Source organism: Ipomoea nil, unplaced genomic scaffold, assembly GCF_001879475.1.
Source record: "Ipomoea nil cultivar Tokyo-kokei standard unplaced genomic scaffold, Asagao_1.1 scaffold0455, whole genome shotgun sequence".
NCBI classification, from domain to species: Eukaryota; Viridiplantae; Streptophyta; class Magnoliopsida; order Solanales; family Convolvulaceae; genus Ipomoea; species Ipomoea nil.
In genome coordinates, this window is record NW_017616883.1 from 518,812 (window position 1) to 590,900 (window position 72,089).

A 72,089-nucleotide genomic window follows, 5' to 3' on the forward strand; every position below is an offset into this window, starting at 1 on the left:
AACCCATGTCTCAACAAAACCTATTTTCCTTGCTATAATCTTCTTCATTGGCTCCTTTGATATATGATTCTATTCTTGTGTCTTGATAAGGCTTTGCCTAAGATTGATATGATGATTATGGGATAATCTTGATGTTTATGAGATAATCTTGATGTTTATGTGTTGATATTGATGCTTATGTGATAATCTTGATGTTCTTGATTCCAAGATAAATTATATAAATGATCTTGTGTTTATTTATGATTAGAGCCCTAGGATTAAAACGTGGATTTCGTATTGTGATATTCTTGGTATGTTTGGGTGGGATTTTGCATGTTCGGGTATTGAGTATTGGCATGTTTAGGAGTCGTGTTAATATATATTTAATGTGATTCTTGGTTTTAATCCTTTACTTGATTATGTGGTGTCGTTGTTTGAATTTAAATGTGTCTAGACATGGTTTCGGGTTCCACGAGGGATCAGGGGTAGGTGGGGGCAGGGGTACCTGCCACCTACTTGCTGCCCCATGAGACCGCCTGGCAACGGGCAGGCGACTGCCCGCCGGGCACCCGCTACCTCGTGGACTGCCGCCGGTGGGTGGCCCTCCACCTGCTGGAATTCTGGTGTGGTACATGGTGGTTTTCACCGTTTGATGTTTCCCCGTGTCCCATTGGACCCCGTTTATCGTGCTGAGTCTAGTTTGATGTTTCAGGTATCGTTCGTATGATAAAAGAGTCTTGTGTATTGCATGCTAGTCGAATTGGTATCCCATTGGCCTAGGAGAAAGGTGCATGAACCCTTAGGCGTATCTCTAGTAATGTGGTTGACCACGCATAAGTTATATATGTATGAGTTCCCCCTCCTTATGTGTTAATGTGGGTTGCATGTGCTTGGCTATGTGTTATTTGTGCATGATACCCCAATTGGTTGTGATCAATTGGCTATACAGGCAGTTGGATGGGTTAAGAACCATCGGCTGTTAACCCGGCAGGTTGCGATCGGTCGGTTATATATATATTGGGTTGCGGTCCATAATCTGGTTGCGATCATATATACATACTATTCGGGCTGCGATCCACTGTTTGGTTGTGATCAAACGTTATAAATGAGCTACGGTTCATTGATTGGTTGCGATCAATCTCCTTGTGCTGCGGTACAAGTAGGGTGCTTTGGGGCCATGCTAGAGCTATATGCGCTGGCACTTCGTGTATGGGCGCGTGAAGGGTCCTGCGGCACCACCAAATGTGTATACGTGATTGAAATAGTGATTGAATACTGATATTATTGATGTGAAATAGTCTTGTGACCTTTGGGTGTATGCTAGTATCTTTATATGCGTGATTATATCTGATGAATGTGCCTAACCTTACTTATTGAGTCTACTCTCGGTTTTAAATTAGAGTCTCATAAGTATATATGTATTCCGGCTTCAAAATGGTTTTCATTATATATATATATATATATATATATATATATATATATATATATATATATATATATATATATATATATCTATATCTATATTGTATTATAACGCGTTGGAGTGGGTTACCAGCATTATTGACTGAACAAATATATTTGGCTTTCAAGCACAGATGAGTAGCTCCGGAGGCGCTAGTTGGACCCGAGGCTTAGCTAGTTTAGTTCCTTATCGGCCTGCGTGCCATTATGATGTTTAGATAGTTTAGCCTGTGCATCTGAGTTCTCCAGCTCAGATGTGGCATAGCACCCCAACAATTATGTTTAGTTATGCTCTGTTTTGGGATTTAATGATAGTATTACCTTTATTTTATAAGCATTCAAAGTTTAAAATTTTAGGGGTGTTATATGAAGTCTCTTGGGATTGACGATCTTCATAAGCGGTTGATTGCTCAGCTTTATCGGGTGCGTTGATAATTGTCATAGCTTTTCTTTGGTTGCTAAGTTTTCTTTTATTCTGCTCTTCTTTCTAACTCACTGGGTATTTTTCCTATAACTAGGCTGCTTCGGTTGGCATGGAGACCTTCGAGCAATATCGAGTGTGCTCTTTGGAGGCAGGGGATCTCCGTGCCCGAGTAGATGAGTTGTTTGCCCAGTTGACTGATCTTTCCTCCCGCTACCAGGGTCAGGTGTGCGAGGTGGAGCTTGGCTTGGTGGCCAGAGCTGGGGCTCTACAGGCGCAGCGGGCTACCGAGGAGGGTCTTTAGAGGCCTGAGGAGTTGCTTCGTTCTACCGTAGAGGATTATCGCGGTCCGGAGCTTTTTAGGCAGGATGCTTTGGAGGTGATTCGTCAAACTCCTGAGGATTTGGCGATAATCAGCATGGAGTGGTTGTCTACTCCCGCAGGTGATCAGTATGCTAGCGTCAGGACGTCGGAGGACTACTATGAGGGGATGCGACATATGCAGGAGGATATCTATAGTGTTATGAGGTCCACCGATCCCCATTTTAAGCCGGTAGACTTGGGTCTTCCACCTCCTTACCATCCCTAGGTTGATCGTCATTTGAACGAAGAGCCTTCCGTGTCGATGGGTGTTGCCCCTGTTGTGCCTCCTCCCAGATTCGAGTCATTGCCGAGTGCGGGTGGAGGAGGAGAAATCCCTTCGGATCCCGATTTCCTTACTTCATCTGCCGACCTTCAGGAACTCGTTGATCTTGCGAACATTGGAGTTTCCTTTGGGGAGTTGGATGGTGTAGACCAAGGCGAAGCTGAGCAGGGAGATACCTCAGGTTGTGCTCCCGCTCTTTAGGGTACATGTGGCCTGCTTCTGGTGGTTGTGGCGACTTCGACATTCTTGCTTTGTTACTTTTGCTCATACGCTGGGTAGTTGATGATTTGGTCCTTCTATTTTGTGTTTTTGTCTGTACACCGGATAGTCAGTGCCTCAGTCGCTCTATTTTGTTTCCTTTGTCTGTACACCAGATAGTTGGTGCCTTGGTCGCTCTATTTTGTTTATTTTGCATGTACACCAGATAGTTGGTGACTTGGTTGCTCTATTTTGTTTATTTTGCTATGTGCGTGTTCTGTTCTGTATATGCTGATTTTAGCTTTTTCTAATCAACTTTTTAGCCACCCTGCTCAACTTTCGAGAGCATCTCCTGTTCTCTGTGAGTATGTTATTCAACCAAAGTCTTATTGAGAACGTCTCCCGTTCTCTGACAGTATGCCCATCCACCAAAGACTTTTGAGAACGTCTCCCGTTCTCTGTCAGTGTGCCCATCCATCAATGGCTATTGAGAACGTCTCCCGTTCTCTGTCAGTATGCCCGTCCACCAAATACTTTTGAGAACGTCTCCCGTTCTCTGTCAGTGTACCCATCCACCAAAGACTTTTGAGAACGTCTCCCGTTCTCTGTCAGTATACCCATCAACCAAAGACTTTTGATAACGCCTCCCGTTCTCTATTAGTATGCCATTCCACCAATGGCTTATTGAGAACGTCTCCCGTTCTCTGTCAGTGTGCCCATCCACCAAAGACTTTTGAGAACTTCTCCCATTCTCTATCATTGTACCCATCCACCAAAGACTTTTGAGAACGTTTCCCATTTTATGTCAGTATGCCATTCCACCAATGGCTTATTGAGAACGTCTCTCGTTCTCTGTCAGTGTGCCCATCCCCTAAAGACTTTTGAGAATGTCTCCCGTTCTCTGTCAGTGTACCCATCCACCAAAGACTTTTGAGAACGTCTCCCGTTCTCTGTCAGTGTACCCATCCACCAAAGACTTTTGAGAACGTCTCCCGTTCTTTGTCAGTATACCCATCCACCAAAGACTTTTGAGAACGTCTCCCGTTCTTTGTCAGTATACCTATCCACCAAAGACTTTTGAGAACGTCTCCCGTTCTCTGTCAGTATGTCATTCCACCAATGGCTTATTGAGAACGTCTCCCATTCTCTGACAATATGTACTCTATTATTTGACTACTTTCTGTTGACACTATTTAATACTCTAATGACTTCTAGACTTGGCCTATGTCCTATAACGACCCGATTACTCTCCTAAAGTCTCTAGATACTACACTAAACCCTTCACCCTTGATTCCCCATTATTAGATTCTCCACCACCTGATATTGTAGGGCTCTTTATCCTGGTAGCCACATTCATTTTGTTTCATTGTAATCTGATTATTCCTTCACGCGTGATCTTGTTGTATACTTGTCCACCGAGCGTTGGGTTGGCCGCTGATTTGTGGCAGGATGAATTGGCTATTGATTTGTCAAAATGACCAGTTGGGGTGACTAGCCGGAGTGATCGACCGTAAGAACTCTAGGGAGGTTCAGGTTGGTTTGAATAGGGTGTGAGTTTGTTAGCCCCTTGTGGGGCTAACTATGACCTAGCGTCTTTGAGATGTCGTAATGTGTTCTGTTTTCGCGAATCATGAGGTGTGTAATCCGAAATAAAGATATTTTATTACGAAACTAGTAAAGGTAAGTAGTACATAAAGATACTTGTTATGAAACTGTCATGTGGGCTACTGGTAATACCTCTTGAGGCAATTTGAATTCCAAATACGCTCGATCAGCTTGCCTTCCATAGTTTCCAACTTGTAGGTGCCTGGTCTGATGATTGCCGAGACTCTATAAGGGCCCTCCCAGTTCTTGGCTATTTTCCCGCCTTGATTTGGTAGGGCGGCTTGTCTATCTCTGAGTACTAGGTCCCCTCTGTCAAAGTACCTAGGCTTTACGCGCGCATCATGGTATCTTTTCACAGCTCGTTGATATTCTGTCATTCGGTGTTGAGTTGCGTCTCTCCGCTCTTCGAGGAAATTCTTTTCTAGTTGCAGTAGCTGCTCATTGGCATGATCCTCATATTGTTGCACCCTATTCGTGGGGCATAGGACCTCGATAGGGACTTTGGCTTCGAACCCATACGTGAGGCTGAATGGGGTTTCCCCGGTTGCCCGTTGCGGTGTGGTTCGATGAGCCCACAGGATGTGGTCGAGTTGGTCGACCCATGCACCGCCTTCTTCTTCTATTCGCTTCTTTAGTCCATCCATGATTGTTCTGTTCGCGTTTTCTACTTGCCCGTTTGCCTGGGGGTAAGCCACCGATACCTTGGTGTGCTTGATAGAATAATTTTCACAGAATTCTGTGAAGTCCTTGCAATCAAACTGTCGGCCATTATCACATAATGCCGTTTTTTCTTCGTCCTGTTCTTCCATAAATATTTGGTGGTAGCCCCGAAAGGCGTCCATGAAGCGAAGTAGTGCGCAACCGGCAGTTTGGTCTACCAGTTAGTCTATTCGTGGTAAGGGGAAGGGGTCCTTAGGACACGCCTTGTTGAGGTCAGTATAATCAAAACATTCTCCACGCTGGGGGCTTGGGTACTAGCACGACGTTTCCCACCCAAGCGGGATAGGTGACTTCCCTGAGGTGACCGATCTCTAGCAGGGTGGAAACTTCTTTTTTTACGAATTCTCTTCGGTCTGCCGCTAGGTGCCTCTTCCGTTGCATGACTGGTCGGGTGGTCGGATTACCAGATAAGCGGTGGGTGATGACCGACCGGTCAATTCCGGGCATGTTTTCTGGTCCCCAAGCGAATAGGATTTTGTACTCTTTCAGTGTCTGTAAGATGCTCAGTCAGACCTCTTCTGTTAACCCTTTTCCTATCTTGATCGTTCTATCTGGTCTGGAGTCCTCCAAAGCTACTTCTTCTAAATCGGCTACGGGTTCCGACTTTTCCCTAGTCTCCTCCTTTGGTTTTCTCAGTGATAGTTTGGACCTGCAGGTCGCGTCTCCCGATTTACCGGCAAGAGAGGAGGTAGCATGACCGGGCCACATGGCGATCGCATTTAGCGATCCCCACTCCTTCGGGTGTTCGGAATTTTAAGCACAGATACTCGAGCGACACCACAGCCCCTAGGTCCTCTAAACCCGGACGTCCTAGAATTACGTTGTGCGCGGAATTGATGTTAACAACCACGAACTCCATGTCTAGGGATCAGACCCTTGGGTATTCTCCTATTTCCACGGGCAAGGTGAGGCACCCCTCAGCCTCTACGCTATCTCCGGTGAACCCAGCAAGTGGCGTCCGCACCAGGTGTAGCTGTTCTCTAGACAGTCCCAGTTTGTTAAATTTCACGAGGTACATGACATCATGGTTGCAGTAGGCGCTAGGCGCTAGTCGGGCGCCCGGACAGTCGGGCAGAATCTAGGCGGCGCTAGGCGGGCGCCAAAAAAACAATGGTAGACTTGCAGTTTGACAATTTTAATGAGGATATTTTCAACAATTAATTAAATAACACGTCCAAATAAATGAATTAATGATAATTCATAAATCATAACATCAAAACAACGGTTTAAAAAAAAAACATTAAAACAAATTTAAAAATTAAAAATACTCAAATATGAAATACTCAAATACTTCAATCATCCAAAGATTCAAAGTATCAAACTAGTCAACGAGTGTATATATGTCATATTATATATATGTATGCGCGCGTGCACACACACACACACACACACACACATATAATAAAAAAAATAGGCCGAGTCGATCGGGTTAACTGGACCGAAATGGACAACTTTACTCAACTAACTTAGACGCTAGGCGGCCAAATCGGCCGAGTTAGGCGCTAGGCTGACGCCTAGGCGGCCGGTAACCTAGGCGGGTGCCTAGGGGGGAAATCGCCACGGTCTAGAGGCGCCTAGCACCTAGGCGGGCGCCTAGACCGATTTTTACAACCCTGCATGACATTGACACTGCTGCCAGTGTCTACAAATATTCTCTGGGCGGTGGTCCCGTTGATGTCCACGGTGATGACGAGGGCATCGCGGTGTGGTGTTGGGCCGTTCAGGAGGTCTTCATCAGAGAAGGTGATGATGTCCTTCCGGCCTTTCTTGATGGGGGGTCTATGTTGCACTACGCCTACATATAATTGTCTAGCCCAACGTTTCCTTTCGCGAGAGCTGTCTCCTACCGCAGGCTCGCCACAAATCATGTGGATCACACGCTTGTGTTTTCAGTTTTGATCGTCTTGCTCATCTGGATTCCTCTCTTCTTGGTTGGGTGTTTTCTGTTAGGGCCTATCCTTAAGTTCGACGGGAGGGTCCCGGGTTGGTGCCCATGGAAGTTTTCGCCATTGGTTGGGGCGAGCAGTTGATTGTCTTTTCTGGATAAGCTCCTCGATTTCTCTTTGTAGGGTAGTACATTCTTCGGTAGAATGTCCCGTGGACCTGTGATATCGGTAGTATCTGGTTCTTCCCGCGGTCGGCCATTCCTACGCCTATGTGGGTGGTGGCGGTACGTTCTCTGTAGGTCGGGGTGGTTGGACTTTGTGCACGTGCCTTGCCCCGAGGGCAGGGACTACTCTGTGTCGAGGGGAAGGTGGCCCCCGAATGACGTTAGATCTCTCTTCCCGTTTAGACGGTCAGTCCGACAGACACGTTCTCGTCTCGTCACGGGGTCATTTTGCTTCTCGCCTTATTTTTTGTCGCAAAGTCTCTTCTCTTTCCGCGTATTTGTTGGCCCTCTGGATGGCCTGTGCATACGTGTCGGGGGTCTCCCTTCGCAGACTAGTGAAAAGATCCCCTGGCCGGAGGGCTTCCATGAATAAAGTGAGGGCTGTTCGGTCGTCCAGATCTTCCACAACCTGTACTTCCTCCTTGTTGTATGGCAGTCAGAGTCATGAAGTGCTTCTTTGTTTTCATGCTTCCTACAAAGTAGGTTAGGAATTGTTCGGCTAGGGTTTCGAAGCGGTCGATGGACCCTTATGGTAGAGATAGGAACCAACGCTGCGCTGCCCCGCCCAGGGTTGAGAAAAAGGCGCGACAGTACATGGGGTCCTCCGCCCCTATTACCATCATCTTTGCCTGGAAGCCGACCAAGTGATCGCTGGGGTCCCCCGTTCCATCGTAAGTAGGCATTGTTGGACACTTGAAGTCTCTTGGCGCGCAATATTCTTGAATTTTCGTAGAGAATGGACTAGCAGACAGCAGAGATCGAGCGGTTAGTCGTTCTCCCCTACCCTCGACCTTCCTTTGGAGTTCTCTCACCTCCTTGGCGAGTTCTGCCATCTCTCAATATCGGTTCCCCCGACTAAGTTCTGGAGTCTCTCCGCTACCCTCCACCACGTCTTGCAGAATTCTTCTTCAGTCGGGATATCCTTCCCTTGCTCCTCCCATGTGAGAACCGGTTTCCTGGATGACCTCCACCCGTCGTTGGGGGTTGAGCCTGACTCTTTGTTGTGGGCTTTCTATCGGGGGTTTCCGAGTTCAGGCTGTGGAACGGTTGTCTGTTGATTTAGGGGCCCTATGCGGTCAAGGACGGAGACTGCACAACGGGGTCCCTGTGGTAGAGCCGATCTCTGTGTTTTTTCAGGCGGTAAGTTCGTGTTGGGCAGTCGGTCGCTGGTGATCTGGGTGGTGTTGTTTATCCAGGAGGGTTCTAGGGATCATGCCCTTGCGTCCTGGCCATGATGTAGGGCCCCTAAGTATCGTGCGGCGGCCTCTACTGTCTCGGGGGTAAGTTCCACTGGCTGGGTCCGTGGGACACCAATGGCCGGTGGGCGTGTGTTCGAACGGACCTCCTCCTCTTCTCGGGGACCTCCCCATTCAGCCTCCCTCTCCAGGGGAATATGCTGATCGTTCGGTACCTGCGAGGGTGGGTGGCTGAGGGTTTCTCTCAAATCTCTGACTGGTCTAGCGACTGGTTGGTCAGTTCGAGTATTTCGTCGTGTAGTTACCATGCTTTCAGGATTTGAGGAATGAACGATAACTTTTCGTATCGATCCCCACGGACGGCGCCAATGTTAGTTTTATGACTTTTGGGCAGTCAACGGCAGGCCAACACTACCGTCAGAGTAACGAGAATATAGGAAAATATAGGAGAAAACATATGGCGAAAATATAGGAATGTTGTATTGATGAGTAATGCTCGTGAATTGTTGAGAGTTCTCCCTTCTCCTCTGTGTGCGAGGTCTATTTATACATATTTTGGGCCCAAAGCCCTACAAGGAATAAGAATTCTAGACTGTCTCACATTGGGAGTCTTAGTTACATAATAAGACCTAATTCTATTATACTAGAAATAATGAGTCTAATTCTAATAATAAGCGCCAATCCTTAACGAACTCTTGAGTTGTTCCATACTGGGTATCCTTCTTGGGCTTCCTTGATCCAATGCTTTCATGGGCCGGTCCATGTGGCCCAGGCTTAGTATATCGGATCGTTATGCTGTGCATCCGTATGCACCATGCATGGTGCATCCGGATGCAAAAACGACATCGTTTTGAGGTCTAACTTTAAAAAAAATAATAAAATTCATAATTGCATAACTACACATCCATAATTTCATCACATCCATAATTTCATAACTATACATCCAGAATTACATAACTACACATCCATAATTTCATAACTATAAATCTAGAATTGCATAACTACACATCCATAACTTCATAACTATACATCCAGAATTGCATAACTACACATCCATAACTTCATAACTATAAATCCTGAATTGCATAACTACACATCCATAACTTCATAACTACACATCCAGAATTGCATAACTATACATCCACAATTGTATAACTATACATCCAGAATTTCATAACTAAAAATCCAACGAACTAAAAAGTGAATAACATAATATTGTTGCTGGGAATCGAAACTGATTTTTTTTAAGTAGGACGCGCGTTTTGATGCAAAATGACGTCGTTTTTGCATCTGTATGCACCATGCATGGTGCATACAGATGCACATCATAATTTGCCTAGTATATTATCCATCGCCTACCATCCTGAAACATGATGAGGTGAATTTGGGTGATGGTAAGTCTCTTTCCATTTCACGTACCGGTAATATTGTTCTTCCTATACTATAAACCATAATCTTGCCTTGACAAATGTGTTGTGTTTCCATAACTAAATAGAAACTTAGGGTCCGTTTGGAAAGCAGGAAAATGACTTCAGGAAAATGAGTCATTTTCCGGAAAACATTTTCCTTTCTCGTATTTGGCTGCACAACAGAAAACTGTCTTTGTGTGTTTAGTTCATTTTCAGGAAAATGAGGTAGAATTGTATAATTAAACATTTTATATAATTAATTATTTTGTTTAAAATATAATAATATTTATAATAACATTTATTTTTTTGAAATCAAATAATAATAATTATTAAAAAGTTAAAAAAAAAATTTAAAAAAAAAAACAAAAAACAAAAAAACAAAAATAAAAACAAAAACAAAAAAAAAAAAAAAAACAAAAAACAAAAAACAAAAAAAGACGGGCAAACCAGAGAGTATTGCTCTCTGGTTTCCCTCGCCGGAACCAAGAGAGCACTGCTCTCTGGTTTCCCTCGCCGAAAACCAGAGAGAAGTTCTCTCTGGTTTCCACAACCGGAAACCAAGGTTCCTCTCGCTAGGTTTTTTTTTTTTTTTAAAGGTTTCCGGCAAAACCAGTGGTCTGGTTTCCGCCAAAACCAGTGGTCTGGTTTCCGCCAGAAACCACATATCTGATTTCCACCGGAAACGTTGTTGTATGTTTGGCGAAAAATGACTTCCGTCAAATTTTGCGGGAAGTCATTTTCCACCAAAATAGCTTGATTTTTCCCAGTCAACGAAAAATGTTTTCCGTTATTTTTCAATCCCATCCAAATATGAGAAACCCGAAAGAAATTATTTTTCAAGTTTCCAAATACATTCTTAGTTTTCATTGCAAAATTATGCAAAACTTATGAAGTCTTTGTTGAATTTTTCTCTTTTCATTTTTTTTTTTTTTGTAAAGGAATTGTGCACGAGGGAACCACTATTGTGAGGGGAGAACAACTGAACAAGCATGATGTTTATTATATTCAGTTCTATCACCGCTTCACTTTCAAGTAAATGTCAACTACATATGCTCGGTTTTAATTTGATATCATACCTTAGGTCATCCCTCAAATAAAACATTCAGTCTTATTTCTGAAACCAATAATAAAAGTCACAAGCTACCACTATTTGTACTTACTAGTATGATACCCGTGCGATGCACGGGATCACAATTTAGCATTAATGAAAATATGTATGTTGTATTGTGAGATAACCATTTTTTTTTTCAACTTAACATTACTTTGGATTTAAGAAATGGGGTATAAACATACTTAAGAGTAACGATCATTATTGTTTTAACAGGTCATAAAGAATTTGAAATTACAAATTGTTAATACCTCTTTGTAAACAACGTTGGAGGTTGAATTACAACTATTGTCTAACTCACTACAAATCAAAATTTTGAGCTCTTTAGGATTGCTCATTCTAGATGCGGCTACATATAATTGCACATGTACAAAAGCTTGTTTTTTGAGTAGGAATCCAACATGGAATAATTTCTGTTCTTAACTTTTGTTTATAGTCATGGCATATGATAACATTTATAAAAATTGTCTCTTCTTGAACTTGAATAGTTGAATGTCAATCTTGGGTCTGAAAGAGTCATATACATTCGAGGAATTAATACCTTAGTACCTGTATGATCTCGATTTGATATTTTTGTTTCTATAACGTCAGTTAAATATATGACGAACCTTTAAAACATAGACAACATATATATTAAGCATAAAAAACAACCGTTAAAAAATCAACTCAAATAACATAAGAAGTATATACACAAACTATATAATTAATTATTAAATATATTGGATGCAATATGTACGTACGTATGTAGCATTATTCGGAAAATTATGTTTTACATCCGTATGCACCATATATGGTGCATACGGATGCAAAAACGACGTCGTTTTGTATCAAAACGTGCATCCTACTTTAAAAAAAAAAAATCAGTTTCTATTCCCAGCAACAACATTATGTTATTAATTTTTTTAGTTCATTCATTTTAGATTTTTAGTTATGAAATTCTGGATGTATAGTTATGCAATTCTGGATGTGTAGTTATGAAGTTATTGATGTGTAGTTATGCAGTTCTGGATTTATAGTTATGAAGTTATGGATATGTAGTTATGCAATTTTGGATGTATAGTTATGAAGTTATGAATATGTAGTTATGCAATTCTGAATTTATAGTTATGAAATTATGAGTATGTAGTTATGCAATTCTGATTTTCTTTTTTTAAATTAGACGTCAAAACGACGTCGTTTTTGCATCCGGATGCACCATGCAGGGTGCATACGGATGCACAGGATAACGGTTCGCATTATTCATAATGGTTATAAAATTCCAGATTTCCAGCCCATTATTTGCATCCAATATATACAATAGTTATGCTGTGCAACCGAATGTACCATGCGCATGGTGCATACGATGCAAAACGACGTCGTTTTGACTAAAAACGCGCGTCTCACTTTAAAAAAAAAAATTCAGGTTCGATTCTCGGCAACAGCATTATTGTGGATATATAGTTATGAATTTCTGGATATATAGTTATAAATTTGTGGATATTTAGTTCATTCATTGTAGATATTTACTCTCTGGATATATAGTTATAAATTTGTGGATATTTAGTTCATTCATTGTAGATATTTACTTCATTCATTCATTCACGTGGATATATAGTTATGAATTTGTGGATATGCTATTACCAGGAATCGAACCTGATTTCTTTTTTAAGTGGGACGCGCGTTTTTTAACCAAAACGGCACCGTTTTGCAACCGAATGCACCTTGCATAATTTGCGCAATACATATGTAATAACCCGACTTATATATTATATAATAGCCCACTTCAGCCCATTATCACGGCCTAATACGTAGCACTATACCCAACCCACCAACAGTATATACGCAAATTATATCGTGCACCGCGGTGCATCGATCATGCACCGCGCATCAAAACGACGTCGTTTTTTTAATGAAAAGAAACAGAATCTTCACAAAAAATAACTCCGTTCTTCAGTTTCATTTTGTATACACTGCACTTTCAGTTCAACACAACTACAGTTTCATTTTGATATAACTACAGTTTAATTCAATATTTATACACTCAAATATGTGAAAATGTTATTTAATTTTATTTTATATACACTATAGTTTCATTAAAACACAATTACATGATCATTTCAATATAATTACAGCTTCATTGTACAATATACACTCAAATATGTTAAATGTTATTCAGTTTCATTTCACCACAACTACAGTATCATTTTGATATAACGCAGTTTCATTTGATAATATAAAAATAATACGTGAGACAGTGTCGGTTTAGAGACACTGTAGTTTCACTCCGTTATAACTGTAGAAACGGCGCCGTTTTGACGCGCGGTGCATAATCGATTATGCACCGCGGTGCACGATATAACGACTGCAGTATATACACACCCTACACTCAGCCACTACACTTAGATAAACTTTCCTTCTCTCATCTTAGCTCTAGGTTTTCTTCACTCTCGATCTAGATAAGTTTTTTCACTCCACTCACCATCATCTGATATACACACCCAAAACTCTAGCCCTCCCAGCATCTTCATCTCCAATTCTCTGTCTTTCCGTTGTACAGTGAATGATTCTTAGCGTCTCTGCGGAAGTGTTACTCCGTCTCTGTCTCCAGTTCTCGGCCACCCAGTGAGTATTCTCTATCATCTCACTTTCTGAGTTCCAGAGACTCATAGTCTCAACTCTCAATTGTTGCTATCTACACATGAAACCTTAGATCTCCAGCCTACAACGTAGATCTGGGGAGATCTCCTTCAAGGTTTCGGGTTTCTCGACTTCTCCGGTCACTGCATCTGGTTATTTAAATGTAACATATACTTTACTACTTTATTAGGTTTTTATTTTTATTTTTTCTCAGAAAATTAAAATTTTAACTTTTTTTGGGAATTTGAACCTTTCAATATTTTGCCTAAGATATTTTAATATTTTTTTCAAAATTTTAGTTGGTCCTATGTTTTTTTTTATGTTTTTTATTTTATTTTCAGGAAAAAAACAGTATTACAATGTTTTCCATTTTCTTCTAGGGATTTATTAGTTGCTGCTTTATTTATAAATTTTTATTAGTCATTGTATTTTATGTTCTGTTAATTTATAAGTTTTTATTAGTTTTGATTTTTCGTATTTTCTCCCAAAAAATTAAAATAAAGTCAAAAAATTGTTTACAAAAAATTTGTTTATGTTTGCATCAATTTTAATTTGTCGAAAAGGTTTTATAAAGGTCCCAGGAGTATATATTTGTTTTGTGATTAGAAGATTTCATGTTGAAAGTACAATTGTATTTACAAAGGTAATTTTAAGCCCCAAAGCTTCTTTTATAATCACCATGTTATATCATTTTTCTTTACGGTTCCATTAATCTTAATTTTTTAAAATTATGATGAAGTGAGGCTAGCTGGTTTAGATAATATGCCTATTTGCGTCTAAAATTTTTTGTTTGATTGTAAGTGGAGGCAATTTATATCCTACACCACGGCGCGCGTTGCACTGTGCGTCCAGATGCAAAACGACGTCGTTTTAATTTATTTATTTTTTTTTTGAAATTTCTCGCCCCAGTGAATGACAGTAATTTTTTCTTTAAAAAAAATCTGTTGTTCAAAAATGTACATAATGTTATACTAGAATACACATAATTGTATACATGAATGTACATAATTATATTTCAAATATACATACTCTTTTTAAAAGATAATACACATAATCTAACATAATACATAATAAACATAAACTTTTAACATAATACACATCAACTCTTAACATAATACACACAAATTTTCTGATTCGGATGTACATAATTGTATAAAAAGAATGTACATAATTGTATAAAAAATGTAAATAACTGTATGAACAAATACACATAACTTTGTGAACAAATACACATAATTGTGTGAATAAATACACATAATCACAGCAATTTCCTACCGTGCCTCCCAAAACGACGTCGTTTTGGGAGGCCCGCGGCGCACAGTGCTACGCGCGCGGTGTAGGGTATAACGATTGGTAAGTGGATGTATCACTTGGGCATACATTCCTTGGATGGCAACATGTCCCAACAAATAATTGGAAACTCTGTTTTGCAGCCTAAGACTTTCATTGAGCAAGTGTTACTTTGGTCAACTTTTAGTTGCTTAATTGTGCTTTGAATCTGTTTAATCAAAGATGTATATATTACAGAGAATTTCAACCTCAAGGTGAATTTTTCTTTTAAGTTTTACTCACTGGCTATTGCATTTCTATGATACTATATCTCAAATTTTGATTTGCTTCCCGTAGGATTGTTGTCTACAAATGCCCGTTAAAGGATGATCAATTTCAAGAATACTAATATGCATATCTTGGGAATGAAAGGTTTTGGCCCTAGTAAATATATTTTTCATTCACCTTTTATGTTGATATGTTGATTCTATTATATATACTATTTTTATGAACTTTTAAACTTTTAAAAACTCACTTGGATTTGAATTTTTCTACTGATCATACTTTGGTTTTGATGATTTCAGGTCTTAATGACATTGAGAAACATGTTACTCTTGGTATGTTGTCTAAACTCAAAAAAAAGGGTTTCTAATAGTTGCCATTGAGAAACATACAGGTTGCTTGGTATGCTGTTGAAACCCCTAAAAAGGGGTTTCTAACAGTTTGCAATGCATGTATTCATAGTAAGCTTTGTCTCTACCAGTCCCTCCTTTACCCAAAACAAATGAGAAACACAAATAAACATTTATACAAATCTCACCCCATAATATTAAAAATGAAGTACATATAGTAAAGCTTATACAATTAATTCAATTCTTCATGAGATAGAGCAGGGTTTAAAATGATACGGAATAGAAAGAAAAGTATCACCTTTATTTCTTGAACAACTTCATGGGAATGAGCAGCTACAATGTAAATGTGGGGTTTCACCATGTATGAAATATGAACTATTTATAGGTAGTTTCCCACCAAAAGTTAGATTCAAAATTATGTAATCATTATTTTTAGATTGTTTTCTTCTGCTATAAAAACCAATGTATCTGTTGTACTTCTCAAATGGAGAACAGCTGTAATATAATGGAGTAATTAAATATTTTTTGTCAGAGTACAAAGCAATATATTTTAAAGATTATTTTTAGATTGGTTGCTTCTGCTATACGTTAAGTCAGAAACCAATCTATCTGTTGTACCTCTCAATTGGAAAACAGCTGTAATACAATGGAGTAATCAAATAAAACGATAAATTTAAAAGAAAAAAAAAAAACAGAATTGTTAATTTGGGCGGAAATTTTTCACCAATTCTATTTGAATTGGCTTTATTATAGTTAGGATGAGTGTTCTGTTGATGGTTGTGGCTAGTGGCTACTATGTTGTTTCTGTTTGCCCCTTTACTTTGATACAATTATATATATCCACTAAAATATAAATATGATTTTTTTTTATATAGCTCATAGTTTTTATCGTTAGGCACAGTGGCTATACGATAAAGTAGAAAAAGAAGACAATAAATACAGAGAGAATCATCGATCTTTTATTAGTCATCATTCAGTATAATATATACAAGATATACAGAGTTCTAGTATAACTAGAGCACTACAAAGGATGAAGATGTATTATCATAGTATAATACCTATAATAATGTCCACATATTTATTTATAACACTCCCCCTTGGACATTACTATATCATACTCGTGTCTCTTTAAAAACCTTACTAAAAAATTCAGTGGGAAAAACCTAGTTGAGGAAAATAACACATGATATGTATGCATTCATGTGTTGCACTAACTACCTCGTTAAAAAAATCTTTAATTAAGAAAACAACATCAAAACTCAATCAAAGGAAATTAAAAAGAGTATAACTATCGGTTTTCAGAACCCAATCTCCAGGATTGATTCAAGTCCAATCTTCAGGATTGATTTAAGTAAATGTCACTCCCCCGGAAGATAACAATCTTCAAATCCTACACATAAAGACACCTTTCCAAAAATAAGTGTAGCAAGAGACTTTGTGAACAAATCTGCTGAATTGTCACTAGAGTAAATATTTTGTACAATAATCTTGCGACTCTTCTGGAGCTCATGTGAGTTGAATTTGACACTACGTATACTTTGTCAAATATTCATAAGCGTGCCCATTTATCATTTGTGCAACACAACCTTTATTGTCCCCATTTAGAACATTGGGGGTGATTCATTGCATAACCAGTTTGAGACTTGGCATCATGAGGATCAAATAGAATTGCCAGTATCCAAGTAGCCCAACCAGTTTTGCAGATTTGTGTATTTATCTCGTTTCTTTAACAAGTTTCTTCTTCTCATTTTTTTTTTGACAAGGTTTTCATGGAGTGTGAATGATAAAAATGGTCATGGCATATGTAAAACTCATCCTGAGCGATGAAGATGACAATGAAAAAGTGGCTGAATTATAATATGCAGTTCAGCTCGATTGGTAGGTTATCCTTTGAAAAATCAGTCAAATTTCTCACTAAGCTAAGATCAGATGTGTATATTCAGACGAAAATATTGTCAATGGATAGAAGTATGAAGACGAATATATACTCAGGTGGTGTGCAAGACTTTTCTATTAGAGTTAGTCTTGTTTACGTTTGGTCAGATCATTAATGACCTTAAAGAAGCTTTGAGGACCCAACTTCTAATGTGTGAAACAATCTGCGAATAAATTAATGCTATGGGAAGTTGTTTCTGTGTCAGACAGTAAAGAATGACTTACCATTCCATCGAACTTTGTTATAAACGCTTCTATTTATGATTAATGAATTAGCTTTAAAAAAAAAAAACATTAACTAGTATAAAATTACACCCCTATTAAAAACAATTTTTTTAAAAAAAAAATTTCTATTGTATCATACAAACGACAATATTATATTCCCTATTAGAAAGTTAACTAACAATTCGGCAAGGATTGGGCAATCATGTTTGTAGTCTCTATGTGGTGGCAAGTGGCTCATGCAGTTTAAGAATGGGACATTGAGGGCCTTTGTGAAGATGATTGTCCCTACCTAAACAGAATATACGGACCTTTGCTCTTGATGTGAATGGAAGTATTAAGCGTAGCTCGAGTAGTCCAAGTTGTCTTTGAGATAGAAAGATAGGTAATTGAGAGATCCCAATAAGAACTTTGTTTAAGTTACCCCTCTCCCATTGATAAAAAATAAAACAAAATAATAAAAACCCCTTTTATGTTACAAAATAGCTATATGAATTAATTTGATTGATTGTACATACTCATACTCCAACCAAGAGATCAACTTCGCACAGGATTATAGAATTTTGTAATCCAAGATTTAGGAATTCTTAGAAAGTAGATATTGTTTACGAAAACAGCATCGCAAAAACATTGATCAAATCTCATGTTAGGATTTAGAGGACCTTAATTTTTAAAAGAAGTAAGGTTAATGAATGACCTTTAAGGAAACAGAAAATTTTACCGACATTTACTGAAATACTCAATTAAGAACAATATAATTAATTAAGCGAGACTGAACAATCATCATATCGTTCAATTTCTCTAATTTTCTAGCATACAATGAATCATAAACAACATCTACAAAATAATTTACGAAGAGTCACAGTTTGGGATTGGTGGATTCGAGCAGTGTTCTAATTTGATCTTCAACTTTCTTTCGTATGGAATCATCTGGGAGACGGGAAACCACCTCGGCTGCAAAGGAAAAAACCAGAGCTTTTCTTGCAGCTTTTATGTCGATACCCCGTGCCTGTAAGTAAAACAGCTGGTCTTCTTCCAAGTCGCTGATTGCAGCTCCATGGGAGCACTTAACATCATCAGCAATAATTTGCAGGTTAGGCTTCACGTTCACAGTTGCTCGGGGCTCCAAGAGGAGGCTCCGTGTAAGTTGCCCTGCGTCCGTTTGCTGTGCGTTTCTGCATAATCAAATTAGTGTTTCTTTAATGTAAGAATCTTAGTAGTACCCAAAAGTCACTATTCACGCAAGGAAAGGAATACCAAATACAAAACTTAACACTACACAATCAATTCCCATCACATGACTATGAAGTGGAAAAAGTTCAAACATGATGACATTAGAAGTTCTTTAGCTAATCAAAAGTTGTGTATGTGGTACTCTTAAAATTTATCCTTGGCAAAGTACAACTTGATGGTTTTCCTTTATTTTTGGCTTCTTCTTTTTTTAACCACAGGAATACTACTCTAGTACAGTGTAAAAACTATTCCAATTCTTAAAATTTATTCTAAATAGAATTAGTTCACTAAAACCTAAAATAAAATACAACTATAAAAATTAATAAATCAAAATTTCATAGGAGTCACCCTTTTAAACCCACCAGACGGGACTTCTTACTTCGTACTGTTCGTAGTACTCACCTCTAACCCACAACAGACTGAGTATTCATTATAGGTACCGGAATGCAAATTATTATTTTATATTTAGAAATAATAATAATAATAATAATAATAATAATAATAATAAATGTTGTGGTAAAAATAAAATATGTAAAATATCAATGTTAATATAACTTAACATTAAACAATATTAACATAAATATCAATGTAATTTAAAAAGGTTTAAAGTTGAGTATTGTAGTATGATGATCAGGGCTTTGTTTTTCATGAGTTGTCCAAGGCTAATTCCTAACAGTAACTTCTATTTAAAAATAATTAAAAAGGTGTATGCGTTCAAGGTGACGATGATACAGTAACGGGTATATCTGAAAAGGAATGACAGCACTTGGGTACATGGTGATGACTGGACTAAAAGTACCATATTTGGTAATAAAGATTTGAAAGTAACATACGAGGGTAAAAAACTGAGGGAAGCATAATACCTGTTCACCTGAACATTCCCATCAAAAACAGCCTGCCCTGATGAATGAGCCACAATGCACTTGTGTAGTTGCTGAGAATAACCCCGTGGATGGTCCAACACTAATTTACTGTGTAGATCTTGTGTTTGATCAGTAACAGACAAATGAAAAGTAGATAATTCAGTGACGGTGTCGGGGCCTACTTGCTGTATATGAATATTATGCCTGCTCAATTTTCCACCAGTGCTGACCTCTATGAGCTTGTAGATACTACTAGATTCCTGCAAATAAAACTTCAGTTAATTTGTGTGAAAGTCAAACAATACACAAATAGAGGAAAGAGTGTTGAATGTAAGGAGTATCATTTAATCTTGACATAGCTGAAATTTCATAGATCAAATTGTAAGTGGCAAATAAAACAAAACACATAATTATTACTGAAAAATGAACAAAAAGAAAAGTTGAAGCAAGGGTCTATTTACTTTCATATTTCCTTAACATTTCACAAAATTTTATAAAGTTGAAGCAAGGGTTGTTGACTTCTTGTTTCTTTCCTTGTGTATGAGTTTTGTGAAGAAAAGACATCTGAAGTGCCGTACAGACCCACTGCCTTTGCTCCCTCAAATACAATACCAGTAAAAAAATACCAAGCAAAACATGAATCCACCCCAGTAGATAACTCCCCTACAAGGAGAATCTGTTTCATAATTCAACTTAAAGCTATTTTGCACCAAAAGAAAGATAGTATTTTCAACTTAATAGGTTTCCACATAACTCCCCTCCATGAAACAATAAAAAACCATGGCAATTATACAAACCGTTTAACTTCAGAACTTCCAGTAATTAAGAGAATAACGAAGATATTGTCATCCAACTGCAGCCCAAAAAAGCGTAACATTTTTACAATAGTCTAACAGAAACAAGCACAAAACATGATCATCATGAACTGGCTCTACAAAGCTTACCTGTTGAACCCAAGTCCACTTAATATGTGCAGCATTCAAGGATTGGTTTTGAATGTAAGAATGAGTAACTTTTCCCCCTTCACCAATCACCACTTCCACAACTGAATTAGTCCAATAACACTTCTCACCATCTCCACCTACATATTCCTCAACAATACCTACCTCCCCTCCCTTCTCCACCATCACCAACACTCTTGGGTTTGAAATTGGCAAAGTTTTTGATTCTCTATCACTCCCTTCCACTGCAAAGTGCTTCAAATGCAATGTGGTCTCAACTCTACACCCTTCAGGCACATAGATAAGAACCACATCAGGAGTGCCCACACCATTCAGTGCCCAAAACAAATCCCCTTGAAAACTAGACATATGTACAGAAACTCTTTTCAATATGTCCTGAGATTTGAGGTCTGACAGGCCACCCACAAACACCCCACTGGGCAACAGCTGAGATGATTGACTTGAATGGTTCACAATGTAACCATCAACAATTGACAAAATGGGAAAATCGGTATCACCAGAAACAGCCAAAGAGCTCAACAATTGAAGGTTTGGGGATTGAATGGGTAGGATTTGAGAGCTCTTCAGGAAAGACGTGTCAGTGAACCTAAAGGGCTCATCTTTCCTAGATGGCCAAGGGGTTGAGAGAAGTGTCTCTGAGGAGGTGTCTTTGAGCTTCTGCAAAAGGGGTGGGGTAGGTGAGGAGGTATAAGTCAGTGAGTCTTCTAGGGTTTCAGCTATTCGTAGAACATGAGGGTCTGAGATGGCTGCAATAGGGGTGAAATTGGGTTTACCCAAAATCCCAATTTTGGCTCTTCTGGGTTGGGTTATTAATCTGGGTACTGTGAGCTTACAGAGAGGAGGGGAAAGAGATACAAAGGTTGAAGCTAATGTGTTTCTGTGCAGGGTTGGAGTCAAAGTGGAAAGCTCCATGGATTGGTTGCCTCTGAGGGAGGAGCTAACAAAGTGGGGATGACTTGTGAATTGTAATCTACTAATCTCCAGTGATCTAGCTGCAAGAAAAACTATTTGTTTTGAGTAAGAAATCAAGAAAAAAGGGTTTTCTGCAAAATGAACTAGGAATTCAGATGAACCAAGTGAATAGAGATCAATGCATAAAAACGTACATATGTGAACATCCAAAAGGATATGCCTATCTGAGGGAACTTACGCTAGGGGGTTTTTAAAAATATTTTCCGCATAGGGTCAGATTCAGGTCTGACCCACTAAGAACTTTGGGCACCTAAGCTTTTAGCAATTCCAGCTGCTAGTGGCTTTTCAAGTTAGGAATGGCAATGGGGGAGTGCAGGGCGGGGCAGGGCACATCCCTGTCCCCGACCCCGAAAACACCCATCCCCGTCATTGATTCAAAAAATATGAAATATGAAGCATCAAAACTAAAAATTGCTCACAGGAATTATATTAAACGTATGGAGGGTATTCGAAATAGCATACTCCCTTTCTCAAATCTGAAGCATAATTTGATTAATTTCATCAAAGCCTATCTTAAGCAAATAAGAAAATTAATGGCCATCCACTCTCCTTTCTGCATTTTCAATCTTACATATCATTTTTAGCATTACCAAACAAGAAGTAACTCCATAAACTCCTCAGAAAATTTAAATAGTGACAATCCTCTAATAGCAAAAATCTCAACATGAAAAAGGAGATATGTTTAAGAAAGAAAGCAGTGACAAGAACAACTATGGAAAAGCAGACTGTGTCTTCCGAGATTTTCTGGTTATTAATTGTAACCGAGGCTCCATTTTGAAGGGTTCTTCCCTTCAAATAAGATTAACTCAATGTGGTAAAGGGAGACAAACCTAAGATGGCTCTGATAATCTGCTATAGTCTATATAGGTGTGGTGAAAGGTTCTGTTCAGGTGACGATGGTATCTGCCATTGTGGAGAAAAGTAGAAACTAAAGAAGTCTTGTGTCTACTATTTTGAAGTTAGGCTAAGAAACTAAAGAAACTAAATGCTAAGAAACAGAGACAACATCAACAGTCAACAACAATAAAACAAAGAACAAACATCACTTGAATCCATCACTGGCAGTACACTGTGAGTAAAGAGAATGGAGTACTGGACTGCTAGAAAATTTGAAAGAAGATAAGAAATCAACAATTCAACATACAATATCAACAATTAAACAAAATTAATTAAATTACAGGGCAAGAAAATAAATATATTTACCTGGCTCTGCTGACTGACGCAGTGGGTCGTCGGCTCTGCGCAGACGAGTGGCGACGTCGAGGAGACTTCTTAAACGCAAATTAAGCTCTACTAACAACCAATGTATTTATATTGAACGCAAATTAAGCTCCCAATGCGATCAATATATTAAACTAACTTCTTCCACATAAAATTGAAGGCTGTAAGTTACCTGTCGGACTCTGTGGATCGAAGTGTGGAGTGACCGGTGACGGTCGCCGGTGGGCGCCACAGCGACAGGCCAGCAGTCAGGCTCTCAGGCGTCCGGTAATAGGTTTTTCGATTTTGCCTTTTGCAATTGGGGATTTCTGCAATTTAAAAAAAAAAAAAAAAAACAAAAACAAAAGGTTTAGCCACAAAAATGAAGTCGTTTCTTGATGGATCATTAATTCATTATTTTATAAATCATGATCCACATAGTTGTGTTAACTACAAAAAATATATTATTTATGTATATGAAGTATATATTATTTGAGTATTAAAAATATATTATTTTGTATACTATTAAATATATATTGTGCATATAAACATTTTTAGTCTATGAAAAATAAATAACTTAGCATTATTTATAAAATGATACTTTTACAATACTAGAGGGCGAAATGAATAACTATATTTTAAACATAAACCATTATACTTATGAATGGTTATCATTATTTTGAGCATAATTTATTCATTATTATAATTTCAACTATTTTTTGATATTTTTAACACTAGATATTGTCCCGTGCGATGCACGGGGTAAATACAATTTTAATAAAAATAAAGTGTTTTTGTACAATAAAAAAGGGAAATATTATTGAAAGAAATACTAAATTACAAATTATTAAAAACATCGTTGTAAACTACATTAGTAGTATAAATACAATTATTTTGTGGTTCACCACAAAATAATATTTTGAAACTATCTGGGTTACTTATTCCTGATGCAGCAACAATGCAACATATAACTAGCTATGACTGACGCAACTAATCTGACTGTGTATTTCTCGCATAACGCTTGTAGAATATTATTGAATTGTATTGTAGCTCAATCTTTTTCGTTTAGTTGATTTTGAGGCATCCCGGCTACTACAATTGAAATTCTCTACAAGAAAACATAATAATGCTTAAGTGTTGTTCTTTTTTTTTTTTTTTTTTTTTTTTTTTTTTTTTTTTTGCATTGACATCCCATTTTAAATATACCAAAACTATATAAAAAATGATAATTTGTCCATATTTTATGGCTCTATCATATTATTTAATACATTTTAATTTGTAATATTGTAATACCTGTATAATGACCCATGTTGGTTTTAGGACTTTTGGAAAGTTCACGGAGGTCCAACACAACCGATAGATTAGAGGATTCACCGGAAAATGGTGATGCAAAAGGTGATAAACAACGATAGAAGATAATAAAAAAAACTGTAGGGAGATAAACTCTTTCGTGTTTTCTCCTCCTCCCCCCCCCCCCCCCCCCCCCCCTCTGTGCGTCCCTGTAGGTTTAGTGAGGCTTTTTTTTTTTTTTTTTTTTTTTATAATAGGCATAGGCCTTATAAGTCTCCTAAATGTGCTAATAAAGTTCAATAAATACAAGCTTAATGCTTTGATGACCGTTACAAGCTTCTTGGGCTACTTGCTGCTCCCGAACGGTCAGGTGATTCATTATAAATGAGGCAGTTTGAGGCTACCAACGGTCACTGGGGAGCTACTGACTCCAGGTAATGCCAACTCGGCTGTCTCGGAGCCGAGTCCTCGGTTCGGGCCCACTTCTTTCTCGATTTAATGGATCTCCACTTTTGGGCCCGACTCCTCAAGGCCCAACCTGCACATCTAATTTTCCTTCTTGGGCCTTTTGACCCATTGGGGTCCACACCCCATCATCTAGTCCCTCACTTTCTAGTACTTAGCCCCCCAATGCGTAGTGCTGGAAAGTAACTTGTCTTTCTTCAACTATGATTTCCATTAATGGCCACCCGAGTCCATGCGATCCAATCTCTGAGAATTTCTCACCCGGTTCGCGCATTACCCTCTTTTCTCTCCTTTCTTTATGGAAACGGCTATATCACTATGATCTTCTCTATTGATTATATGAAGGATTTTAATTTCTTATTTACTTTTCCGCCTCCCTTTGAACCTATAAAAGGGGGTTCTGCACTTCATGTTTCGTCGTACTCCCTTCTATATTCTTTCGACATGGGTCGCACGGGGTCAAGCGGTAAGAAGGCTGAACGTGATTCGCCTAAGGTTTCCTCCAATCCTTCCGCTTCTCGGGCGAGGCGCGAGAGGAGAAAGAAAGTGAAGGCTCGAGCCCTTGGTCGCCCCCGCCACAAATCGGAGGGCCCTTCTTCATCAGGCTATGTTGCCGAGAAAGGTGAGGTAACCTTACGAAGGACTCTGTCCCCTTTGTTGGTTCTGAAATACCCCCTGAGAACGGAACAACTGTAGAGGTGAATATCCTAGAGGGCGACATGTTTTTTGAGATGATCTTCACCATTCCTCTCGGGGGTTCTGAGGAGGTTCCTACTTCGGACCCTATGTTAGACTTAGACTACCATCGCTTTCTGGATACTCTCTCAAGAAGGGAAGACTTTTCTACGAGGACCCTCCCCACGATGCCAGGATTTTGGGAAGATCTCTGCCCCTTTCATGATGACTCGGGCTCTTCTCCCAATGACATGGCTTATCTGGATGAGCCTTTCGGTTCTCCCGAAGAGTGATGGTGTTTGGATGCTTGCTAGTTGCTCTGTGTATGGACTTCGTAGAGGATGTACTCGGGCTTCTTTAAATAAACTATCCTCTCATCCTTGTTCCTTCTTGTTATCGACCTTCATATGATGCCTCTTAATAAAATGTAGATTTTTTACTTTTGATGATTCCCATCTTATGTTTGATTTGACTGTCGATTTCTTTTCGAAAGGCCATTGCTCATCCTCGGGCCGAGTTGCGCGTGCCGACTTCCTGTTTGTGCGAGATTTTGTTTTACCCCGAAAATATTGGAGATTTTGTTTTCTGATTTGACCAAATCTTTTCCTTTCCGAGCGTGAATCCCTTAATTTGATTTGATGGAATCTCCACTGACCATGGCGCAGATTTCCTGAGATGATTTGATAAAACCTGTGCTATTTACAATGTAGATTTTCTGACTCGATTTAACATGTCATTCCTTTCACGTGCTCCTTTTTATGTTCTGACTCCTATAAATTAAACTCACTCCCATTTTCATTCTCACGCTCCCCTTCTCGCATAATGAACTGTTCTAATAGTGCTCAAACCTCTGGCCAACGCCGATCCAAGTGCCTAGTAGAGAAGGCTAGGCAAGAAATTCTTCGCCAGCGCAAGATCGCCCATGGAGGTCACAAAGTGGGGGATACTCCAGATGACCCCCTAGTGATCTCGCCAGACAGGCTATACATGTTTTTGGTACCTCCCTCAGGAGAGCTGTATCAACCTTGCAAAAAGGAGCCTCATTCTAACCAGAAGGAAGAGTGGATCATTCATCATCTTTGGCCCCTGATGTAACACCCCGTGTCACGGCCTCTGAATCTGGACTAATTATGGAATTAATTCTGTTAATGTATAACTAAAAAGAATTTAATTGGACAGGAATTCCCATTAATTAATCAGTGTGGTCCACAATGGATCATGGACCCTTATCCTTAATCAAGTCTTTAATCTGTTAGGAATAGGGAAAGTGGGCCTTTACTATTCAGGATATAGTTAGGACTCCTGAATCTATATATATGGGATTAGAAAGAATTTAGAAACCTACCACGATTAATTCTACCACGCGAGACATTCCCCTAGGAAACCTAGCAAAGGAATTCCCCATCGCCGAACCTAGGAATATCAATTGGAAGAGGATCTTAGAGAAGAACCTTAGTAGCCAGGTAACCCATGTCTTACAAAACCTATTTTCCTTGCTATATCTTGATTATTGGCTCCTTTGATAATTATATGTGTGATTCTGTGATTGGGTCTTGATAGAGCCTTGCTTAGGGGTTATGTTGTGTTTATTTGATAATCTTGATGATCCTGATGTTGTGATTGATTATATGTGTGACCTTGTATTTAATTATGTCTAGAGCTTGTCCCTAGGGTTTATATCGTGAATCTCATGTTATGAAATTCTTGGTGTTATTGGGTGGGTTTATGCATGCTCGGGTGTTGAGTCTAGCCTAGGACTTGTCTCTAGGGTTTTGCATATAGATTTCTTGAGGTTCTTGAGGTTCCGGACGCTCCTGAACCGTTATGTGATTGATGTCGAGTCTTGGCATGTTTAGGAATCGTGTTAGAATATAATTGGAATAATTCTTGGTTTAATCTTCGTTAGTTGAATCCGTGATGTTGTTACGTGTCAGAATGTGTTTGGACATGGTTTTGGGTTCCACGAACGAACTCCGAAGCGGGATTTTTACCTTCGTACCAGTGGGGGGTAGGTAGGGGGGGACAAATCCCCACCACCAACCTGCTGCCCGGCTACCTGTATTCCAGCGGGCAGCCGGCGAGCAGTGGCCTGCCCGCCGGCCACCCACCGGCGGGTGGTGTAACACCCCAGATTTTTGAAACTATTAAAACTTATATAATGAAGGTAAATTCTTATTAAATCCCAAACAGAGCAGTACTAAACATAAGAATACATGGTGTTATGCCACATCTGAGCTAGAGAACTCAGATGCACAGGCTAGACTATCTAATTATCCTTAAACAGCATCATTACATCATTATGGCACGCAGGCCGAATATGAAACTATCTATCTAAGCCTTGGGTCCTCAAGCGCGCTCCGGAGCTAATCATATGTGCCTGAAAACCAAATATAGCTGTTCAGCGAATAATGCTGGTAACCCACTCTAACGCGTTGGAATACCGTATAAGTATATATATATATATATATATATATATATATATATATATATATATATATATATATATATATATATAGATATAAGGAAAATCATTTTGAAGCAGGAAGATATATATATATATATATATATATATATATATATATATAGATATATATCTTCCTGCTTCAAAATGATTTTCCTTATATCTATATATATATATATATATATATATATATATATATATATATATATATATATATAGATATAAGGAAAATCATTTTGAAGCAGGAAGATATATCCTAGGAAACTCTAGTTTCAAAACCGGAATAGACTCGAAAGATAGGGATAAACACATTCAACAGTTATAACCAAGCATATAAAGATACTAGCATATATCCTATGGTCACAGGTTCACTTCATCTCATTCATATCATCATTCAATTTGTATCTCATCACACAAGCATACTTTGGTGGCGCCACAGGACCAATCGCATGCCCATACATGAGGGTCAGCGCATATAGCTCTGACACGGCCCCGCAGCACCCTACCTCGTATCGCAACACAAAGGGGTCGATCGCAACCGACCGATGAACCGCAGCTCATCATAATGTTTGATAGCAACCAAACAGTGGACCGCAGCCCAAGAGTGATCATCTGACCGCAGCCAGGAATATGAACGGCAGCTCATGTAAAACGTTTGATCGCAACCAAACGGTGGACCGCAACCCAAGAGTGTAATTCTGACCGCAACCAGCTTCTGAACCGCAGCTCAGGAATAACCAATTTGATCGCAACCAAATTGGGGTATCACGCACACATAACACATAGCAAGCTCATGCAACCCACATTAACACATTGGGGAAAGGGAGCAAAATGTGTAATGAAACATATGCGTGGTCATCCACATACTAGGATTAATCCTAAGGGGTTCATACTTCTTCCACCTAGGCCAATCGGATACCAATTCGACTAGCATGCGATATATAAGACTCATTTAACCTACGAACGGTATTCGAAACATCAACTAGACTTAGGCACGATAAACGGAGTCCATTGGGACACCACGAGGGTCGGGGAAACATCAAACGGGGAAGCCGAAGTCCCAAGTTGGGCAAGTTCCAGCGGGTAGCCGGTGGGTGGAGGATCACCCGCCGGCGACAAGCCTCCGGGCAGCGGGTGCCCAGCAGGTAGTCGCCTGCCCGCTGCCGGTGGCGTCGTATTTCGGGCAGCGGGTAGGTGGCGGGTCCCCCCTACCCCCACCTACCCCCACTGACTCTTTATCAAAATAAACGTCCCGGGATCCTTCGTGGAACCCGAAACCATGCTTAGACACTTTTAAACGCAATTGGTGACACCATGTAGATAATTAATTGATCAAAAGCAAGAATCATATCACACACACATCCTATCATGATTTCTAAGTATAATCAACCCCTGAGCATGCGAATTCCCACCCAAATATATCAAGAATATCACAATACGAATTTCACGATTCATCCTAGGGCTCTAATCATATTTAAATCATCAAGATCATAGTTCATCTTTTAACATCAAGAACATCAAGATTTATCAAGAACATCACATAATCATCAAGAACCTCTTATCATCATCAAGATCCCACATAAAATCATCTCACCAATTATCAAGATCATATCATCAATACCATAAACGATTCATCGAGACACAAGCGTAGAGAAGAAGCCAAGGAAGGAGATTATAGCAAAGAAAATAGGTTTTGTTAAGACATCGGTTACCTCTTAGCCTTAATTAATTTCCTTGGCTATGAAGGGTCTTTCTTTAAGATTTCTCCTTTCTTGATTTCTCCTAAGGGAATTCTTGGAACTTCTTGTGTGGTGAGAGATTATTTGTGGTGTGAGTTCTAGGTGCCTCCTATGCCCCCTATTTATATACCTAAGAGCCCCAATTGGGGTCTAAATACTATGGGCTTGCTAATTCTATTCCTTATAGGACTAAGGAGTTGGTTTTAGGGGTGAGGGTCCATGGATTATGGTGGACCCTTTCTTAGTTGATTAATGGGCTTTAATTCTCTTTTAGGGAAAGTGATTAAATAATTAGTTAGGGTTAGGGTTCGTAACACGGGGTGTTACACTCTCCCCCCCTTACAAGGGCTTCGTCCTCAAAGCCGGTGCGTGGATCCATTCTTTCACCCCTGAGACGTCACGTGCTTTGGCCCCCTGGTTAGGAAATGTGGCCCCCACGTGTCGTTTGTTGTTGGGGTAGAGTGGAACTCGGTGCAGTGGTGTTTGGAAGGGTTTTGGGTCTACCTTGGTTTCCTGCTCCTGAGCTGGATGCCCCACGTGTGCCCAACATGGCCTCGATTGTTGCCACCCTTTGATCTAATGCTCGTGTTGCATGGATTAGGGATGAGAACCCTTCGTCCATGATTTGGTTTTGCCGGGTGAGTTGCGCGAGGATGCGCTCATTGATGGATTCCTCATTTCAGTTCCCTGGATTTCCCCTTTCTCGTGCGGGCGCAGGTGGGTTAGGTTCGCTATCCTCTTCTTGCTCATTTTCCTCTGGTCCCCCACATTCTTGCATTGTCCGCCTTAGCTTTTTGTTGGAGATATCCAGTTGATCAACCAATTCCCTTCGTTCCTCTTCGGGCTTAAGACAAACCTCCTCGAGGGTGATGTATTGCCCCCCTCCGGTGTAGTAGATGTCGTTGCGGCGGAGGTTCTGGGCATTGAAAACCATACCACTTATGGGTTTGATCTCCGTGCGGCTCAAGTCCACTCCCTTTTTCTCCATGATCCAACTTAGGATCATCCCATATGGTAAACTATGCCGGTTGCTAGTCTTGCAAAATTCCATGTGTTTCAACATAAGGGCCGGTAGGTTGAACTTGATTTTGTGTTTTAGGAAGTAGGCAAAAGTACATTCCAGGCTCCTCAAGTCCTTGCATTTGTTGTTTGTGGGAAACAAGCTATCAGTTACAACCATGACTAGTATCTTTTGTTCCGCGGTTAGCCACTTCATGTTAGGACGGGTGGCCGAGGTGAAGCCTTCTTCCTTTCCTAATAGGTACCCGAGGTAATCTGTATACCCCGTGCCTTGGGTACCGATCCACCCCTTCCGGTCGTAGTCTGACACACCCGTGGTGGTCAGTCTTAGCAGTTTGGCCAAGCGGCCCTCGGAGAGCACTATCTCCTTGCCCTGGACTTTAGCGGTGATTTCCAACTTGTCACCCCACTTAACGGCTACCAAGTGGTGGTAGAACTCTTTCCCCAATTCGGGGTATGTGTCCCCTTTGATGGTGAGATACGTATCCAAGAGACCTTGAAATTTGAGCATATCGACCAACTCCGGAGAGAATTGGTCGGGTTCAAGGGCTTTACCTCCGATCACCGTGTAATCGGCGTCGTTCCAATCCGGGGTTCGGATACCAACGGGCTTTTTCGGCATTGTGAGGTCTCCCTAGGTGATGACGTTTCCCCTTTTGGTGACGACTCTTTTCCGGCGAGACTCCAGCGGCACGGGTTTCTCGGCCGCAACGAGGGGCAGCGTTGTGGCGTGGCTCTGGCGGTGGCTCGTCGAGGTAGCGGTGGTCCTAGGCGGAGCTGGCGACGGCAGTGGTGTGTGTTGGCAGTGGGAGGTGTCCGGGTGAGCGACGGGTGGTGGGGGCGTCGCGGGCTGCTTCCGGGGCGGTGACGGTGGCGTGCGGTGGGGCGACGCCGGGGTGGCTGTTGGCGGCTCGGTTGGTGGCGGTGGTTTGGCGGGGTGTTTGTGGTGGTGTTGGGTGGCATCGGGTGTGTTGGTCGGCGGAGAGGTGAGAGGTAGAGAGAGAGAGAGATTGTTGGGGGAAGAAGAAGAAGGGTTTTTTTGATTTGGGGATTTTTGTGGGTTTTAGGGTTTTTGTAGGGGTTTAAGAAGGGAGTGTTCCCTTAAGGTTTTAAGAAACACTTATGGTCTAGTGGTTAAAGGTTTGGTTTTATAAGTGGAAGGTCTAGAGTTTAATCCCCGTTGGTAACATTATCTTCCCTTGTTATGTACCCCTTTTTGGGGCCCTTGTCTGTTTCCTTCCTTTGGCTTTTAGTGGTAAAAGTCTTGACCGATCTTCCTTGTTGGACTTTAGGTGTTTGACTTTGGTGACTCGTGGGTTCTTGGGGCAGACCCGTCCTTTTTCTTATGTTAATATTATTTCGATTTCTCCCTTTTATTTATAATAATTCCGAAGTAACTAAACTAAACAAGTAATTTTACTGTGCGGGTGAATACAGGGGGTCTGCTAATTATCCTAAATAGAACTCGTCTCCTAAATCTTCGTCCGTTTGGGTTGCGGGGTCCTCGTCTTCCGGAGCCATGTTTCCTTCGTCGAGGTTGCCTTCGCTCTCGAGTTCGGCCTGAGTGCGGCTTATGACGAACACCTTTCCGAGAGCACCGTAATTTCCTTGATGGTTCGTGCCCCGTGTTGGCCCATGGTTGTGGGGCGCGATTTCTGGGGTTGAGTGCACTGGAAGGCCTTGTGCCCTTCTCCCCCGCAGTTGAAGCATCGCCAGGGGTTGCCAATGCAATCTTTGCCTCTATGGTCCTTGTTGCATTTTGGGCAAGGGAGGCTCCTTGTATTAGCTTCGTGGTTTCCCAGGGGTGGCCTTTGGCCAGCTTGGTTGCTTGGCCTCGTGTTAGTGTCGTTTCTTGCCCTTTTCATAGGTGGTGCCCCATCCCCCGTGTTCCTTTTACGGATTTGTTCCTGGACCCCATGTTGTAGTAGTTGGATTCGATAGAGATTGGCGGCACTGGAGTAAGCCTCGTTGAGGGTTCGGGGTCCGCTTACGACTAGTGCCTTCCAGGCTTTGAAGTTGAGACCGGATATAAATCTTTCTATCTTGGTTGCTTCTGTGGGGACTAGTTCTGGTGCAAAGCGCGCCAGCTCGAGGAACCGCTTATGGTATTCCACGACGGTAGTCATTCCCTGTTTTAGATGGAGGAACTCTTCGTGCATAGATGCTCTTATGTGTGCTGGGTAGAACCGTTCTCGTAGTCGTGTTTTTAGGTGTTCCCAGTTGAACCCTAGTTCCTGCCTGTAAGTGGGCCCCTCGTGGATCCACCAAAGGTCTGCCTCATGTCCGAAGTAGAACGAGGCTATTTTTACACGACGTTCTTCTGGGCATTCTACCAATCCTGGAATCTTATCGAAGGTCCGAATCCATTATTCAAGGATTGCGGAATCCTCTTCTCCCGAGAAAGTGGGTGGTCGATGATTTGAAACTTGTCGGGCGGTTTCTGAGTTCGTGTTTGATGGAGGTGGTGGGGGTCTATTGTTGCGGAGAGCTACGTCGCTCAGTGTCTGGGCGACTTGTGTTAGTTGTTGTAGAGTTTGAGCCAGGGGATCGTGTGTGGTGGGTTTCGGAGTTCTTGATTGTCTTCTGTTTGGTGCCATGCTGCTGGTTTACTGGGCCAATGTTTATAGTAATGTTGAGTTAGAGTTTTGTACCCTTACCTTGATGCGATAAGCGAATGGGAGAGTTCTTTTAATTTAAACAAGAGTGAGGGGGTTATGTGATGGTGGGTATACTCACAATCTCACCACGCGTCCTAAGTTTCCTGAGTCCTATGTACTTAAATACCTAGAGTTCAAGCTTAGTGTCTTAAAGTCTGGTCTTAAAGGTCTTATCCTAGGGTCAAACTTAGGTTCTAATACCAACTGTAACACCCCAGATTTTCGAAACTTTTAAAACTTATATAATGAAGGTAAATTCTTATTAAATCCCAAACAGAGCAGTACTAAACATAAGAATACGGGGTGTTATGCCACATCTGAGCTAGAGAACTCAGATGCACAGGCTAAACCATCTAATTATCCTTAAACAACATCATTACATAATTATGGCACGCAGGCTGAATATGAAACAATCTATCTAAGCCTCGGGTCCTCTAGCGCGCTCCGGAGCTAATCATCTGTGCCTGAAAGCCAAATATATCTGTTCAGCGAATAATGCTGGTAACCCACTCTAACGCGTTGAAATACCGTATAAGTATATATATATATATATATATATATATATATATATATATATATATATATATATATATATATATATATATATATATATATATATATATATATATATATATATATATATATATATATATATATATATAAAAGGAAAATCATTTTGAAGCAGGAAGATATATCCTAGGAAACTCTAGTTTCAAAACCGGAATAGACTCGAAAGATAGGGATAAACACATTCAACAGTTATAACCAAGCATATAAAGATACTAGCATATATCCTACGGTCACAGGTTCACTTCATCTCATTCATATCATCATTCAATTCGTATCTCATCACACAAGCATACTTTGGTGGCGCCACAGGACCAATCGCATGCCCATACATGAGGGTCAGCGCATATAGCTCTGACACGGCCCCGCAGCACCCTACCACGTATCGCAATACGAAGGGGTCAATTGCAACCGACCGATGAACCGCAGCTCATCATAATGTGTGATCGCAACCAAACAGTGGACCGCAGCCTAAGAGTGATCATCTAACCGCAGCCGGGAATATGAACCGCAGCTCATGTAAAACGTTTGATAGCATTCCAAGAGTGTAATTCTGACCGCAGCCAACTTTTGAACCGCAGCTCAGGAATAACCAATTTGATCGCAACCAAATTGGGGTATCATGCACTCATAACACATAGCAAGCTCATGCAACCCACATTAACACATTGGGGAAAGGGAGAAAAACGTATAATGAAACCTATGCGTGGTCATCCACATACTAGGATTAATCCTAAGGGGTTCATACTTCTTCCACCTAGGCCAACCGGATACCAATTCGACTAGCATGCGATATATAAGACTCATTTAACCTACGAACGGTACCCGAAACATCAACTAGACTTAGGCACGATAAACGGAGTCCATTGGGACACCACGAGGGTCGGGGAAACATCAAACGGGGAAGCCGAAGTCCCAAGTTGGGCAAGTTCCAGCGGGTAGCCGGTGGGTGGAGGATCACCCGCCGGCGACAAGCCTCCGGGCAGCGGGTGCTCGGTGGGCAGTCGTCTGCCCGCTGCCGGTGGCGTCGTATTTCGGGCAGCGGGTAGGTGGCGGGTCCCCCCTACCCCCACCTACCCCCCGCTGACTCTTTATCAAAATAAACGTCCCGGGATCCTTCGTGGAACCCGAAACCATGCTTAGACACTTTTAAACGCAATTGGTGACACCATGTAGACAATTAATGGATCAAAAGTAAGAATCATATCACACACACATCCTATTATGATTTCTAAGTATAATCAACCCCCGAGCATGCGAATTCCCACCCAAATATATCAAGAATATCACAATACGAATTTCACGATTCATCCTAGGGCTCTAATCATATTTAAATTATCAAGATCATAGTTCATCTTTTAACATCAAGAACATCAAGATTTATCAAGAACATCACATAATCATCAAGAACCTCTTATCATCATCAAGATCATCACGATCCCACATAAAATCATCTCACCAATTATCAAGATCATATTATCAATACCATAAACGATTCATCGAGACACAAGCATAGAGAAGAAGCCAAGGAAGGAGATTATAGCTAAGAAAATAGGTTTTGTTAAGACATGGGTTACCTCTTAGCCTTAATTAATTTCCTTGGCTATGAAGGGTCTTTCTTTAAGATTTCTCCTTTCTTGATATCTCCTAAGGGAATTCTTGGAACTTCTTGTGTGGTGAGAGATTATTTGTGGTGTGAGTTCTAGGTGCCTCCTATGTAGAGCCGTCAAAAATGGGTTTTACCCACCAGGTCGACCCGTCCCGTACCGCCGTAGGTAGGGGACGGGTTCTTCAAATTTTGATCCGCCTGGAGGCGGGCTTTTTAGCCCGTCCCGCTTGGGTCACGGGTCCAGGCAGGGCGGGGCGGGCGGGTCACGGGTTTAGCCCGCGACCTGCTAATACATATATATTTTGTATATATATTTAGTATTTAATACATGTTATTTTGGTTTGTGTAATTGTGTTAGTGTGTTATAACTTATAAGATTATAGATTTAAAGGAATACAATACTAGGTAGTGTTACTGTACGTCTATACAATGATTCTTTTTTTTTTTTTTTTTTAAGGATATTGTACAGTGATTTAAAAAAAAAAAATTAACACAGTGAAAAAATTGATTGGCGGGCTAGCCCGCCCCGCCAGCGGGCTTTGGCATGGCGGGGCGGGCCGGCCACATTCTAAGCCCGCTAAGAGGCGGGCTTTTTAACCCGTCCCGCTACGAGGACGGGCTTTGGTGTGTTTTGGCCCGTCCCGCCCCGCGAGACCGTTTCGACGGCTCTATTCCTATGCCCCCTATTTATATACCTAAGAGTCTCAATTGGGGTCTAAATACTATGGGCTTGCTAATTCTATTCCTTATAGGACTAAGGAGTTGGTTTTAGGGGTGAGGGTCCATGGATTATGGTGGACCCTTTCTTAGTTGATTAATGGGTTTTAATTCTCTTTTAGTGAAAGTGATTAAATAATTAGTTAGGGTTAGGGGTCGTAACACGGGGTGTTACAGGTGGTCCACCACCCACCGCCCACCCACTGGAAAGTGGGTGTGTGGTGGGATGTTTTCCCCCGTTTGACATCTTCCTGTGTCCCGTTGTGCCCCGTTGTACCCCGTTTGATGTTTATGAGTCTCGTATGATGTTTTGTGTACCGTTCTAGGAATTTATGTGTAGTTCGTATCATTGTCATTATGTCTTGATTATTATTGTTGATTTAATGTTGATTGATTGGATGATGATGAGTGTTGTGATCATTGCGCAATGATTGATCTGACTGATGAGAATGAGATTGTGATTGGTGGAAATGAATTATTGGCGGAAAGCACAACGAGTGCTCGGTTATCGTGCTAAAGGCACGGACCACCCCTTAGACTTATTGGTTAAAGGCTTGGGTCAGGGTATAAGTGTCGCGGTATCATGTTAGAGCTATATGCGCTGACCCCTTGGTAATGGTGCTAGAGGCACGGACCATGCGAATGACACTTTGGTGCTACCATGTTGGTGGTTACGGAGTGGGGCATGTAGTTGCTCCGGAGGAATAAGGGAGGCGATATAAGGGTGGCCTGGAGGTACAGGTTGGAACTGATATAAGGATGGAGAGGAGGAAAGGTTGGAAGATGGTTTGTGTGCTTTGATGATTACTTGCTAATTGATGATCATTAAATCCCGTTGCTTGCCTTTAATTGTTAATTATGTGCTCACCTGTTTATTATACCTTGTAAAAGTAGGACGCATGTTAGTGGTATTCGTAATGTTGATCCGTTGCCATATTCTGAGTCCTGATCTTGATTTGAAAGCTAGTGTTGCCTAAGACTATATATGTATTCCATTTTCAAAATGGTTTCCTATATTTATATTTATTGTACTTAACGCGTGGGAGTGGGTTACGCAGCATTATTCGCTGACGGTTGCTATGTTATGTTTTTCAGGTAATGACCATTTGCTGAGGAGCGCGCTAGATGGACTCGTAGACTTAGTCTAGTTAGTCCTAGCTGTGGTAGTTGGTCTGCGTGCCATGGTTTGTAATTGTTTATCGACTTATGGATTTCACCTGCCTGGATAGTCTTAGCCTGTGCATCTAGGTTCTCAAACCTAGGTGTGGCATAACACCTCGACGATTATGTTTAGTTTATGCTCTGTTTGGATAGTTATTATTAGTCTGCCTTTACTTTATAAGTCTTTAAATGCTTTAAAAATTAGGGGTGTTACACCTGGCCTGGCATCCAACGTCGTCGCTCTCCTCCGAGGGGATGGTGATGTGGCTCCGTCCACATTGGTTTCAGAACTTCCCCTTCGGAGTTATCGAGGTGAGACGCCCTTAACCTTCGTCCCGGAGCAACTGGATTCGCCCTTTGCTGCGCTTCCCGACTCGTCTATGCCAAGCTTGCTGGAAGGCACGACATGTGACACCCCCTTTTTTCTAAACTCTAGAGCCCATACATTAATCAAACAAGATAGAATGTAATCACAAGATTATCATAATCTAATGTAGATTTCAAACTTAAAACTGAGGGGCATGTTACCGCCATAATTACCCACTCTTGGATAACTACACAGGCTAAACAAAAGCTACTAAATACTCGATACATACTCATAAAAATATCTGAAAAGGGGAAACAACCCCGATGTCTACACACCAACAAAATAACTGAAGTCATGCTACATCTAAAGTCAACATGGTCTAACATCAAAAGGGAAAATACTAAACTAGCCTCAAACATAGGATATAGAGCTACACACTACTATAATGCGCGCTCTCAAGATGAACTGGGACCACCTGAAAGGGGTTATAAAAGCACATAGGAAAATAAACCCGTTAGCATATAATGCTTAGTATAAAGCCACTCAACCCTGTAACATACTATAGATATAGGTTGGAAAACGTTTTGCATTCATACACATTATCAAGTATGAACATAAGCAATCAAGACACTCAGTCAAAAGATTTCAATAAATATACTTATATACTTCTATATGCTCAACAACCTATATTCTCATGTCAACAGGCATTAACTCATAACACATACTTGTGCACATACATGTACTGAAAATAGATACAAATCTTCTATAAGGCTATTATACACTTCTTGCAATCATATTGATACTTTAAAGATAGATATTGACATGAACTAATGCTAACAGATAAGATCATGCTTTCATGCTAATACACAAGCAATGAATGATACTCCACTTCTCAAATACTCAAGATAAGACATATGCTATGCCATGATATGCTTCTATAACTGAAGATATGATTATATATATATATATATATATATATATATATATATATATATATATATATATGTACATATATATATATATGTACATATATATATATATATATATATATGTATGTACATATATATATATGTATGTACATATATATATATGTATGTACATATATATATATATATGTACATATATATATATATATATGTATGTATATATATATATATATGTATGTATATATATATATGTATGTATATATATATATATATGTATATATATATATGTATGTATATATATATATATACATACATATATATATACATACATATATATATATATATATATATATATATATATATATATGTATATATATATATATACATACATACATACATACATACATACATACATACATACATACATACATACATACATACATATATATATATATATATATATATATACTTATACTCTCAATCTTTATATAAAAAGAATACTTTTCTGTGGAGGATCTTTGTTGACTCACTTTTCTCTTCTTTCTTACTTTCTTTCTTGCTTTCTTTCTGAACTCGTGGGGAGGTAGGAACTTCACGAATCGTGAATGGACCTATCCGGGCTCGGCAATCTAGCCAGCCTAATACTCATCTCGCCCACAGAACCGGTACTCTTATAACTCTGTAGAATCAGGTATCGTACCTTCAGTGTGCACACCCCCTAACTAGGATTCCAAGCCTAGCGGGTATTATCGAACCTAGAAACTTGGGAATATCAACCAAGTTACTTCTAAAAATAAACTGTCGGTCTTCTGACTGTTTCTTTCTCTTCTCATAACTTCTTTCTTTCTCTTTTCTTCCGATGGGATATAGTCCTAACGGGAACCTCCAAAACATAGATTTTTCTCACTTTATATAATAGATATATATCACATGCAACTTCTTTTCTCATGCTAGTAATCTAGACATCATGCAAGCATCTCAATGCACATAAATATCTCATATAACTTCTCTTTCTCATTTTGGAAATCTAATTATCATGCAAGCTTCTCAATGCATATATATATAGATTTTACGAAATAGATATAAGGATTTGAAAATAGCTTAGGGCTTCACTTTAAGCCTTCTATTGCAATAATCTTTAAAATTGGCAAAATAGACTTTTCAATGCAAAGTTTGGTAAACAGTGACTTATGCAAGAAATCTCAATAATCTCATCAATTCTACTATTCATGAGCTAAGCAATGCAATTAGCACATTTAATCAAATAATTCTTGTAAGCAAATGCCAATCTGATGCGTCATAACTTTGAACTCAAAAGCTAAACAAATACTCAGGGGCCAATTTCATACTTGTCTGTTAATCATGCTTTTACTGAAAAATCATACAAATACAACTCATACTAGCGTGTCGTAACGAGCTCGAGTGTCCGAGCCTAGGGGGCCCACGAAACCCGGTTCGAAACAACACATAGTTGAGCCTCAAAGGGCCCGGCCTCTCCTCAAAAGTTTATGATTTTATATATAAATATACTTTTAAACGTAAATAACCCTTCAAACCCAAATAATATTTTATATACTCCAAGATAATATCCCAAAGGTTGAAGTTGCTTAATTGGAAAAAACCCTAATTATTAACTATATATGGGATTAGGGGTTTAAAACTTACCTTAAACAATTTTATCAAAGCATAACAACCTCAAACTAAAACCAAAAGGACTGATATTAGCTGAGGGAATCAATCCCAAGCCTAACACAATACACATTAGTACTCAGACCAATGAGCTACCACAGATCATTATAATGAATTAGTGGGCTACCACAGATCATTGTGATGGAATTAGCCTAGTTCCCATTATGATGAAATGGTACTCAGACCAGCCCGGAATTAGCCTAGTTCCCATTATGATGAAATGGTACTCAGACCAGTGGGCTACCACAGATCATTGTGATGAAATTAGCCTAGATCCGTCACTAAGGTCCGTGGGTACAGATCATTGTGATGAAATTAGCCTAGTTCCGTCACTAAGGTCTGTGGGTGCATCACGGAACTACTCTTAGTTCCGTGACTTGCTCTTTGCTGCATTCTGCTCTCTCGACGTCAACACAATGATACCCAAAATTCCACAGAAAATCAAATAGCTTTACAACATCAAATATCATACATTTCATCGTTCTAAATAGGGGTGAGAAAAATATCGGTTAACCACTAACCGATAACCGAACCGACCGAAAAAATCGGTTATCGGTCGGTTTCGGTTATTAATTTTTTTAAAAAATCGGTTTTTCGGTTATTTTACGGTTTTTGTGATTCGGTTATCGGTTGGTGACCAATAACCGAATATATATATATATATATATATATATATATATATATATATATATATATATATATATATTATGAGGCGGGTTCAGGTGCGGCAGTGTCTTACGGTGCGGTTATTTCTTACGGTGCGGTAACACCAATAGTTCACCAAATATGCACCATCAACGTTAGGAAATACACCACACAAAACAGAGTAAACAGAGCCCTGCATCACCAAACACACACCATTAGGTGTGAGTAAAAACACCATACACTATTCGGAAATACACCATTGGGGGTGGTGAGTTATATGATGTATTTTTTTGAGTCTGTGGTGTATTTTGTGATGTTTTATTACATTTCATTGGGGTGTGTTTTTATTACACTGTTGGTGCATATTGTTAACACTGTTGGTGTATTCTGGAATTTGACCGCACCGCCGCACCGTAAGACCCCGCCGCATATGAGCGCTCTTCTATATATTATAGTATATATCTAAATTATACATTTATACATAGTATACTGCCAAAGGCCCAAGGCCATTCATTAAGATTTAGCCCAATACAAAACATAACAAAATGACTACTCACTCAAAATCTCAAATTCTCATTACTGTACTCCACCACTTTGATCTCCACGTCGACGATCTAACCCTAAATCCCTAATCGCCTAATCTTCTCCGCTTCAGCAGTTCAGCGCTTCTCTACTTCTCCAATCTCCGTTCTCCTCGACTCCACGAGACCACGAAGGTACGAATTACACAGTCCACACTCGTCTTCTCCAATCCTCACCCCTATCCACGAGACCACGACTCCACTCCACCCCTACGCGTCTACGCCTCACGCCGACACGCTATCCGGCTTCCACCCTCGGCGTCACTTCGGTCAGGCTGTTGCTCCCTCACTGCCTCACGCCCTCCGGCCTATACTTGATTGCTTCTCCCGTTCTCCGTCCTCCGAGTTCTCTGACAGTCCGGCGCAAACAGTGTGCTGTGTATATGTGAATTATTGATATTTGGCATTTTGAATTGGTATTAATTGTTGAATTAGTATTTTGATTTTTGGAGATTATTGATATGGTATAACAGAATATGTATTAATTGTTGAATTGTTTGTATTATTGAATATGTTCTGTAATTTCGGTTTTTCGGTAATCGACCGAAACTAATCGAAACCGAGGATCGGTTTTTTCGGTCGGTAATAGAATTACATTCGGTCGGTTTCGGTCGGTTACGGACTTTAAAAATCTTTGTCGGTTTTTCGGTAGGTTATGTAACTGACCGACCGTTTGCTCACCCCTAGTTCTATATATATAGACACACAGACACACACACATGAACAACTAAATCACATAACTTAGGGCAAAATACTAGATTTGGGAATCCATGGGTTATACTTGTTCTAGCCAAATCGATTCCTAAGCTCATCCCCTAAGCTTTATCTTCTTCCACCATCTCCATTTCTCAAGCAAGCCACCACATAAAGCCAAACAAACACATCTAGCTTAGATAACCTCATCTTAAAAACAAGCTAACAAAATGAAATGGGAAGAGAGAAGGAGAGAAGATATCTTACCAAGTCTTGAGCCTAGGGCTTGGGGAGAAGAGGAAGAAGTCTGAGAGAGGGCTATGCATGAGAGAGAGATAGAGAGCTATGCATGAGAGAGAGAGAGAGAGAGAGAGAGAGAGAGAGAGAGAGAGAGAGAGAGAGACTTGAGATGTTAGCTGTTGAAATGACGGTGAAAATGAATAGAATATCTACACTAAGGATGCTTAAATAGTAGGGCACAAAACCCTAGGGAAAACTGATGGGAATTTTTGGCCAAGTGAGGGCCAACTTGGTCATTTCGCGATTAAAATCTCGGTTATAATTTTGGGTCCAAAGTTGGGTCGAGTTAGGATAAAAATAGGTTTCTAAATTTTTAGGAATAAAATAGATTCATTTGAAAGAATATTCCTAAGCCAAAACACTTGAAGGAGTAAAAATAATTATTTTGGAATTTTATAAAATAGAATTTAGGAAAATAAATTTTGGGTTGTCACACGACCCCTCTTGGCCTTCCGTGGTATGCCGAAGATAAGGCTTGAGCCTCTTCACCACTTCCGCCTTCATCCTTCTTGTCTGGACGACTAGGAGGATGTGTGTTTGGTTTCCCTTATACGGTACTTTGTGAAGTTTCCTGTTGTTTACTTTAGTCCACTTCTCGCACCGTGCGGTTACACACCTTTATTTCAATAAAAAATAACCATTCTGTGGATGGAAGGCTTTTATTTTTCTTTTTCCACCCCTTTTCTTTTTGGACTTTTGGCTTTTGAGGCACCTGCCCCTCAAGATTTTGTCCCATGGTGTCATCTTTATTCGCTAGGTGAACGGGTCGACTCCCTTCGAGACTCGATCTCCTGGTGTCACCTTTGTTCGCTAGGTGAACAGGCCGACCCCCTTCAAGGCTCGGTCTTCTGGTGCCGCCCTTATTCGCTAGGTGAATGGGCCGACTCCCTTCAAGACTCGGTATTCCTACTAAGTCCAAATCCAGATGCGGAAGTCTTAGGGCTTTTATCGTCTGACGCCTTGAGTGATGGGCTGACCATGCTTTGAGATCCGGCCTTTTTTGGCCCGTTAGGCTACGACGTGGGTACTAGCCCTAAGACTATAAACCCTAGGGCTCCTGTGACATGTCAGGTTGAAACCCTAGACGTCTCTTCATCTCTGCCACTTCGATTTTCGAGGCGCCTTGACTTCCTCTTTGAGCCCGTCCGATCATCTCCACGTGTCATCATCTGTGAGCCCGTCTCTTCCCATAAAAAAAAGACTCATTTTCATTTTCTCCTTCCTACTTTTCCCCCGCTTTTTGGCCTTCCAAATTCCTTTTCGTCTTTTCTGTCTTAAAGCATCCCCAGTGACTCCTTCGCCTCCGATCAACCTCCGGCGATTCTCAGGTTGGTTCTTCCCTCCTTTAAGTTATGTCTACCTCTCCTTCTTCTTCGAGTCAGGCGGAGGCTTCATCTGGCCAAAGCCCGTCTTCCTCTCGTTCTCGCCGGACAGAAGAAACTTCTTCCTCCCCGCCGGCGTTAGGCGGGCCTCTAGCTCTTTTGAACCTTTATCCACTCCGGTTAAGTGTCAATCGCAGATTACTGCAAAGGAGCTCGAGTTGGAACGACACCTGCTTGGTCCTTCTGCTGAGATCTGTAAACCTAGGGGGCGAGATATTTTTGACCCATCGAAGGGTCATATTGGGATACAGCTCCACTCGGTTCGTTTTGGGTTCCGAGTCCCACTCTATCCTTTCATTTCCCTCTTCTGTCGCTATTTCAACATTGTTCTGGGCAACTTTTGCCCAATTTTCATCGCCTATTGACTTGCTTCCTGACCCTTTGCTATTGGACGGGTTACGAGCCGACCATAAATCTGTTCCGCCAAATCTATGCGGTAAATAAGGTCCGCAAAAACTATCACAGCTTTATTCAAGTATTCCATTAAAAAATGAAAGCCCTACTTCTTTTTTTGTTCGACTGATTCCTCCTTTTCCCCTCTTCGACTTTCCTACCGCTTGGTCGTCCTCCCTTTTCATGTTGAATACTCGGCGACCATGTTACTCCGTGGAAGTCATCGAGGCTTAGAGAAGGCAGGCCTCCTACTTGTCGGAGTGGCCACCGCAGGTAGTTTGGCGAATCTTCCCTTCCCCCCTTTTTGTGTTAAGTTCTGTCTTTAGGTATCTGATTCAACCTCCTTTGCACCTTTTTTCTTTTCTTATGCAGGCAACAACGAATCCGACCCTTAGACATCCACGGAGGGTGCTCAACTAGTCGAGGAAGAAGTTGAAATGACCAGATCCTCTCTCGCACCGGATTTCCCTACCGACTCCCTTATGGCCGACCGCTATGCTAAGTTACGCCAATGAGCTCTGCCGAGTAGTCAGTGTGACACCCCATAAATCTAAATACTAATCGAGGATTAATTGAAGAATTAATCCAAGTTTCTTTGCTAATCCATTTCTAAAAATCCTGAAATTTGATAGTCGAGGGACTAGATTTTGACTAGTCAGTTAAGTCAAATGCGTGTATGATCCGTTTAGAGCATGATCTTGTGGTGATGCATGTTTAGAGCTTGTTTTTAGGTTTCTTGAATGCCATTGCTTGGCTATTTCTTGGGTTCAAGTCATATCATTTTTGTGTGTGAGATTTTGGGTGTTTTTGGACTTGGACTTGACATTGGTGATGAAAATTCCCGAAGGAATTTGTGGAGTACAGGTTGTACCCCACGGGCGGAACGGCGGGCAGTGGCCTACCCGCCGCCCCACCCGTGGGGAACATGGCTTTTGTGGGGTGTACCCCGCGGGCAGACCCACGGGTGGGGGTCCACCCGTGGCCCCACCTGCGGGGTACATTGTTGGCGATGTGGGGGGATTTGTTCCCCGTGATTCTTTATTCCCTGTATTGATGTTTTGACCTCCTGTTGTTGATTTATTGGGCTATTTGTGAGTCTTCTTGATGTTTCATATGTCTAGAATGGTGTGTTAGGAATCCATGTAGGATTTGGTGTCTTGAATCGTGCTAAGGGTCCAACTTTGTGATTCGTTGGGTTAATGTGAGTCTTGAATGTTCTTTGGAACTAATTTTCGTTTACCCGTTTGATAAACATGCTAGTTTGATGTTGATATGCTAGTATGTGTGGTTCGTTCCTTCTTATTGGGATTGGCAACTTGTGTTGACAATCATTTGGTGTTGGATTGTAATCCTTTGTTGTTGAGTATGGTCTCATGTCTTTGTTGTGATCTCTTGATTGATTCTTATGGTGTGATCGTATGCAAATCGTTGTATCCTTTGTTGATACTTGATTGAGGCTATTGTTGAGTCTTAGTCTTCTTGATGATGATGTTGACTATGTGTGACTATGATTGAGATTGGCGGTTTTGTTACTTGAGCTTTGCTCATGAGTTCGACGGTTTTGTGATAATGATATTTAATGGTACCCTCATGTACTGAGAGTTCGGCAGGTGGGGGGGGGGGGGGCGACGGTCCCCGGAGGTAAAAGGTTGGACTCAGAAGTACAGGGTGGCACTAGGAGGTAACGATTGGAACTGTGATAAGGCCAGGGGTAGCTATAAGGTTGGAACAGGGTATAAGGTTGGAAGTTGAAAGTTGAAAGTTGGTACTTGGTACCATGAATCTTGTGACATGATTATGTCATTGTGTGATTGTATGATTCCTTTGCTTATGAGCATGTCTTGATGTACTTTACCGTGTGAATGGTATATTACATCCTGAGTTGTGTTGTCTATTATGTTTGTGGTCTTGTTGTTGTTATGAGGTTGTTGATCCTCGTTCTTATTGAGAGTGTAATGGTCTTTGATGTTGACTTCCTTCCTTGGTTTTAAAATGATATATATGGTATTCCTCAGTTTCAAATGACTTTGATTATATCTATCTATACTATGCTATTTAACGCGTATTAATGGGTTACCAGCATTATTCGCTGACCGGGTGTTATCCCATGTTTTACAGGTTTTGAGTAGATGCCGAGCGTGCTAGATGTGGACGCTAGATATAGTAGCTCCCATGCTTAGACGTTTATCTTTTAGTGGCCTGTGTGCCTAGACTTATGCTGTTTGATGACTTTGATAGTTTTAGCCTGTGCACCCATGGTTTATGTGTGTGGCATAACATCTTTCCGATTTTAATTAACTTCCGATGTTGATTACCTTAATGATTAGTTGTTTATCGTCTGAATTTAAGTTTTAAAAAGTTGGTAAAATTGGGGGTGTTACAGTTGGTATCAAAGCCTAGGTTTGAGCCTAGGATGTTAAGAGTTTGACTTTAAGAAGCTAAGTGTGAATTAAGACCATAAGTTGACCTTTAAGTGCCTAAGTGTTAGGACTTAAGATTTTTAGGACGCGCGGTGAGTTGTGAGTTTGTTTATTGTTTGCTATGTTTATCATGTTGCTCTTGTTTAGTTTGGCTTCCTCGTCTTTAGCGCCGGGTAAGGGTGCGCAGTTTCCTTGTGTCTTGCCGTAACCGTGTTGTTTCTGTAGAATCTCGCCATGGCTCCGCCTCGTTATCGAGCAGCTGGCTCAGAACCTGCAGCATCTGAACAAACGATGCAGACGTTGAGCGACACTGTAACACCCCTTAAATTTCAAGATATTTAAAACCTATAAAATAAAGTCTAATCTCTTATTAATTCTCAAACAAAGCATAAACTAGACAAAGTAGTCGGGGTGCTATGCCACATCTGAGCAGGAGAACTCAAATGCACAGGATAAACTAGCTAACAAAGCATAAACCATAACTAATATCCAAATACAAATCGAGGCACGCAGGCCATCTCATCCAGGCTAGAACAATCTAAACTAAGTCCACGAATCCACTAGCGCGCTCCGAAACTACTCACTGTCCCTGAAAAACATTCGGTGTAACAACCATCAGCAAATAATGCTGGTAACCTGTAACACCCCGAAATTTTGAAACTTTTAAAACTTATATAACAAGGGTAAATTCTCATTAAATCCCAAAAGTATGCATAAGATACGGGGTGCTATGCCATACCTGAGTTAGAGAGCTCAGGTACACAGGCAAACTAACTAAAATCCTCAAAGTAAAGTCAGTACATGAGCATGGTACGCAGGCCGAGAAAGGGAAACTAGTTACTCTACGCTTCAGGACTCTAGCGCGTTCCGGTGTCTACTCGTCTATGCCTGAAAGCCAAATATATCTGTTCAGCGAGAGATGCTGGTAACCCATAGATAGATATATATAGATATACGAAAATCATTTCGAAGCAGGAAGATATATACTTAAGAGACTCTAGTTTTAAAACAAGGAATGGACACAACAAGTAGGGTAAGCACAATAATTAGTGATAACAGTTAAGAAGAATCATCATAAAGAATACGCAACTAAAGTCACAGTCTATGCCCGCATTAAACATCATTCTAATCATCATTCAATCATCATTCAATCATAAATTGTGACACTCAATCATACTGCTCTGGCGCCACGGGACCAATCGTTTAACACCCCGTCTTACGGCCCCTAAAACCAATTAATCATTTAATTATTTACCCAAAAGAAAGGACTAAATTCCAATAATTAATTAGGAAAAGGCCCACCATAGTCCATGGGCCCTTATCCCTAAACCCAATCCCCTAGTCCTAGAAGGAATAGAACTAACCCTAATTAGGGACTCTTAGGTATATAAATAGGGGGCATAGGAGGCACCTAGAACCCACACCACAATAATCTCTCACCACAGAAGAAGTTCCAAGAATCCCCCTAGGAGAAATCAAGAAAGAAGGAATCTTAAAGAAAGACCCTTCATAGCCAAGGAAATTAATTAAGGCTAAGAGGTAACCCATGTCTCAACAAAACCTATTTTCCTTGCTATAATTATCTTCTTTGGCATCTTCTCTATACTTGTGTCTAGATGAATCGTTTTTGATATTGATGATATGTTCTTGATGATTATGAGATGATTTTATGTGTGATCTTGATGATCTTTATGATGATAGGAGGTTCTTGATGATTATGTGATGTTCTTGATGAATCTTGATGTTTTGATGATTAAAAGATGAACTATGATTTTATTGATTTGAATATGATTAGAGCCCTAGGATAAAATTGGGAATTCCGTATTGTGTTATTCTTGATATAATTGGGTGGGATTTCGCATGTTCGGGTGTTGATTATGTTTAGAAGTCATGATAGGATATGTGCTATATGATTCTTGCTTTTGATCCGTTAATTGTCTACGTAGTGTCATCAATTGCATTTAAAAGTGTCTAAGCATGGTTTCGGGTTCCACAACGGATCCCAGGACGTTTATTTTGATAAAAAGTCAGTGGGGGGTAGGGGGACCTGCCACCTACCCGCTGCCCGAGAAGGGCGTCGCCGGCAGCGGGCAGCCGGCGGGCAGGCGACTGCCCGCCGGGCACCCGCTGCCCGGAGACTTGTCGCCGGCGGGCCGGCGGGTGGTCCTCCACCCACCGGCTACCCGCTAGAAATTGTCCAACTCAGGACTCCGGCTTTCCCGTTTGATGTTTCCCCGACCCTCGTGGTGTCCCAACGGACTCCGTTTATCGTGCCTAAGTCTAGTTTGATATTTCGGATACCGTTCGTAGGATAAATGAGTCTTATTTATATCGCATGCTAGTTGAATTGGTATCCCGTTGGCCTAGGTGAAAGAAGTATGAACCCTTTAGGACTATTCCTAGCTTGTGGATGACCACGCATAGGTTTCTTTATACGTTTTCTTCCCTTTCCTAATGTGTTAATATGAGTTGCATGTGCTTGCTATGTGTTATGTGTGCATGATACCCCAATTTGGTTGCGATCAAATTGATTATTCCTGAGCTGCGGTTCAGAAGCTGGCTGCGGTCAGAATTACATTCTTGGGCTGCGGTCCACCGTTTGGTTGCGATCAAACGTATTACATGAGCTGCGGTTCATATTCCTGGCTGCGATCAGATGATCACTTTTGGGTTGCGGTCCACCGTTTGGTTGCGATCAAACGTTTTACATGAGCTGCGGTTCATATTCCTGGCTGCGGTCAGATGATCACTTTTGGGCTGCGGTCCACCGTTTGGTTGCGATCAAACGTTTTACATGAGCTGCGGTTCATATTCCTGGCTGCGGTCAGATGATTACTCTTGGGCTGCGGTCCACTGTTTGGTTGCGATCAAACATTATGATGAGCTGCGGTTCATCGGTCGGTTGCGATCGACCCCTTCATATTGCGATACGAGGCAGGGTGCTGCGGGGCCGTGTTAGAGCTATATGCGCTGACCCTCATGTATGGGCATGCGATTGGTCCTGTGACGCCACCAAAGTATGCTTGTGTGATGAGATGCGAATCGAATGATGACGTGAATAAGATGAAGCGAATTTGTGACCATAGGATATATGCTAGTATCTTTATATGCTTGGTTATAACTGTTGAATGTGCTTATCCCTATGAGTCGACTCTATTTTTGGTTTTAAAACTAGTGTCTCCTATGTATATATCTTCCTGCTTCCAAATGGTTTTCGTATATCTATATATATCTATCTATAGTGTATTTCAACGCGTTGGAGTGGGTTACTTGCATCTCTCGCTGAATAGATATATTTGGCTTTCAGGCACAGAGGAGTAGACACTGGAGCGCGCTAGAGATTTGGAGCGTAGAGTAGATAGTCTCCCTTTCGGTCTGCGTGCCATGCTTATGTATTTACATTATTGAGGATATTAGTTAGTTAGCCTGTGCACCTGAGCTCTCTAGCTCAGGTGTGGCATAGCACCCCGTACTCTACTATATTGTGTTTTGGGATTTAATGAGAATTTACCTTTATTGTATAAGTCTCAAAAGTTTTAAAATGTCGGGGTTTTACAAATCTCATGCACCAAACAAGAGGGTTAATGCGTATAGCATTAACACGGCCCCGCAGCACCCTACCTCATACCGCGGCATGAAGGGAGTTGATCGCAACCAACCCATAGAGGACCGCTGACGAACTCAACGTCGGACCACAATCCGACACACCACTGACGCGCACAGTCGGGGGACCGTGATCCCCTTTACAAGGGGGGACTTGCAACCCTACGCACCGTCGATGCGTACAGTCGGTGGACCGTAGCGGATCAAACCCGACACACCGCTAAGCTAGACTCAGTCGGTGGGTAAAGATCCTCAGAGACTACGGCCCTACACACCGCTATCCCATCATTCAGTGGATCGCAGCCAGCCGTAGCCCTACACACAGCCTGATTACTCAGGTCGGTGGACTACAGCCTTCATCGGCTTATTGGCCCTACACACTGCATGGCGCGTCCAGGTCGGTGGGTCATATCACCGAGGCCCATATTTAGACCTGTAGTCCAAGAAGTGAATCAATTTGGCCTTAGCCACTTCTGAGCCTTTAGCTCAGGAACAATCCATTTGGCCTTCAGCCACTTCCAAACCTTTAGTTCGGGAACAATCCATTCGGTCTTCAACTGACTTCCGAACCTTTAGTCCGGGAACAATCCATTCGGTCTTCAACCGACTTCCGAACCTTTAGTCTGGGAACAATCCATTCGGCCTTTAGCCGACTTCCGAACCTTAGTCCAGGAACCACCCAATTGGCCTATAGCCAAAATGGGGGATCATGCAACACATAACAGATAGGAGCACGTAATAGCATATTGGGAGGGGAAAGACATATAAATAAACTTACGTGTGATCATTCACATACTAAGAATAGTCCTAAGGGTTCATACAACTTCCACCTAGGTCGACGGGTTACCCATTCCACTAGCATGCAATTCCTAAGGCTCATTTAACCTACGAATGGTACCCGAAATATCAAACTAGACTCAAGCACGACCAACGGGGTCCGTTGGGACACCATGGGGGAGCGGGGAACATCAAATGGGGAAGCTAAAGACCCGAGGTAGGGAACGAACCAGCGGGTAGCCGGTGGGTGGGGGTCACCCGCCGGCTGCTCGCCAGAGGGCACTGTTCTGGGCAGCGGGTTGCTGGCGGGCAGGCGGCTGCCCGCTGCCGCTCGGTGTCCTTCGGGCAGCGGGTAGGTGGCGGGTTCCCCTGCCCCCACCTACCCCCTATTGACTCTTTTCTCATATATTCGTCCCGGGAACCTTTGTGGAACCCGAAACCATGCTTAGACACTTTTATACGCGAATAGCGACACCACATAGGCAATTAACGGATCAAAAGCAAGAATCACGTAGGACTCATCCTATCACGACTTCTAAATATAAACAACACCCGAACATGTGAATTCCCACCCAAATATATATCAAGAACATCTCAATACAAATTACCAATCCAACCTAGGGCTCTAATCCCACCCAAATCATCAAGATCATATTTTATCTTTAACATCAAGAAATATCAATATTCGTCAAGAATTATTACATCAATATCAAGAACTTCTTTTAAACATCAAGATCATCAAGATTATCAAGAATGCACGTAGACCATCTTATCAATCACCAAGAACATATCACAATTAACATAGAAGAATTTATCAAGACACAAGAATATAGAGGGAGGCCAAAGAAGGAGATTATAGCGAAGAAAATAGGTTTTGTTGAGACATGGGTTACCTCTTAGCCTTAATTAATTTCCTTGGCTATGAAGGGTCTTTCTTTAAGATTTCTTCTTTCTTGATTTATCCTAAGGGAATTCTTGGAACTTCTTATGTGGTGAGAGATTATTTGTGGTTTGAGTTCTAGGTGCCTCTTTTGTCCCTATTTATATATCTAATAGTCCTATTTAGGATCTAAATGGTATGTGCTTAGCAAATTTTATTTCCTATAGGACTAAGGGTTGGATTTTGGGATAAGGGCCCGTGGACCATGGTGGACCCCTTTTTAGCTAATTAATGGATTTTAATTCCCTTTTTGAGGGTGAGTAGTTAATTAATTAATTTATTTTAGGGGTCGTAACACGGGGTGTTACACTCTCCCCCCTTACAGGAGGCTTCGTCCCCGAAGCCGGTGCGTGCATCCATTCTTTCACCCCGAGATGTCGCGTATTTTGGCCTCCCGATCAGGAAGTATGGCCTCGCGCGTTGTCTTTGCTGGGGTAGACTGGATTTCTGGTGAAGTGGTGATTGGAGAGTTCGATTCTACCTTGGTTTCCTGCTCCCGAGCTGGATGCCTTGCGAGTGCCCAGGATGGTCTCGATTGCTTCCACCCTCTGTCGGGTGAGTTGTGCGAGGATGCGCTCGTTGGTGGTTTCTTCGTTTCGGCCCCCCGGGTTTCTCCCTGCTTGTGCGGAAGCCGGTGGTTTGGGTTCGCTATCCTCTTCTTGCTCCCTATTTCCCCCACATTCTTGCATCGCCCGCTTAAACTTCTTGTTGGAGATATCTAGTTGGTCAACCAATTCTCTCCGTTCTTCCTCGGGTTTAAAGCAAACCTCTTCGAGGGTGATGTATTTTCCCCCTTCGGTGTAGTAGATGTCATTGCGACGGAGGTTCTGGGCATTGAAAACCATACCGTTTGCGGTCTTGACCTCGGTGTGGCTTAGGTCTACCCCCTTCTTCTCCATGATCCAACTTAGGATCATCCCATAGGGTAAGCTAAGCCGGTTGCTAATTTTGCAAAACTCCATATGTTTCAACATAAGGGCCGGTAGGTTGAACTTGACCTTGTGTTTTAGGAAGTAGGCAAAGGTACACTCCAGGCTTCCCACATCTTTGCTTTTGTTGTTCGTAGGCAACAAGCTGTCAGTTAAAATCATGACTAGTATCTTCTGTTCAGTGGTTAGCATTTTCTGTTAGGCCGGGTGAAGCCTTCCTCCTTCCCTAGAAGGTACCCGAGGTAGTCCATATACCCCGTGCCTTGAGTACTGATCCACCCCTTCCGGTCGTAATCTGACACGCCCGTGGTGGTCAGTTTTAGGAGTTTGGCTAAGCGGCCTTCGGAGAGTACTATCTCCTTGCCTCGGACTTTGGCGGTGATTTCCACGTTGTCACCCCACTTGACGGCTATTAAATGGTGATAGAACTCTTTCACCAGTTCGGGATACGTATCCCCTTTGATGGTGAGATACGTGTCCAAGAGTCCTTGAAATTTAAACATATCGGCCAACTCCGGAGAGAATTGGTCGGGTTCGAGGGCCTTACCTCCGATTACCGTGTAATCGGCGTTGCTCCACTCTGGGGTCCGGATTTCGAGGGGCTTTTTCGGCATGATTGAGGTTCTTCGGGGGCAATTTTTCGATGTGTTTTCCGGCGAGTTTTCTGGTGGTGGTTTCCGGCGATGAGGATTTTTCGGCGACGTGGCCGGTAACGCGCACTACCGTTTTGGGGTCGTCGGCGAGGGTGCGGGGGCCGGGCGGAGCAGGTGGCTGCTGGCAGTGGGCGGCGGCCGGGCGAGCTGCGGGTGAGCGTGGCAGCGGTTCGTGGCCGGGCGAGGGGCTTGCTTGATGGTGGCTGCTGGTGGGGTGAGGGCTTTTGGGTGGCTGACGGCGGTGTGGGGTGGGAGAGAGAGAGAGAGAGAGAGAGAGAGATTGTGGGAGAAGAAGGGGATGACGAAGAAGAAGGGTTTTTGGGGTTTTTAGGGAGTTGTAGGGGTTTAAGAAGGGAGTGTTCCCTTAAGTATCTAAGAAACACTCATGGCTTAGTAGTTAAGGTTTTAACTTGTAGATGGGAGGTCTAAGGTTCCATTTTTATTGGTAACACTAGTTTTCCTTGTGGGGTATTTCTTGTCTTTTCCCTCTTTTGTCTCCTAGTGGTAGAAGATGTTGGTCTTTGTTGTCGTTGCTTGTCGTTTGTGGGTAGTCTTGGTTTTCTTTTGTTATGCTAATATATTCTAGCCTTTTTATTTATAATAATTTCGAAGTAATTAGTCTAAACAAGTGATTCTACTACGAGGGTGGTTACAAGGGGGTTTGTTAGTTTATCATAAACAGAATTCATCTCCATGGTTTTCTTCTGGTGGGTTTGCTTGATCTTCGTCTCCTGGGATCATATTTCCGATATAAACCTTTCTATTTTGGTTGATTCCGTGGGGACTAGCTCTGGCGCGAAGCGTGCCTGTTCGAGGAATTGTTTATGGTATTCCGTGATGGTAGTCGTTCCTTGTTTTAGGTGGAGGAACTCTTCGTGCATAGAAGGTTTTATATGTGTCGGGTAGAATCGTTCTCGCAGGCGTGTTTTCATGTTTTCCCAGTCGAATCCTGGTTCTTGTCTGTAAGTGGGCCCCTCGTGGATCTACCAAAGGTCTGCCTCGTGCCTGAAGTAGAACGAGGCTATCTCTACACGTCGTTCTTCCGGGCATTCTACCAACCTCAGAATCTTGTCGAAGGTCCGTATCCATTCTTCGAGGGTGGCGGGGTCTTCTTCTCCAGAGAACGTGGGTGGCCGATGGTTTGAAACTTGTCGGGTGACTTCTGCGTATGTACTTGGTGGAGGGGGTGGTGGCCTGTTGTTGCGGAGGGCTACGTCGCTTAGTGCTTGGGCAACCTGGGTGAGTTGTTGTAGGGTTTGAGTCAAGGGGTCGTGTGTGGCGAGTTCCGAAGTCCTTGATTGTCTTTTGTTTGGTGCCATGTCGCTCGATCTATAGATCCAATGTTTACAATGACTTAGAGAGTTGTACTTTTTCCTTGGTGTGATAAGTGAAGGGGAGCTCTTTAAATTAGGGAGGGATTAAAGTGAGGGGAGGTTATGTGTAGGCTTCACAATCATACCGCGCGTCCTAAGATTCCTGAGTCCTATGTTCCTAAATACCTAGAGTTAGGCTCTGAAACCAACTGTAACACCCCGAAATTTTGAAACTTTTAAAACTTTTATAACAAGGGTAAATTCTCATTAAATCCCAAAAGTAAGCATAAGAGTACGGGGTGCTATGCCACACCTGAGTTAGAGAGCTCAGGTGCACAGGCAAACTAACTAGAATCCTCAAAGTAAAGTCAGTACATGAGCATGGTACGCAGGCCGAGAAAGGGAAACTAGCTACTCTACGCTTCAGGTCTCTAGATATATATAGATATCTAACGCTTCAGCGAGAGATGCTGGTAACCCACTCCAACGCGTTGAAATATATTATATATAGATATATATAGATATATGAAAATCATTTCGAAGCAGGAAGATATATACTTAAGAGACTCTAGTTTTAAAACCAGGAATGGACACAACAAGTAGGGTAAGCACAATAATTAGTGATAACAGTTAAGAAGAATCATCATAAAGAATACGCAACTAAAGTCACAGTCTATGCCCACATTAAACATCATTCTAATCATCATTCAATCATCATTAAATCATAAATTGTGACACTCAATCATACTGCTCGGGCGCCACGGGACCAAACGCATATCCCAAACATGAGGGTTAATGCGTATAGCATTAACACGGCCCCGCAGCACCCTACCTCATACCCCGGTATGAAGGGAGTTGAACGCAACCAACCCATAGAGGACCGCTGACGAACTCAACGTCAGACCACAATCCGACACACCGCTGACGCGCACAGTCGGTGGACCGTGATCCCCTTTACAAGGGGGGATTTACGACCCTACGCACCATCGATGCATACAGTCGGTGGACCATAGCGGATCAAGCCCGACACACCGCTGAGCTAGACTCAGTCGGTGGGCAAAGATCCTCGGAGACTACGACCCTACACACCGCTGTCCCATCATTCGGTGGATCACAGCCAGCCGTAGCCCTACACACCGCCTGATTACTCAGGTCGGTGGACTACAGCCTACCTCAGCTTATTGGCCCTACACACCGCCTGTCGCGTCCAAGTCGGTGGGTCATATCACTGAGGCCCATATTTGGACCTGTAGTCCAAGAAGTGGATCAATTTGTCCTTAGCCACTTCTGAGCCTTTAGCTCAGGAACAATCCATTTGTCCTTCAGCCACTTCCGAACCTTTAGTTCGAGAACAATCCATTCTGTCTTCAACCGACTTCCGAACCTTTAATCCGGGAACAATCCATTCGGTGTTCAACCGACTTCCGAACCTTTAGTCCGGGAATAATCTATTCGGCCTTTAGCCGACTTTCGAACCTTAGTTCGGGAACCACCCAATTGGCCTATAGCCAAAATGGGGGATCATGCAACACATAACACAGAGGAGCACGTTATAGCATATTGGGAGGGGAAAGACATGTAAATAAACTTACGTGTGATCATTCACATACTAAGAATAGTCCTAAGGGTTCATACAACTTCCACCCAGGTCGACGGGTTAACAATTCCACTAGCATGCAATTCCTAAGACTCATTTAACCTACATATGGTACCCAAAATATCAAACTAGACTCAAGCACGACAAACGGGGTCCTTTGGGACACCATGGGGGAGCGGGGAACATCAAATGGGGAAGCCAAAGACCCGGGGTGGAGAACGAACCAGCGGGTAGCCGGTGGGTGGGGGTCACCTGCCGGCTGATCGCCGGAGGGCACTGTTCTGGGCAGCGGGTTGCCGGCGGGCAGGCGGCTGCCCGGTGGCTTCCCGCTGCCGGGTGGTGTCCTTCGGGCAGCGGGTAGGTGGCGGGTTCCCCTACCCCCACCTACCCCCCACTGACTCTTTTCTCATATATTCGTCCAAGGAACCTTTGTGGAACCCGAAACCATGCTTAGACACTTTTATACGCGAATAGCGACACCACATAGGCAATTAACGGATCAAAAGCAAGAATCACGTAGGACTCATCCTATCACGACTTCTAAATATAAACAACACCCGAACATGTGAATTCCCACCCAAATATATATCAAGAACATCCCAATACAAATTCCCAATCCAACCTAGGGCTCTAATCCCACCCAAATCATCAAGATCATATTTTATCTTTAACATCAAGAAATATCAATATTCGTCAAGAATTATCACATCAATATCAAGAACTTCTTTTAAACATCAAGATCATCAAGATTATCAAGAATGCACATAGACCATCTTATCAATCACCAAGAACATATCACAATTAACATAGAAGAATTTATCAAGACACAAGAATATAGAGGGAGGCCAAAGAAGGAGATTATAGCGAAGAAAATAGGTTTTGTTGAGACATGGGTTACTTCTTAGCCTTAAGTAATTTCCTTAGCTATGAAGGGTCTTTCTTTAAAATTTCTTCTTTCTTGATTTCTCCTAAGGGAATTCTTGGAACTTCTTGTGTGGTGAGAGATTATTTGTGGTGTGAGTTCTAGGTGCCTCTTATGTCCCTATTTATATATCTAATAGTCCTATTTAGGATCTAAATGGTATGAGCTTAGCTAATTCTATTTCCTATAGGACTAAGGGTTGGATTTAGGGATAAGAGCCCGTGGACCATGATGGACCCCTTTTTAGCTAATTAATGGATTTTAATTCCCTTTTTTAGGGTGAGCAGTTAATTAATTAATTTAGTTTAGGTTTCGTAACACGGGGTGTTACATAACCCACTCCAACGTGTTGAGTACAATATAGGTAGATATAAGAAACTCATTTCGAAACTGGAATACATATATACTTACGAGACTCTAGTTTAAATCCAAGATCAAGACTCAAGGCATATTAACAGACTCAATATCATAGAATAATCATAAGAACTAACAAGCATCCTAGGTACGCAATACAAAACCCGACAGGTAGATAAACATACAAATAACAAGTAGAGACAACGAAGGCATTCAATACAATCAGTTAGCAAGTAGTCATCAAAACACACAATTCATCCTCCAACCTTATACCAAGTTCCAACCGAATAACTCCCCTCCGTCCTTATATCAGTTCCAACCTATATCTCCAGGCAACCCTTATATCCTCACCCCTTATGCCTCCGGGCAACTACATGCCCCCACCGACGAACCCACCTTTCAACCACCAACATATCAAGATGGTGCCGCAGTGCCATTCAATGATCCGCACCTCTAGTGCCAATATCAAGGGGTTAGTGCATGTAACTCTAACATGACACTGCAGCACTTATAACCTGACCCAATACTCAACGGCAAGCTAGTCGAAGGTGGGTGTGTGCCTTTAGCACAGTCACCGCTATGGTATGTACCTTTAGTACAATGACCGGGCACAAGTCGTGCCAACCGCCAATAGTTTATTTTCCACCAATCACAATCTCATCAATATCATTATCATCATCAGTCACACTGGCCATTGCGCAATGACCACGATACTCATCATCATCAATCAATCAACACATAATCACATAACAAGCAAGACACAACAACAATGACACGTATCACACATAGAATCTTAGAACGATGCCTAAAACACCAAACGAGACTCATACACAACAAACGGGGTACAACGGAACATGGGGAAACATCAAATGGGGAAAAAACCACGAACCACGCCGGTATTCCAACGGGTAATTGGCAGGTGGTGGACCACCCGCCGGCGGCGGGTTACTATTCCAGCGGGTGGCCGGCGGGCAGACCACCGCCCGCCGGCTGCCTGCTGGAACAGTAAGAAGGGGCAGCGGGTAGGTGGCGGGTGGTCAGTCCCCCCACTGATACATAGGCAACTTTATGGTCTCGGGATCCCCTATGGAACCCGAAACCATGTCCAAACACATTCAAACACATAACGACAATACCACATATTCAATTAACGGAATTAAACCAAGAATCACAATAAATACGTTCAAACACGATTCCTAAACATTCCAGGACCTAACATTAATCATATAACGATTCAGGAGCATCAATAACACCAAGAACTCTATATGCAAGTCCTAGCTAAACACAAGTCCTAAGCTAGACTCAACACCCGATCATGCAAAATCCCACCCAAACATACCAAGAACATCATAATGCGAGATCCATGTTATAACCCTAGGGATCTAGACATAATCAAAATATATATGATTGTTCTTATAATAAATTCTCGTATCAAGAACATAAAGATTATCACATAAACATCAAGATTATCACATAAATACAATACAAACCCTAGGCAAAACTCTATCAAGACTCAAGCACAGAATCATATATCAAATGAGCCAATGAATAAGATATAGCAAGGAAAATAGGTTTTGTTGAGACATGGGTTACCTCTTAGCCTTAATCAATATCCTTGGCTACTAAGGTTCCTTCTCTAAGATCTGCTTTCCGTGGATTCTCCTACGTTTGATGGCAGGGGGATTTCTCTGTGGGTTTCTCTCTGGGAATGTCTTGTGTTGTAGAATTAACTGTGGTAGGGTTTCTAAATTCTTCCTAAGTCACTATATATAGATTTAGGAGTCCCATCTAGGGTCTGAATAGTAAGGGTCCACTTATCCTATTTCTTATAGGATTAAGGATTTGGTTTAAGGATAGGGTCCATGACCCACGGTGGGGCACATTAATTAATTAAAGGAAATCCTAACCAAATTAAATCCTTTCGAATTATTATTTAATGGAATCAATTAAATAATTAATCCAGGATTAGAGGACGTAACACGGGATGTTACAGACACCCTCCTCCGCCGCCGCCTGCCGGGAATTGAGACGTGGGTCGCTTTGTTTCGGGGCATAGGCCGCCCGTCTTTGCTGGAGAGGAAGACCCTGTGCTGCTTGAGGAGTGGATCAGGACCCTAGACAAGATTTTCGCCGTGGTGGGTTTTCCGGATGATCGCCGCGTCGAGTTGGCTTCATTTTACTTTAGCCACGAGGCCGACCTCTGGTGGGTGCATGAAGGCCTAGCATGCCAAGAAGAGCCTGGATTCGACTGGTCGGCGTTGAAGGATAAGTTAAGAGAGAGGTTCTACCCATCCCACGTTAGAGCGACCATGTACGAAGAGTTCTTACATCTTCAACAAGGGTCGTCGGCTGTGGTGGAATACCACAAGCGCGTCCTCGAGTTGGCCCGCTTTGCTCGGATGTTGGTTCCCACCGAGTTGGCAAAGGTGGAGAAGTTTGTTGCGGGACTCAGCTACGAAGCCCGGAAAGCTTTGACAGTGAGCAAGCCTAGGACGCTTAATGAGGCCTATCTGAGTGCAGCAGATCTGTATCGAGTGCCACAGCTTCAAAGGGGGTCCTGTGAGTTTTCCAAGAAGAGAAGTGAAGGAAGTGGATCTCACAGTTTTAGGAGGCCAAGACAAGATTTTAGAGCAAGACCTGCCCCACCTTAGTCTCAAGGATCGACTCGGGTAGAGAGTGGAGAAAAAGTGAGGCCGTTCGGATGCAAGAGATGTGGGAAGGACCACATTGGGAAGGATTGCCAAGGGAACGCGCTTCGGTGCTTCTAGTGTGGGGAATGGGGTCACAAAGCTTTTGAGTGCCACCTCCAATCCAACCAGAGAGCCTTGCCATCTAGCGCGAGACCCAGCGGACCATCAGGGGGGAGTTCCGGTCGAAGCTCGGCAGGGACGAAGCCTTCGTGCAGGGTGTTTGTGATGAACTGGTCGCAGGCCGAGGCCGAGGATTTAGTGGAAGAGGAGAATATAGGTATCCTTCTTGAGCCTACCTTTTATCTTGGGAGTGTACCCTTTTGTATGATTCCTGTACCTTCTGTGTGGTTATCCTTGTTATCTTTTTGAGTGAGTTATTCCTTGTAGCCTGGTTGTTCCTTTTGAGTGGTTAACTTTAGTTTTAATTCCGAGGTTTTATAGATAAACATATAATTGGGACCTCACCCCTCCTTGTCACCCAAAGCCTAAACCGCTACCTTAAAGCTTAGAATGGTTTATTTTTAGGGAACCAGAGAGCCTTGCCATATAGCACGAGACCCAGCGGACTATCAGGGGGGAGTTCCGGTCGAAGCTCGGCAGGGACGAAGCCTTCGGGCAGGGTGTTTGTGATGAGCCGGTCGCAGGCCAAGGCCGAGGGTTTAGTGGAGGAGGAGACTACATGTATCCTTCTTGAGCCTACCTTTTATCTTGGGAGTGTACCCTTTTGTATGATTCATGTACCTTCTGTGTGGTTATCCTTGTTATCTTTTTGAGTGAGTTATTCCTTGTAGCCTGGTTGTTCCTTTTGAGTGGTTAACTTTAGTTTTAATTCTAAGGTTTATAGATAAACATATAATTGGGAACTCACCCCTCCTTGTCACCCAAAGCCTAAACCGCTACCTTAAAGCTTAGAATGATCTATTTTTAGGGAACCTTTAAGAGTTAAGCCTAAAAAGTTAAGGAAAGTTTAATTTGTAGATAGCAAGTTTCAAACATAAACCTCCTAGTTTCCAAACCAACCCTTGAACCATCTAGACCAATTGTGTTTCTTAAACCTTATTCCACTTAAATTCCTTTTTACCGTGTTCCTTTAACCTACCCAAAATTTCCCCAAATTAAAATCTTCTTTTCCCAAAATTTCCCCAAAACCCTTCTCTCTTTTCTCCCCTCCTACCCATGAGACAGCCGAGAAACCCAAACCCCCCGTCGCCGCCCTCTGCCCGTCGCCGACCAGCCATCGTCAGCCGCCAACCGCCATCGCCAACTGTCGCCGGAAGCTCGCCGCCGTGCTGCTGCCTGCCGGAATCGCGAAGAAGCCGAGAAAAGAAGGAAGAAGGAAGAGAAGAAGAGAAAAAGAAGAAGAAAGTGAGAAGTTTTGGGTCTACCTTGTCTTGGACATCTCATAATCATGTCTAGAAGGTCTAAAACCGCGAGAAGAGTGGAATGGGTGGATTCCCATTACTCAGTTTTGGAAGGTAAAGCTTTTAACCCCGATTCTTTTTCTAGTTCTATGTTGGAGTTGTTAAACTATCAAGGTTTGTTGGATGGGTATCTCGCAATTAGGACTGAGACTTACCCGAGTTTGGTGAAGGAATTTTATCGTCACATGAGTGCGACCAAGAATGGGGGAAAGTTGGAAATCACCTCTAAGGTGGGAGGTATGAAAATCTCCTTGACCGAGAAATGGTTGGCTCAACTCTTGAGTTTGACGACTACTGGAGTCTCACAGTATAGTGATGACTCTTGGATCGAGACAAACAATATGAGTTATTAGAATTATTTGAGCTATTTGTTGGGAAGAACAAGTGGTTTTACTCAGGCCACGAGGCCAGAAAGGAAATGGCTTTCTACCGAGCAAAAGATCTTGGTAATGCTTGTTTCTGATTGTTTGTTGCCTAACAATAACAAAAGTAGCTTGTTGGGTAAATTGGAATGCACCTTTGCCTTTTGTCTGAAGTACAAAGTGAAGTTCAACCTGCCTTCTTTGATGTTGCAACATATGGACTACTGTAGGGACCATAACCGCAAAAGTCTGCCCTATGGTATGGTTTTAAGTTGGATTTTCATGAGGAAAGGGGTGAATGTTGAGGGTTGTGTGCCCAAGCCTGTGGGCAAGATGGTTTTAGAGGCCATGAACCTCCGGAGTTGCAATCTGTTTCAGTTGGATGATGGTGACTACATCACTCTGGAAGAAGTCGCAAGGAAACCCACTGCCGAGAGGAGTTCGTTGGTTGAGCAGCTTGAGATCTCCATTGGGAAGCTGAATCAGGTAGTGCAGAGTCTGGGTGGGGATGCTGAGGATGAAGAAGAAGAAGAAGAGGAAGCTGAAGAAAGTGACCCCGAGAGCGAAGAGAGCTTAAGGAGGAAGGAAGTGAGGACTAAGAAAGAGCATGATGCCATGTCCCTCGAGGAACGTGTGGTGACCCTCCTTCGACAGCAAAATCGGATGATTGAGGAAGGTTTTTCCTTCATGAAGGCTCAGTTCGTCACCGTGAACTAGAGGCTGGATAGGTTGGAAGCTAGTTCTAGCCGGGGTAGAGCCAAGGAAGCTTCTGACGAGGATGCCGAGGATTCGGAGGATGATTCCTCCTAGGCCGGAGTTTGGGGTAAGCTCGTTTTTCTTCCTTGTTTGTGTTGTTTGTCGGCTTGTTGGTTGTTGCTTGCTTAGTGGTGCGTTTAGTTGTGCTCTCTTGTTTGCCTTGGTTGTTAGCTTGTTGTTTGAGTGGTTTGGTTAGTTGCTTTGCTTTGTTCGAGTTTAGTTGTTTCTTGGCTTAGGAATAGTATAGCGAGGTGTAAGATAGCCTTGAGTTGTGTTAGTAGCGGTGTTGCTTGAGAAGTTTTTCCCCGTTATCTTAAACCCTTGCACTACTCTTGACCTTTGAAGCCGTGATTATGTTATTACTCTTGCTATCTTTTGTCGCATCTTTGATTCGTTGCTATCTTTTGTTGAACCCGTCGTACCCAAGCTTCGGGGACAAAGCTTCTTGTTAGGGGGAGAGGATGTGACACCTCGTAAATCAAAATACTAATCGAGGATTAATTGAAGAATTAATCCAAGTTTCTTTGCTAATCCATTTCTAAAAATCATGAAATTTGATAGTCGAGGGACTAGATTTTGACTAGTCACTTAAGTCAAATGGGTGTACCTTGTGCTTCTTGAGTTGTGCCCTTGTTCCCTTGTCTTTCCAACCTTAGTAAGGGTAAAAATGGCTTTTCACCTATGAATTTTGGTTCAAGCTACCCTAGCAAGGCATTTCATTTCATTCATCCTTTCAACCTAAGACTCAAACACTCTAGCTTCTTAATAAAATAACCTAGATTATTCTTCAAGCAAGAAGGTGGACCTCCAAGCCTTGCAAGATCTTTCACCAAGATTCCTACTTTCTTCTTCTTGAGCATATGAAAGAGTAAGGTTCTTAGCTTTTTGGTGTTCTTAGTTATCATTTGGGTGTCTTTATCCAAAGTTAGAACTTTTCTTGTGTTTTTGCTTGTGTAAGAATTTGGTGTGGAAGAAGAGCTCTAGGAAGAAGCTTAAGAGGGTGATTAGAGTGGTTGTTGGTCTACAAAGGTAACCCATGCTATACAAAACCTATTTTCTTACTTAAATGATGATTCTTGGCTTCTACTTGTTGTTCTTGTGATGATTTGTGAGATTTGATGCATGATCTTTTGGTGATGCATGTTTAGAGCTTGTTTTTATGTTTCTTGAATGTCATTGCTTGGCTATTTCTTGGGTTCAAGTCATATCATTGTTGTGTGTGAGATTTTGGGTGTTTTTGGACTTGGACTTGACCTTGGTGATGAAAATTCCCGAAGGAATTTGTGGAGTACAGGTTGTACCCCGCGGGCGGAACGTAACGGCGGGCAGTGGCCTACCCGCCGCTCCACCCACGGGGAACATGGATTTTGTGGGGTGTACCTCGCGAGCAGAACCACGGGTGGGGGTCTACCCGTGGCCCCACTCGCAGGGTACATTGTTGGCGATGTGCGGGGATTTGTTCCCCGTGATTCTTTCTTCCAGGTATTGATGTTTTGACTTCCCGTTGTTGATTTATTGGGCTATTTGTGAGTCTTCTTGATGTTTCGTATGTCTAGAACGTTGTGTTAGGAATCCATGTAGGATTTGGTGTCTTGAATCATGCTAAGGGTCCAACTTTGTGATTTGTTGGGCTAATGTGAGTCTTGAATGTTCTTTGGAACTAATTTTCTTTTACCCGTTTGATAAGCATGCTAGTTTGATGTTGATATGCTAGTATGTGTGGTTCGTTCCTTCTTATTGGGATTGGCAACTTGTGTTGACAATCATCTGGTGTTGGATTGTAATCCTTTGTTGTTGAGTATGGTCTCATGTTTTTGTTGTGATCTCTTGATTGACTCTTATGGTGTGATCGTATGCAAATCGTTGTACCCTTTGTTGATACTTGATTGGGGATATTGTTGAGCCTTAGTCTTCTTGATGATGATGTTGACTATGTGTGACTATGATTGAGATTGGTGGTTTTGTTACTTGAGCTTTGCTCATGAGTTTGCCGGTTTTGTGATAATGATATTTAATGGTACCCTCGTGTACTGAGAGTTCGACGGTAATGTTTGGTGGTGTAGGTGGGGGTGGGGGGGCGACGGTCCCCGGAGGTAAAAGGTTGGACTCAGAAGTACAGGGTGGCACTAGGGTGAGTGGTTAATTAATTAATTTGGTTTAGGAGTCGTAACACGGGGTGTTACAATAAGGTTGGAACTGGGCATAAGGTTGGAAGTTGAAAGTTGAAAGTTGGTACTTGGTACCATGAATCTCGTGACATGATTATGTCATTGTGTGATTGTATGATTCCTTTGCTTATGAGCATGTGTTGATGTACTCTACCTTGTGAATGGTAGATTGTATCCTGAGTTTTGTTGTCTATTATGTTTGTGGTCTTATTCTTGTTGTTGTGAGGTTGTTGATCCTCGTTCTTATTGAGAGTGTAATGGTCTTTGATGTTGACTACCTTCCTTGGTTTTAAAATGATATATATACGCTATTCCTCAGTTTCAAATGACTTTGATTATATCTATCTATACTATGTTATTTAATGCATATTGATGGGTTACCAGCATTATTCCCTGACCGGGTGTTATCCCCATATTTTACAGGGTTTGAGTAGATGCCGAGTGTAACACCCCGTGTTACGGCCTGGAATCCTGGGTTAATTATTTAATTGTTTCCGTTAGTAATAATTAGAAAGGATTTAGTTTGGTTAAGATTCCCTTTAATTAATTTATGTGACCCACCATGGAACATGTACCCTTATCCTTAAACTCAAATCCTTAATCCTATAAGGAATAGGATAGATGGGCCCTTACTAATCAGACCCTAGTCAAGACTCCTAAATATATATATAGGAACTTAGGAAACATTTAGAAATCCTAACACAATTAATTCTGCCACACAAGATATTCCCAGGAATCCCCTTGCCACCAAACATAGGAGAACCCACGGGAAGAAGATCTTAGGAAAAGAACCTTAGTAGCCAAGGATATTGATAAGGCTAAGAGGTAACCCATGCCTTAACAAAACCTATTTTCCTCGCTATATCTTATTCATTGGCTCCTTTGATATATGATTTTGTGCTTGAGTCTTGATAGAGCTTTGCCTAGGGTTTGTATTGTGCTTATGTGATAATCTTGATGTTTATGTGATAATCTTGATGTTCTTGATTCTATGATTAATTATATGAATGATCTTATGTTTTGATTATGTCTAGAGCCCTAGGGTTAAAAAATGGAATTCATATTATGTTATTCTTGGTATGTTTGGGGTGGGATTTTGCATGATCGGGTGTTGAGTCTAGCCTAAGACTTGTGCTTAGGTTTTGCATATAGAGTTCTTGATGTTTCTGTGGTTCCGGATGCTCCTGAACCGTTATATGATTGATGTTAGGTCCTGGCATGTTTAGGAATCATGTTTGAACGTATTTGTTGTGATTCTTGGTTTAACTCTGTTAATTGAATACGTGGTGTTGTCATTATGTGTTTAAATGTGTTTGGGCATGATTTCGGGTTCCACAAGGGATCCCGGGATCATTAAGTTGCCTGTGTATCAGTGGGGGGTAGGTGGGGGACTAACCTCCCGCCACCTACCCGCTGCCCGCCTCTACTGTTCCAACGGGCAGCTGGCGGGCGGTGGACTGCTCGTCGGCCACCCGCTGGAATAGTACCCGCCGCCGGCGGGTGGTTGACCACCCGCCACCTACCCTCGGCGTGGTTCGTGGTGTTTTTCCCCGTTTGATGTTTCCCCGTGTCCCGTTGTGTCCCGTTGTACCTCGTTTGTCGTGTGTGAGTCTAGTTTGATGTATCGGGTACTGTTCTTAGGATAAAAGAGTGTTGTGTATTGCATGCGAGTTGAATTGGTATCCCGTTGGCCTAGGAGGTAGTAGTATGATCCCGTAGGAGTGTCGTGGGTGGGTTAATGTTGTTGTTATGCATAAGTTATGTTGGGTTATGTGTTCCCCGATGATTCCCCCTTGTTATGTGTTAATGTGGGTTGCTTGTGATTGACTTCGATGTTGTTGTGCATGATAACCCAATTGATTGCGATCAATTGGCTATAATGACTATCTGGTTGGTTAAGAATAACCAGGTATTCACCCGACCGGTTGCGATCGGTCAGCTATACAGGCAGTTGGATTGGTTGAGAACAATCGGCTGTTATATATATTAATAGGGTTGTAGTCCATAGTCTGGTCGCGATCGGACATATATGATAATAGGGCTGCGGTCCATAGTTTGGTTGCGATCAAACATATATGATAATAATGGGTTGTGGTTCATTGATTGGTTGCGATCAATCGTTTGGTTCTTCCTTGTGCTGTGGTACAAGTTAAAGAGCTGCGGGGCCATGTCAGAGCTATATGCACTAACCCTTTGGCAATGGAACTCAAGGTTCAGGTCATGTGAATGGTCCTGCGGTACCACCATATGTGTGGGCACGAATGCGTGTCTTATTGTTGATTGTTTGACTGTGATTTCATATGGTTTGTATTGAGTATTCTTGCGACCTTAGGATGCATGCTAGAATCTTTATGTTTGATTATATTGAATGTACCTGCTATTTCCTGTGGAGTCTGTTCTCGGATTTAAATTAGAGTCACTTAGGATTATATATGTATTCCTGTTTCAAAATGAGTTTCTTATATCTACCTATATTGTACTTAACATGTTGGAGTGGGTTACCAGCATTATTCGCTGACGGTTGTAAGACCGAATGTTTTTCAGGTAATGAGCCTTAGCTTCGGAGCACGCTAGTCAGAGCCATGGACTTAGCTTAGTTAGTAGTGGCCTGCGTGCCTTGGGATTGTAATGAATATTAATTTGAGGATTCTTATGTTTAGTTTGTTTAGCCTGTGCATCTGAGTTCTCCAGCTCAGATGTGGCATAGCACCCCGTCTACTATGTCTAATCATGCTCTATGTGACACCCCATAAATCCAAAATATATTTAAGGATTAATTAGATAATTAATCCTAGTTTATTTGGTAATTTATTCCTAAAATCCTGAAAATTCAATAGTCGAAGGACTAGAAATTGACTAGTCAATCCAAGTCAAAGAGTTGTACTCTATGCTTTATGAATTGTTCCCTTGTCTCCTTACTCTTCCCACTTTAGTAAGGGCAAAGAAGTCTTTTTAGCTTATGTTTGTGTTCCAAGCTAACCTAGCATCATCCTTCATTTCATTTCCCTAACACCATAAACACAAAAGCTCCACCTTCTCTCTAGAAAATTGTTAGCTTCGTCTTCAAGCCAAGTTTTGGGCAATCCTAGATTCTACAAGTTGGTCTCCAAGATTCAAACTTTCTTAACCTTGAGCATAGGGGAGGGTAAGATCCTTGATCTATTGGTGTTTTTAGTATCTTTTTAGGTGTCTTTTTCTAAAGATGGAATCTTTGTGTCTTTTTGGTGTGTTTATGAAGTTGAAGTTGAAGTTGAAGGAGAGCTTTAAGAGAAGCCTTTAAGGGTGTGAAAAGTGAAGGTTTAGGCTACAAGAGGTAACCGATGCTTTACAAAATCTATTTTCTTAACTATATGATGATTTCTTGACTTTCTACTTGTGATTTTTATTATGATATGCGACTTTTTATGCATTGTCTTGTGGTAATGCATATCTAGAGCTTGTTATTAGGGTTCTTGTATGCCATTGCTTGGCTATTTCTTGGGTTCAAGTCATATTGTTGTATTTTGTGAGATTTTGGGTGTTTTGGACTTGAATTTGGACTTGTTGTTGAAAATCCCCGAAGGGATTATTGTATGGTACAAGGTGTACCCGCGGGCGAAACGGTAGGCAGTGGCCTACCCGCCACCCCACCCACGGGGTACATGTGGGTTTGGAATGTGGTACCCGCGGGCGGAACCACGGGTGGAGGTCCACCCGTGGCCCCACCCGCGGGGTACAACTTTGGTGTTGGTCGGGGATTTGTTCCCCGTGAATCCGTGATTCTTTTGACTCAGTAATTGATGTTTTGACCTCCCGATGTTGTTTAATTGGGCTATTTTAGTGTCTTCTTGATGTTTCGTATGTCTAGAATGGTATGTTAGGAATCCATGTAGGATTTTGGTGTCTTGAATCGTGCTAAGTGTTCAACTTTGTGATTCATTGAACCATGATGAGTATTGTATGTTCTACGAAACTATGTTTGGTTTACCCGTTTGATAAGCATGCTAGTTTGATGTTGAAATGCTAGTGTGTGTGGTTTGTTCTTTCCTTTTGAGGATGGCAACTTGTGTTGACCATCATTGGAGTCGGATTGTAATCCTTCTTTTTTTGAGTATGGTTTCAGATCTTTGTTGTGATCCATTGATTGATTCCTGTGATAAAATGTGTGTATTGGTTGTACCTTGATTACATGGTTAATGGTATGGGACATTAATCACCAAGGTACAGATGTGGTCCTCGTGGTGGCCATGAAATGAAATTGGAGTTGTAATCTGAGCTTTAGGCTCACTTGTTGGAGATTGTGAATGAAATGAACAGTACTGTTGTGGCCACGTGAATTGTTGAAAATATTTTAGAATTAGGTATATTAATTAATTAATTAGGATGATAATCTTTAAATTATTTTAGATTTAGTTTGTTAGAATTATATTATTATTTAAGTTTATCCTAGTTTGTTGGTTAGGATTAGTTTATTATATTTTTAATAATTATCACATTTATGATTTATGTGGTTGTAATATGTTTGTAAATGACTATTTAAGGCCATTGCATGCCAAATAAAATATAGAGTTGAGAATTTTTGAATTAGAAAACTGAGTGTTTTCTGGAACTCGGAATGAGTTCGGCCGTGAGTTGGTCATGGCAAACCTGACTTATCAAGTGTAAACCCCACTTGTGGCGTCATTCTTATCCTACGTATCACCTTATAACCCGGTGTGGTCGAGGACTTATAAAAATCCAAAAATTAGCCCTTTTCCCCAACCTAAATCAAACCTTCAATTCAAATTCACCTAACCGAATAAACTATCCTATAATATTTTTGTAATTGGAGTGTGAAGAGAAGATCGGGCCAACCAGGTTCGCATCATTTGGTATCAAAGCCCACGGTTGTCTCTTCACGAAGACTCACGGAGCCTCAACGGCGCGTGGAACGTGGATTCGTGGACGGATCCCTCTACAGAGAGAGGGAATGTTGTGGCCACGTGAATTGTTGAAAATATTTTAGAATTAGTTATATTAATTAATTAATTAATTAGGATGATTATCTTTAAATTATTTTAGATTTAGTTTTTTAGAATTATATTATTATTTAAGTTTATCCTAGTTTGTTGGTTAGGATTAGTTTATTATATTTTTAATAATTATCACATTTATGATTTATGTGGTTGTAATATGTTTGTTAATGGCTATTTAAGGCCATTGCATGCCAAATAAAATATAGAGTTGAGAATTTTTGAATTATAAAACTGTGTGTTTTCTGGAACTCGGAATGAGTTTGGCCGTGAGTTGGTCATGGCAAACCTGACTTATCAAGTGTAAAACCCCACTTGTGGCGTCATTCTTATCCTACGTATCACCTTATAACCCGGTGTGGTCGAGGACATATAAAAATAAAAAAATTAGCCCTTTTCCCAACCTAAATTAAACCTTTTAATCAGATTTCACCTAGCCTAATAAATTGTTCTAAAATATTATTTTAGTCAGAGTGTGAAGAGAAGATCGGGCCTACCAGGATCGTATCAGGTACCCTCGTGTACTATGTGTTGGAGATTCTCGGAGTGGGGACGACGGTCCTCGGAGGCATAAGGTTGGACTTTGGAGTACAGGGGTCCTGGAGGTAATGGTTGGAACTGTAATAAGGCCGGGGGTAGCCATAAGGTTGGAACAGGGCATAAGGTTGGAACTTGTGACATGAAGTGTCACTAGGGCATGTAGTTGCCATTGTTTGAATGTCTATTCTTTGTTAATGAGCATGTCGAGTGGTATTCTACTTTGTGATCAGTAGAATATGCCTGGAGTTGTATTTGGTTATTGTTGTTGTCCTTTTCTTGATGTTTTCTACTTTGTGATCAGTAGATTACATCTTGAGCTGTGTTGAGTTGTACTGTTGCTGTTCTTGTCTTGATGTTGTCTTGGAATGTTGATTTCCCTTATTTTTTTTAGAGTGGAATAGAATCTTTACAGTTGACTTCTCTCTATGACTTTTGAACTGATATATACGGTATTCCGTTTTTTTTTATACTATCTATATATGCTACTTAACGCGTATTGATAGGTTACCAGCAATATTCGCTGACCGGGCGTCGTCCCCTTTCTTTATGTTGCTTTACAGGTCCTGAGTAACTTTTGGCGAGTGCGCTAGCTGTTGGTCGTAGTGTAGCTCCCTTGGACTTTGTAGATAGTGCTTTGGGCCTGTGTGTCGTGGTTATGTTGAACAAGATAGTACGTTGGTTTTAGACTTTCCTGTGCATCCACATTGAGGTGGATGTGGCATAGCACTTCCTGTTTTCACGTTTTTAATTAAAGTCTTCCGCTGTCGTTTAAATTTTATGATACATGTTAGTTACCTTGCCTTACGTATTTAAGTTTTTAAAATGTTGTGAAAATCGGGGGTGTTACACTCTATTTGGGATTTAATCAATGGATTCACCTCTATTTTTTAAGTTTTTAATATCTTGAAATTTAGGGGTGTTACACCGAGCGTGCTAGATGTGGATGCTAGATAGAGTAGCTCCCATGCTTAGACGTTTATCTTTTAGTGGTCTGTGTGCCTAGACATATGCTGTTTGATGACTTTGATAGTTTTATTCTGTGCACCCATGGTTTATGGGTGTGGCATAACATCTTTCCGATTTTAATTAGCTTCCGCTGTTGATTGCCTTAATGATTAGTTGTTTATCGTCTGAATTTAAGTTTTAAAAAGTTGGTAAAATCAGGGGTGTTACAGTTAGCCTGCCGCTTCTACTTCGACCCTGCAGTTTGTCTCGACTCCCGTTCCACCTTGTTCTTTGCCAGTTGAACCCGTCGTCGACTTCTCTCCCATGGTCTTTCCGGTTGGCTCTCCTACTCCTCTTCCTCCGACTTTCTCGTCTCCCGTCACGACCGTTCCTGAGACGAGTTCTAGCTCCAAGCCCCTAGCCGACTCCCCAAGCTCACCTCCTCCTTTAAAGAAGATCCGCTTAGGTCTTAAAGTAGATTCAGACGCAGGTATTTGGAAAGGGTTCTTCCCCATAAACACTTGGGCGGATAGCGTGATCCATCCAGCAGATGCACCGCCACTTGCTAAGCTCTCAGACGACCGACTCATGGAAGGGGTCAGTCTTCAAGCCTACCGGGTAAATCTTCTGCTCATTTACAGTTGGCTCTTTTTTTTTTCTAGAAAAATTTCCCA

The 72,089-nt window shown here is 41.6% G+C and overlaps 1 protein-coding gene and 1 long non-coding RNA gene across 6 annotated transcripts; one reads left to right on the forward strand and one right to left on the reverse strand.

The window, feature by feature from the left end:
* Positions 1 to 18,231: 18,231 nt before the first annotated feature.
* On the reverse strand, positions 18,232 to 23,081 carry LOC109172922 (protein ABCI7, chloroplastic-like). 5 transcript variants are annotated; one of them, XM_019322172.1, is made up of 6 exons: positions 22,951 to 23,072; positions 22,761 to 22,847; positions 21,440 to 21,577; positions 20,568 to 21,394; positions 19,624 to 19,883; positions 18,254 to 18,702 (listed from the first exon to the last, which is right to left on the reverse strand). In XM_019322172.1, the coding sequence occupies exons 3-6, from the start codon at positions 21,495 to 21,497 to the stop codon at positions 18,387 to 18,389; spliced, it is 1,461 nt and encodes a 486-aa protein (XP_019177717.1). In that variant the 5' UTR covers positions 21,498 to 21,577; positions 22,761 to 22,847; positions 22,951 to 23,072; the 3' UTR covers positions 18,254 to 18,386. The 5 variants fall into 5 exon arrangements, with proteins under 5 accessions (XP_019177720.1, XP_019177718.1, XP_019177721.1 ...); XM_019322175.1 differs by having other exon boundaries at positions 18,232 to 18,702; positions 20,568 to 21,577; positions 22,761 to 22,795; positions 22,951 to 23,081; XM_019322173.1 differs by having other exon boundaries at positions 18,232 to 18,702; positions 20,568 to 21,577; positions 22,761 to 22,825; positions 22,951 to 23,081.
* Positions 18,670 to 35,154, forward strand: LOC109172923. Its single transcript, XR_002052813.1, has 3 exons — positions 18,670 to 18,756; positions 31,737 to 31,740; positions 35,143 to 35,154. It is a non-coding gene; the product is annotated as an uncharacterized LOC109172923 (long non-coding RNA).
* Positions 35,155 to 72,089: the final 36,935 nt, after the last annotated feature.

Excerpts from the sequence above, each read along its gene's own strand:
- LOC109172922 (XM_019322175.1), bottom strand. The coding sequence starts at position 21,497 with ATGGAGCTTTCCACTTTGACTCCAACCCTGCACAGAAACACATTAGCT. Across the intron at positions 19,884-20,567 it reads AGTGGACTTGGGTTCAACAG|GAATCTAGTAGTATCTACAA; the intron begins GTAAGCTTTGTA and ends TTTTATTTGCAG. Across the intron at positions 18,703-19,623 it reads GGGAATGTTCAGGTGAACAG|AAACGCACAGCAAACGGACG; the intron begins GTATTATGCTTC and ends TTGATTATGCAG.